Raw genomic sequence first — 72,089 nt, 5'->3', positions numbered from 1 at the left:
TACAAGTTTTCTGCTGTAATGTTTTGGGATCTCTTATATATAATATCATTTCATCTATATAATTCTTGATTGACCTCTTTCCCTAGTTGTACCCCATTAGTTTCCCTTTCCTGCCTGACTCCTCCAGCTGGTGCTTTGGGCACCATATTGAAAAGGAGTGGCAGCAGTAGGCAGCCCTGTCTCCTTCCTAATTTTAATGGAATTGCTTTAAGATGTCGACTGTGAGTTTGTCACAGATAGCTTTTATTATTTTGAGATTTGTTCCATCCAATCCTTCTCTCTTGGGCACCTATCAGGAAGACTTATTGGAGTTTGTCAAAGGCCTTGTTTTTACAAACCTATTGAAATGATAACTCAGCTTTTGTTTTGAAGCCTTTTTGTATGGTTTGTATGTTAGCCGTGCCTGCATCTCTGGGATAAACCAGCTTGACTCTGGTGGACAAGCAGACACTAAAATCACGGGGAAGATTTCACTGACCTGACTGTGCCAAAAATGCTGCTTGCTTGGAGGAGATATTCTGGAAGTCGAAGTTTGAATAAGGAAGAACACTCATTTGATTGGCCAAACGGAAGGTGAGGTTATCAGAGACACTGAAACAAGCTAGAAACAGGCAGTGGTGTCCCCTCTGCCCGTGATTTCCTAGTGTGCCGCAGGAGATGCTGGAGGCAAGGAAGAACTCTGGGAAACATGCACTATGGCTCAGGAAGTTCATTCCTCTGTGGAGTCCCTTCCCCAGCTGAGCAACCTTGGGCAGAGAGTAGAAGAATATGCTCTGGAGAGTGGGGAACCTCCTGCAGAGGGGAGACCTCCACCCCAGCAGGCTGAGCTATAGGGGCAAAGTGTGGCAAAGGAGAGGGAAAGAAATTGGAAATAGAGCTTTGTGACTATGTGGATCATTTTAATCCTCTTCTGTCAAGAAACCTAAGGATCTGTTTTTTCTCCTAGCAAAGAAAATGAAGTGGGGTGGGGGATGGATTATCCTGTTCCTCACTTTCTCTCCCCCACTATATATTATTATAGCTAGGTTTCAGAACAGGACCATAACTACTTCCTGGAGTGGTTCTGAAAACTCTCTGGGGTCTTCAGATGGTGGATACTGACAAGTCATCTCTCCAAGGGATACATTAGAATAGGGGAGTGGCTACCCTGGTGGGAGAGACCCTGGCGTGCTAGGGAAGCCCAGGCACACAGGTCATCTTCTGGCATTATCTGGGCTGAGTTCTGAGACTGAGCGAGACACAGCCAGATGGCACACAGAGGAAGTTGTAGAGAGAGGCAGTGGGTGTGCTTGCCGTGACCAGAGTGGGCAGGGGTGCACTCCAAGGTTGCCCCCCACCCCCACCCTCATCTCGTGGCCATCTGTCTACTCTGCAAAATATTTGGAGTTGGGTTCTTCTCATTTAGTACCTGATCATCAGCAAACTGGACCTTGAAGTGAGAATGGGTTTTAATATAGCTCAAGTGCTAATGCTGCTGAAGAAAGGGGAAGAGAGGGTCCATTGGCACTCACTGTAGGAGCTCGCCAGCTTGGAGCCTCAGAGTGTGTCTTACCCAGGCTCACCTTGTCCTTGGCTGCTGTTTTGAGCCTCTACCCCCAATACTCTCTTTGTCCCTGTCTCTGTCTCTGTCTCTGTCTCTGTCTCTGTCTCTGTTTCTGTCTGTCTGTCTGTCTGTCTGTCTCTCTCTCTCTCTCTATCTCTCTCTCTCTCTCGGTTTGGTAAAGAAAACCTTCTTTGCTGACTTTGAATCCTCCTTCCTTTACCCTGAATGTACTATCAGGAATGGGTGGTGACTTATGTAGACCTCTCTCTCTCTCTATGTCAGCCCCAGAACTCAGATTTTCTGAACTTCTGAGTGATCCACCAGTGATGCCTCCCGACACTACTCTCCAACTCACCACAGCACAGCATAGCACGCACAGCACAGCACACACAGCACAGCACAGCACAGCACACACAGCACACACAGTACAGCACAGCACAGCCCAGCACAGCACACACAGTACAGCACAGCATAGCACAGCACAGCACAGCATAGCACGCACAGCACAGCACACACAGCACATCACAGCACAGCACACACAGCACACACAGCACAGCACAACACACAGCACAGCACAGCACACACAGTACAGCACAGCACAGCACAGCACAGCACACACAGCACATCACAGCACAGCACACACAGCACAGTACAGCACAGCATAGCACGCACAGCACAGCACACACAGCACATCACAGCACAGCACACACAGCACAGCACAACACACAGCACAGCACAACACACAGCACAGCACAGCACACACAGTACAGCACAGCACAGCACAGCACAGCACAGCACCACACAGCTCAGCACACACAGCACAGCACACAGCACAGCACAGCACACAGCACAGCACAGCACACACAGCACAGCACAGCACAGCACACACAGCACAGCACCACACAGCTCAGCACGCACAGCACAGCACACAGCACAGCATAGCACACAGCACAGCACATACAGCACAGCACAGCACACACAGTACAGCACAGCACAGCACACACAGTACAGCACAGCACAGCACACACAGCACACACAGCACAGCACAGCACACACAGCACAGCATAGCACAGCACAGCACAGCACACAGCACAGCACAGCATGCACAGCACAGCACAGCACAGCACCCACAGCACACACAGCACAGCACACACAGCACAGCATAGCATAGTACAGCACAGTACAGCACAGCACACAGCACAGCATAGCATAGTACAGCACAGCACAGCACCCACAGCACACACAGCACAGCACACACAGCACAGCATAGCATAGTACAGCACAGTACAGCACAGCACACAGCACAGCATAGCATAGTACAGCACAGTACAGCACACACAGTACAGCACAGCACAGCACAGCACACACAGCACAGCACACAGCACAGCACACACAGCACACACAGCACAGCACAGCACACACAGCACAGCACAGCACACACAGTACAGCACAGCACAGCACACACAGCACACACAGCACAGCACAGCACACACAGCACAGCATAGCACAGCACAGCACAGCACACAGCACAGCACAGCACACATAGCACACACAGCACAGCACAGCACACACAGCACAGCATAGCATAGTACAGCACAGTACAGCACAGCACACAGCACAGCACACACAGCACAGCACACAGCACAGCACACACAGCACAGCACAGCACAGCACACAGCACAGCACAGCACACAGCACAGCACAGCACAGCACAGCACAGCACAGCACAGCACAGCACAGCACAGCACAGCACAGCACACCAAGCTGGTAGCACCTCTGGAATCCTATGAAAGGACACCAGGATTGCAAAGGAGTCCATTCTGTAGAGGCTGGAAGCACACTCCCTCTCAGAGAGGTCTTAAATCCGAAATAACTCCAGGAAGGCCCAGCCGCAGCTTCCAGAAATACTTTTGGAAGCAGACAGCACTTAGGACTTGCTGCCACCAGGGACCCAAACTCTAGAAGAAGGCGGGCCATGGTGCCATGGGAGCTAGGAGCAGGGCAGATGACTGCACGGCCTTGGGAGTCAGTTTTAGGTGGATAATTAATACAGCGGAAACAGTCCTGTGACAGAGAGCCTCCCACGGGAGAATGCTGTCAGTCTCCTTATTCATTTATTCCATTCTAACCAAATTGATGGGCCAGTCTGCCGCCTTCCTAGATCCACATGGGTGATGAAACTGCAAACAAGTTTCATTTAAATAATGGGCAAACCTTCCAATTAGTCAGAACCTAATCCTTCTGACTTAAAAATGACAAACTGCTCACACAACAGCCTGTTTGCTGAAAAAGAGGAAGAGAGAGAGAAAAAAAAAGGAAGGGGGATAAACCAATGAAAACATTGATTGAAAGAAATTTAAATGCAGATTCCACTGGATATTAATCCAGGGGGAACGTTACACAGTCAATAATTGTCATAAAGATTCATTGGTCAACATTTAAAGACTAATTAAAAATGTATACATATATTTTGATGGTTTCATTCCTGGGGCATATGCATTTTCTTTTATTTCATTTTAGTGCCTTGGCAATAAAGAGTTCCCAAGAAAGGTATGACTATTACTGATCCAGATAAACAAACACGTAAAAATAGGCACTTTAGAGCTGGTACAATGGCTCAGTCGGTAAAAATGCTTCTTGCACAAGTCTGTGATGTGAGTTTAATCCCAGGAGATCATGCATGCCGTGGCATACCTAGCCAAATCATGTGGGTACACAAGCAATTAAAGTTGATTAATTAATTATTAATAAACATAAAATTAATATAATTTTAAATTAAAGAAATATTTTACACAGTTTTATAAAATAAAAGTTAAGAAATTAAAATTAAATTAAATAATTAACAATTAATTAATTAAGGATAAAAATAAACCCCTTGTACTACCTGAGGACCCAACATATATATATGCTCCAACATATAACAAAGACTCATGCTCCACTATGTTCATAGCAGCCTTATTTATAATAGCCAGAAGCTGGAAAGAACCCAGATGCCCTTCAATAGAGGAATGGATACAGAAAATGTGGTACATCTACACAGTGGAATATTACTCAGCTGTCAAAAACAATGACTTCATGAAATTCATAGGCAAATGGATGGAAATAGAAAATATCATCCTGAGTGAGGTAACCCAATCACAAAAGAACACACATGGTATGCACTCAATGATAAATGGATATTAGCCTAAAAGCTCGAATTATCCAAGATACAATCCACAGACCACATGAAGCTCAAGAAGAAGGACAATCAAAGTGTTGATGCTTCAGTCCTTCTTAAAAGGGGGAACAAAAATACTCATAGGAGGGGATATGGAGACAAAGTTTGGAGTAGAGGCGGAAAGAATGGCCGTTCAGAGCCTGTCCCACCTGGGGATCCAGCCCATATACATACAGCCACCAAAACTAGACAATATTGCTGAAGCCAAGAAGTGCATGCTGACAGGAGCCTGATATAGTTGTCTCCTGAGAGGTTCAGCCAGAGTGTGACAAATATAGAGGTGAATGCTAGCAGCAAACCATTGAACTGAGAATGGGACCCCTGCTAGAGGAATTAGAGAAAGGATTGAAGGAGCTAAAGGGGTTTGTGACCCCATAAGAACAACAATACCAACCAACCAGAGCTCCCAGGGGCTAAACCACTACCCAAAGAGTACACATGGACAGACCCATGGCTCCAGGTGCATGTGTAGCAGAAGATGGCTATGTTGGGTACCAATGAGAGGAGAAGCCCTTGGTCCTGCCAAGGCTGGACCCTCCAGTACAGGGGAATGTTGGGGGAGGCAGGAAGGGGGTGGTTGAGGAGGGGGAACACCCTTATAGAAGAAGGGGAGGAAGATGGGATAAGGAGCTTATGGATGGGAAACTGGGAAAGGGAATAACATTTGAAATGTAAATAAAAAATATCCAATATAAAAAATAAGAGAGTAGAAAAAAGGGAAAAAATAAACCCCTTAAAATTAATTTATTTGTATGTTTGAATGTTTCTGCTATTGCTGAGTCTTTGTTCATAAGTTATTTGTAAATAATGTAAGGTGTCCTATTCCCATGTTCTCATCTATAATTCCTTCATCTATTGACCAATCAGCTGTTGCCCAGCTCTTATGCAGCAAGTGCTCTGGGAGGAACATGGCTAAAACAAGCCATGCCTGTCTTTAAGGGCACTGAGGAGCAAGCACACAATTGTCACACCTAAGTCACTCAGTGTCTGTATAGAACTTCTTCACCTGCAACATACCTAGAGGTTGCCTTAAAATCTCGTTGAAAAGCAGATTTGGAGCAGGTCTGGGGTAGGGCCCAACCTTTAACATTTCCTAACATGCTCTCAAGGACCTGCACTGGCACCAGGTCCCAAGGTGGAGAAGAAAAAAGGAGGGGACTTTCACACATGGGTAAGAGTTGGACTGGGTAAGAAGGCAATGGTGCCTGGAGACAGCACACAGTAGACTAAGAACTAATGGAGGAGAATCCTGTGTTTATGTTTGGAAGACTGCAGTTTCTGTAAAATGTCAGAAGTCCTCAGATTGTCAGTCACACACACCTATCAATTCATCCATCCCAGGTTCCCCTTGCTACATCTCAGCCCACACTTACCCTGTTAAGGTGGTTGGAACTGGTTTCTGGGATCCATGTTGATAGAAGCCCCAAACCACAAGGTTGGTGAGTGGGTAGGACCACGGCAACTGTTGTACCTTGATTTAAGATGATAGAGAATCTAGCAGAGTTTAAAGCATCCTGAGCACGCGCGCATGTGTGTGTGTGTGTGTGCATGTGTGTGTGCATGTGTTATGTATGAGTGTGTGTATGAGTGTGTGTATGTATGTGTGTGTTTGTGTGTGTATGAGTGTGTGTGTATGTGTGTGTATGAATGTGTGTGTATGAGTGTGTGTGTGCATGTGTGTGTATGTGTGTGTATGACTGTGTGTGTGCATGTGTGTGTATGAGTGTGTGTGTATGTGTGTGTATGAATGTGTGTGTATGAGTGTGTGTGTGCATGTGTGTGTATGTGTGTGTATGACTGTGTGTGTGCATGTGTGTGTATGAGTGTGTGTATGTGTGTGTATGAGTGTGTGCATGTGTGTGTATGAGTGTGTGTGTGTGTGTGTGCATGTGTGTACACTTAAAGCTTTATTCCTAAACGAAGAAACAATTTCATTTGTGCTTCCTGAATTGATCTGGCAGTAGTCGACCCATGCAAGAGGGCCGTGACTCACAGAAGTGACTATTTGAAGTGTGATCTCAGCCATAGCCAGACAATACCATCAGGACCACTTCATCTTTCTCTTAAAAAAAATCCTGTCTTTGTCCTTTTTGTCCTTCATGTACTGGCTTCTGAGAGGTATCTACATCCCAAACAGCCTTCACCGATCATTTTCCTGCTCCCTTCCCTATACTCCAGCCTAGCCCAGCGTTTTCACCCTGTGCCCAGCCCCATGTTCCTCCATCCCTGACTTTGAGGCTTGCATTTATTCCTGTCTCTCCACCTGTATGGTGATTTTGACTCTTTTCTTATGCACAGAAATCACTCAGAGTGATATGTGTCTAACACTTGTCAAATAAACAACGTATCTTTCCGGCTTGTTCTCAAGGTTGATACTTCCTCTCAGACACACAGTGGAAAAGGTTAGGGAGAGGGAGAAGCTTGCTGATACAAATTGGTGTAGTGAAGCCTGTACATTTCATGTATGTAAATGTTCACTGAGTGAGTTGGTTCTTCCAAGGGGCCTCGGAGGTCATTTAAACAGAGGCAACAGTTTGGGTATAAAGATATTTGTAGAATACTCAGTAGACATTGCTGGCCCTTTCCAGTGAGTTCAGATGGTCAGAGACAACGATGGGACAAACGTGCTGCCCCCTGAGATTGCATCAAGGTAGCAGCCTCAAACAAGGTTCACATGCATGGTGTTCCCCTCCACCAGCTACCATTGTAGAGATGGAAAGCCATACATGCCCACCGAAGCATGTTAAAATTAGGGATCTTGACCTTGAACATGTAGCTTTTAATATTATGGAAAACAACAGGGCCCATGGGATCAGCAGCTATCTTCAGGGAGCGTCGCTGAGGGAGTCCTGTGCCAGGCTCGAGTCTTCTCTCTTCAAACACTATTCTTTTTAACTTGAAAACATCTGAGAGACACTGGTTATTCAGACTTGGGTATTTGGCAGACATCCCTGTACTGAAAATGAAGGAAGAGCCTGTCAGTTCTGGAAACCAACTGACAGTATCATTGCCAATGGTAAAGTAGGGGCTTTCAAGCAAAACTTAGACTTCTGGGAAATGCCCATTTGCCACAGGGAGTGTGATGGCTTCTCAGTGCTTCGAGATTTGCTTGTGGAGTTGGTGGTCGTGTTAGCGCGCAAGTGACTTCTTGTCAGTGTGTAACGGATGCCAACCATAGGAAGATGAGCATCGACTAATGAACTAAAGTGTTTTCAGTCCTCAACGTATGAATAAAAGATCCAACAGAGTCAAGATCAGTCCAATGGATTTTCACCTAAGCAAGCAGGAGAAAGCTTCTCCGTATGTTTAGAGATCCCATTTGAAATCTCACCTTTCGTAAGCGACCCCTTGTAGAGGTCAGGCTGGGGACTCATAGATGATCACAGTTATCATCGGAGGCCATTGCGTGCTCTGCCTTTCCTAACTGAGCACCTGGGTCAGACTGAGCTCTCCTCACAGCTGTAAAGCCAGGCAAATACCTCTGCAGACTAAACACAGAGCGGAGAGAAGCCGTCAGTTCCATTCCATTAAACTAGACTGTAAAGAGATCCACAAAACTATAAATAATGACATTCTTCTCACTACCTTCCCTGGTAGAAAAGAGCTGTTTGCATAAGACCATATTATTTATGATAGTATGAAATGGGCTTATGGTTATGTTGAAACCGAAATCGAGAGAATTATCAGTTTAAACCCTCTCTATGTTGATATTCGGTCCTATAAGTCCCATAAATGAGGCTTTTTGGTTCTAAAGGTGTAAGGAGACTGGAAACCACACAATTCTGAGAACTCTCCCTGCACACAGAGGTGGACAGGCTTGCACAGGGTGGTATTTGAGCTGTCTTCTGATTGTAAGAGATTGTCATCATTCTCATGGAGTCACACAGGTCCGCAGTCTAGAAAACATTCACTGTTCCTCCCCTTCCCTCCCTCTCCATGCCTAGCTCTCTGGTAATGTTGACTTTCACGCCTCAGGATTGTAAAGACATCTCTTTCTCCTTCTCCCCATTCCCAACTCCAGATCCTACCCTGGTCACACAAGGAAGGCTTCAGGAACTTCTCTCCTGCCTAGTGGTATCCCTACCCTCGAGCTCCTCCCCCCTGAAAGATCTGAGGCCTTTGCCAGTGTGACAATAACATGAGTCCAGGTGATTTGCTGCACTCAGACTTGTTCTTTCTGACTACAACTATCACAGTATGAAGAGACCAGGCATGGGCAATTGTTTCCCTCGGTTACTATTAGCTGACCATGGATGGATATCTGACTGAGACAAACCACCGAATTAGTTGACTAAACTAGGCTAAAATTTCTGAGTTGGAGAACTAGATGCTAAAGAAAAATCTCTGCCTTAATCTCTATTTTTGGGAGCTTATGAAAATATGTTACACAGCACTAGCTAACTGATACACAGCACTGTCCTCCTTCATTCCAGAGTCGGATTGACCTTAGATTTGGCATCTGTATAATTAGATAATAATCTTGCAATTAGACAATGCCTCTTATGACACTCAAAGGAAGTTGCAAGGTTCAGAGCTTACTATGGGTAACAAAGTCCACTTGGCGTGGCACCTGGTGATCTTGGTTGAGTTTGTTTTACTCCATCCTTAGGGAAAACGTTTTGCTTGTTTAATACATTAATAAATAATCACTTGGAGGGATTTTCTTAAGTATAGAGTTCCAGAACCTCCCCCAAATATTTCAGATTAATACACTCCTAACTCAGTATTTTAGCAATATAAATGACTCTTGCATTCAGCAAGTTTAGAGAAAACTAATGGGAGGCGGGGGAGGTGTGTGTACACCATTGGAAACAGGAAGTTGACGTCTGGTGTCTTCCCCATCTGTTTTCCACTTTCCTATTTTGAGTCAGGGTCTCTCACTAAACCTGTAGCCTACTGATGAACTAGGCGGGCAAGCCAGCCTCAGAGACCCTCTAGCCTCTGCCTCCCCATCCCCAGATCTGGGTTTACAAGCACTTTCTGTTATGCTCAGCCTCCTACTGCTTGAGGGTTGACACAACTGTCCTCACCCTCACACAGCAAGCACTAGACACGCTAAACCACCTCCCCACCCCTCAGTGCTGCCATTTCCACTGTGTATTAGCTGCAGGCCACCTTCCCTGTCTTAGGCATAACTGCTTCTTTCTTCCTTGTGGCTATCCTATCAGCTCTTCTTTCTCTACACTGCATTCCCCTTGATGGCTCATGTTTCTCTTCTGTATCTTGGGTGACATCTTCCCCAGGGACTTGATCCTAAGCATGTTCCCTTCTCTTCTCCATCACAGATACCAGTTAAGTACCTCTAACACTTGTCTCTTACTTACTGACTGATCCCCTGTCTTCTCTGTGGGCTGGACGTGTTTGTAGCTCTCACAACAATGCCTGACTCATCAGAGGAGTTCAATAAGTGCAAAACAAATCACGTTGAGCAGAGAAAGAAGACTGAATTTCTCAAGGCCAGTTTTGTTCACAGGTGACTGGATGTACACTGGACATACTTTGAGCAAAGGCTGCCCACCCCAGCATGTCCTTGCTCCTATGATACAACAAAAAGCAGTATGATATAGTGTAATATTCTCTCAACCTGCATAAATGTAAGAAACCCTCATAGGGATAAAGCAGTGAGCTTGGATCTTATTGAATCAGAATCTTTGGGAGAGAGATTGCCTGGAAATCTATAGTTAAGTAAATTTTCCCAGTGAGTATTATGATTTACAGGCAGGAGAACCACTGCTCAGGTGAGAAGAACCAAAGGTTTGAAATAGATGGCTCTGATTTTCACTTTGGTCCTGGGTCTTGGCAGTTGAGTTGCTGTTTCTCTTCACTCATTCATTCAATCATTCATTTCTTTAGACACAGATCTTGATACTGGGGGTTCAGCAGTAGGCAAGAACCAGAGGAGGTGCCCACTGCATTGAGTTCCGCTTAAGGGAGACAAAACACATGGTCAAAGTAATTTCCAATAAGATAAATGCCATTTGTGAGGTAAGTATGAGAAAGAACCAGGGTGCTGTGAGAGGTACTTAGAGAGCTGCTTCTGGCGGGTAGCGATTTGATAAGGTAAACTAGTATGAGAGAAGTTTTGCCTAGAAAGGATGCATCACAAATGAGACCCAGAGGAGCCTGCTGGGTCTCAACAATGAGTTCTGATTTTTTTCATCTGTGTTATAAACAGTCCTCAGTCATGCGGCTCTCATGAGATGAAGGTGCGTGTACAGAGCCTGATACACAGAAAGCGTTCCAGAGTTATTACTTTCTTACCTGTCTGAAGGCAAGGGATGATGCAATCCACTCCTTCATATTTAGCACACATTGCAGATTGAGGCATGCAGAGTATACTTCTCCAATCAGGGGGAATAAGAGGGAGGAAAGGTCTGGAGAACCATCATGCCATACTCAAGGCTTCTGTGGAGGCTTTCTCTAGGGTTGAGGGAAGATGAGAAGGTGTCAGAAGGACTTTTCAGGTACTTAAAGAGGTAATTGGATTGGACTTGAAAATCACCTAGACTTATTAAGGGTAGAGTTTTAATTTTAGTTTTTGAATTACTTTTTGTTTCTTTTTGATACGGGTCTTGGTATGTAGCTCAGGCTAGCCTCTAGCTCGCAATTTTCCTGAGTGCTGGGACCATAAGTGTGCACCTCCTCACTTGACCCCTACAATACATTTTAGGCCCTAAGGTGTCTTTCATATGAAGTCACATGGAACTATGGATTTGATCAATTTGACTCAACATTGCTTCCTGGGGGGCATTGTTCATTTGGCGTTGTTGGAAAATTGTCTGCGAATGGGTATGTGTGTAAACACACTCTGAGTCTGAGACAGGTGTGTATGTATATACACATGTACATGTACCTCTGTGTTTTTATGTGTTCCAGTGGATGCATGTATACTGAGAGTGAGAGGGCAACCTCAGTATTACTCCTCAGGTGCTGACCACTGTGTTGTTTTGAAGCAGGGTCTCTCACTGGCTTGGAGTTTGTTGAGTAGGCTAGGCTGCAAAGACATTGAGCACTAGGGATCTACTTGGGATCTACTTGTCTCCTCTTCCACAGTCTGGGATTACAAGTGAACACTGTGCTTGGCTTTAAGAAAACAGAAACAAAAACACGAATTCTTCAGATTGAACACAGGTCCTCATGCTTTCAAATTGATCATTTTACCAGTTGGTCCATCTCCCCAGCCCCCATATGCCTTCTTGATTAAATACACATAGTTTTGCTGGATGATCTATCTATCTGATAAGCTCATGGGAAAAAGAATAGAAAGTGAACAAAATTGTTCAGTAGAAAAAGAAGTTTATTTTTATAAAGTATACTCAAATCAATTACTTGAAGCTGGCACTGGGGGCTGGGAAGCAATCTGCAATCACCAGGAATCCTAGGACTCTGGAACACAGAGTGATTGCCATTGCGATAGTGTGGTCCTGAAAAAAACAAAATAGAATGCAACTGTTGTACCAAGTCAAAAAGGCAGCTCTATGTGCATTAAGAATCAATCAGTAAATTATATGTTTAATTTTTGCTCAATATTGCTACTGCATTCTGTGCAGCACTCATCCTAGAAATAGATAATCATCTGACTTTGGTATTATGAAACATCTTATTATATTTGTTATCTCATATGATGTATTTCCAAGTTCCTTTAAAATCCCCTTCATTGCATTTATATTACTTTGTTTTCTATTTACAAAGGGTAGTATACATTTCTAGTGAGCTAAAGTCCATGCTGCTTTCTTATAACTTAACTTTCCAGGAAGTGTATCTTTGGTGTTGGGCTCCATGCTCACATAAATCCCATTCGTTTTTATGGGTAACAAAGGCTAGCCTCTTCTTTGGAAAGGGCTAAGCATTATCTAGCGTACAGAGATGAATCAACCTATAATCAATGGGGAACATCAAATAAACATTAACATTCATGTAAGGTAATGAGATTATCCTTGACTTCCTTCAAACATCATACACATGTACATATCACCTAGTCTGACTTGTTAGAGGAAGCATTTCATCCCTGAAGCCACATGTCCTGTGCACAGCCCTTTCCATGCCACTAGAATAAGCTCTGGAGAACCAGGACAACTTTGTGGAGTTCTAGGGCCCACTTTGCCTCTAGGAAATGTGTAGGATTTGAAACCATCAACTCCAATCTGGAAAAGTTCCCACTCTCTTACATAAAGGAACACAGTTTTGAAGATGCCTAGGGTGATCAGACTACTGAATCCTGGCACTGCACTGAGCGCTGGCAGATCCAGCACTGAGATGGGGGCTTTGGTAGGGGGTCAGGTGGGTGTGAATGGATTTATGGATAGCAGCAAGTATATTGGATGTTATGGAGGACTGACTCCAACCAGCCTGATTGGGGCTTTTCCTCCTTTCTCTGCCCTTTGAGATTCTCCATGTGGAGATTCAGACACAGGGAAGTTCCCAAGAAGAAAGTGGAGCCAAGAAGTTTATAACAAGAGGATCCAGACCCTCCAGGCACACCATAGGTCATCAGGCTTGAGGCTATGTGAGGTTTTATTTCCCTGGCCTTTGTCCTGCCTTTTCCTGCCTATTCCTAGGCCTACTCCTCACCATTGAGGCTTTGGGACCATATTTACCTGTTTGCCAACAGAGAGGATAAGATCCAAGGCTATCCCAGGGCCTCTTGTTCACTTAGGTACGTGGAGCTAGAGAGGGATGAGGATGGCCTGGTGAAATTACTGTAGGTGGGAGAAGATGTGAAAGAAGAAAGATGGCCTATGTTAAGCTTGTCCAATTTCCCATGGTTCCTGTAAGCCAAAGGCATCAGTGGTCCAGGCTTGGCTATGGCTAGTCATTATTACCAAGGATAACAGCTGCTACTGGAGACCTACCATAACTGATAATGTGACATGGCAAATTTTATGATGACCATAACCACTGTAAAATATTGCATATGGAAAAATGCTAGAAGGAAGTTTCTTAAAAATCACCACACTAGAGGTATAAATCAATGAGGTAGACATCAATGGGAGATTCCTGAACTTGTAATTTTCTGTAACATTTGCTTGTTGCTTAAGTATTTACATGAAACAGGGAAGTAATGGGTTTGTTTTCATGTTTTTCTATGCGTGTGGTTATATGTATATATGTAGATTTTCCTATCAGCGCATTTATGTGGAGGGCAGATGTCTTTCTTGGTTGTTTTTTCATTTTTTTGTTTTTGATTTTTGTTTTTGTTGAGGCAGGGTCACCTCAACAAGCTGCCAGCAAGCCCTAGGAGTCCTCTCTCCTCTGCATCATCTCTCTGTGCTGGGATTACAGGTATGTGTCTCTATGACTTTTTTTTAAATATGGGCTCAGGGGATCTAAACTCAGTTCCTGTTGTTTGCACAGAGCCCAAATGAAGCCACATCTCCAGCCAGAGTTACATAATTTTCTGAGTTAGTCAAGCTTTGGCCAATAGCATTAGTCAAAAATATAACTAGGAATCCAAATGTAAAACTCTCTGGTTCCAAGAAAATCAAAAATTTTAAGGAGAATAAGAAGGGTATTGCAGAGGGGTTGGAAAGAGGGCTCTGCAGTTAAATGCACTTGCTTTTCTCACAGAGGAATGAGGCTCAGTTCCAGCACCCACATCAGATGACTCCCAGTGCCCAGCACCCACCCCGGGTGACTCAGAGCTGCCGATGGCTCTCGGGGATCTGATGTCCTCTTCTGCATCTCCACAGACACCCATGTACTCCTGTCTCACGCAGCACAGACACGGCTGTACACACAGACACGGCTGTACACACAGACAGAAATAAAAATAAATTCTTAGGAAAAAAATTGTCAAGAACACATAAAAGGAGAGAAAGCTAAGGAGTTATCACAGCACCTTTGAACACTCTACAGTCTGGACGTGCATGCTGATGACAGTTAAGGAGGTAAGCTTTATGATTATAGACTCAAAAGCTTAGACAATAAAATATAATCACTTAGGAATGTTATCTATCAGAAAATGCCCTTCTTAAACCTATTAGAGATGAGCTCCTAAGGTTTTTCCTTTTATTTAAAAAATAAAGGGGGGGGGAGGAGAACACACTAAGCCAACGTAATGAATAAATAAATAAATAAATAAATAAATAAATAAATAACTAAAAGAGGGAGAAAGAAAAATGCAGCCTCAGATAGATGGCCCAGTGGAGAATTATTTATATAAAAAACCCTGCCTAAGCACAATTTTTTTGAGATGGCATGTGCTTTGAAAACACAATGTGATTTTATCTTGAATGTAAAAGCAACCGTATTTATTTATTTATTTATTTATTTATTTATTTATTTATTTATTTTGCTGACACCAAGAGACACAGAACCTGCTGACGTAATAGGGACGGGAGCTGCCCTATCAATCCTGAAGCCTATACATCTGTGTGATACACAGCAGGCGGCACAGTATCGAAGACAATATCATTGATTTATGTAATTGGAAATTTGAGCGATACAATTTTTCTTAATTGCATTTGTTTTTTCCCCTCCTCCCAAGCCCGTGTCTCCAGCGGCTCAGGGATGGGGTTGGGTGGGGTGGGAGTGAGGGAGTAGAGGATGTGGTTCTGAGTTACGTGGACTTGCAGTCTTCCGCCACCCCCTATCCCCCAAGCTGACCGGACATGGGACAGGGCAGTTTGTCAGAGACTGTGGTTAAATCATGTTTGAAGGGTTCCGCAAGGAAGATGTAGGAAGAATCTATGAAGGAAAACAGCATCAGAGGGTAGTTGCTGCCAGCCGCCTAGTTTCCTAGGTTCCTCGGGTCTGGGTCCCAGCTGTAGCTCTTTCTAGGAATGGGTACATCAGGCACAGTGGCAAAGAACTGGTCTATTTGTCAGAGTCTCTTGTGTACGGGCGGGGCTCAGTGCAGGCTTGCCCAATGATAGGATTTCCTCTCAGCGAGGCCACTCCACCACTGCTGGGATTCCCTCTCTCAAAGTTACCTTCTTACTTCTGTTGCGGAATGATTGATTCATTCCAAAACCTTCCGAAGCCCACATTCATTACATGGATTCAACGGGATATGTTTTCACTCTTGATATTTCCAGCCTATCTGCTGCTCTAATCCCTTACAGAGCCCTTCTTCATGGCTCTTGGGGATCTCAGAGACACTCAAAGGGAAGCGCCGGGCTTTCTGGGCAGGTGCTGGGTTCATTCTCTCTGATGGGTTCATTTCCTCCCAGCAGAATATCTCTGCAGAACCCTTACCATTCCAGGAGGCTTCCTCTGTGCAATGCTCCACTCTTGAGTGGATTATTTCAAACCAGCAGCAGTCTATCCCGACCCGGCATTCAGAGAGTACAGTCTCTCCAGCACCTCCAGCGTCTCCCCTGCATGCATTGTGCTGTTACTATGGCTAGGCGGCATCTTTGTGTGTTCTCAAAAGCTTGGACATATTCTGAGTTCCCAGCACACCATCCACAGCATCACAAGATTAGCGATGTGCTGTGATTTGTCCTTATTTGTCCTCATACCGGGTGCTGGAGAAGGTGTACCCGATATTTGGATGATGGGTTGTTTCAGATCTTTGGTTATATAATGTGTGCCCCCGATCCAGTGTGATGAGTGAGTGCTCCCATCCAAAGCAAAGCTTGGATGATGGGGGCGGGGGGGGGGGGCTCAGGGATGACATATACTCAGGGAGAATATCAAAGTGGCTAGTGGAAGGTCAAAGGTCACCATTGCATCACCAGAAGCTGGGGACAGACTGGGGGCACCATTTTCCTTGGAAACCTCAAAATAAGCCACCTTAAAGTACAGTTTAAATCTTGATGTTTCTGGCCTTCAGAATCAAGTTACCCAGTCTCTTCTAGAATTCACCCACCCGGTGGTACTCAGTTGAGGCAGCCCTAGGGAGAACACCGAGTGTTTTCCTGAAGAACCACGAAGGAGCAAAAGGAGCACACTGTTCGCCAGGAAGTATTTTTCTTTTCCGAAAAAGAGAAAAACATCTGTTATTAACACAAACATTTTAAATCTGATCAAAATTTCAGAACAGTTTTAAGTTCCTAGCAAAACCACCAAGAGGCAGGTTCAGAGGTATCTTTTCCTTCCCACAGACGGCCGGCGTCCCTCAGGCCAAACCCTCGTTTCTAGAGTCTGCTGCAGACCTCGGCTCTCAACTGCATCATTTATATCAGGCTGTATGTTGGTGTGCGTCCTGCAATTTTCAGCAAATGTGCAATGATATATCATCATAGTTCTAGTATTACAAAACGATCTTCATTGCTTTAAAGACCCTCTGGGCTCGCCTGACACTCTCTCTCACTCTCTCTCTCTCTCTCTCTCTCTCTCTCTCTCTCTCTTTCTAGAAGAAAGTCTTTTTTCACCTTTAATGGACTTTTTTAACTTACATTTTAAATGTTATCCCCTTTCCCGGTTTCCCTTCCAGGAAACTATCCCATCCCCCCTCCCTGCTTCTATGAGGGTGCTCCCTCCCTCACTCACCCATTCCCTTTCTGACATCCCCCTACATTGGGGAATCAAGCTGTGACAGGACCAAGGACCTCTCTTCCCACTGATGCCTGACAAGGCTATCCTCTGCTACATATGCCGCTAGAGCCATAGGTCCATCCTGTGTACCCTTGGAATGGTGGTTTAGTCCCCAGGAGCTCTGGTTAGTTGATATTGTTGTTCTTATGGGGTTGCAAATCCCTTCAGCTCCTTCAATTCTTTCTCTAACTGCCTCGTTGGGCACCCCATTCTCAGCTCAATGGTTGGCTGCAAGCATCCACCTCTGTATTTGTCAGCCTCTGGCAGAGCCTCTCAGGAGACAGTTATATCAGTCTCCTGTCAGCATGCACTTCTTGGCATCAGCAATATTGTCTGGGTTTGGTGGCTGTATGTATTTGGGCTGTATCTTCAGGTGGGGCAGTCTCTTTCCTTCAGTTTCTGCTCCACCCATTGTCCCTGTATTTTCTCCTGTGGGTATTTTGTTACCCCTTCTAAGAAGGACTGAAGCATCCACACTTTGGTTTTCCTTCTTCTTGAGTTTCATGTAGTCTGTGAATTGTACCTTGTCTATTCCGAGCTTTGGGGCTAACATCCACTTATCAGTAAGTGCATACCATGTATGTTCTTTTATGATTGGGTTACCTCACTCAGGATGATATTTTCTAGTTCCATTCATTTGCCTAAGAATTTCATGAAGCCATTGTTTTTAATAGCTGAGTAGTACTTCATTGTGTAGATGTACCACATTTTCTGTATCCATTCCTCTGTTGAAGAGCATCTGGGTTCTTTCCAGTTTCTGCTATTATAAATAAGGCTGCTATGAACATAGTGGAACCTGTGTCCTTGTTATACGTTAGAGCATCATTTGGGTATATGCCCAGGAGGGCATAACTGGGTCCTCAGGTAGTACTATGTCCAACTTTCTGAGAAACCTCCAGACTGATTTCCACAGTGGTTATACCAGTCTGCAATCCTACCAGCAATGGAGGAGTGTTCCTCTTTCTCCACATCCTCGCCAGCATCTGCTGTCACCTGAGTTTTTGATCTTAGCCATTCTGACTTATGTGAAGTAGAATCTCAGGGTTGTTTTGATTTGCATTTCCCTGATGACTAAGGATGTTGAACTGTTCTCTAGGTGCTTCTTAGCCATTCAATATTCTTCAGCTGAGACGTCTTTGTTTAGCTCTGTAGACCATTTTCTAATAGGGTTATTTGATTCTCTGGAGTCTAACTTCTTGAGTTCTTTGTATATATTGGATATTAGCCCTCTATCCCAGGAACCTAGTCCCTGCCTCCAAAGTTAACGCTTCTCTGTGGTGCTGTCCCCTTGGAACCACAAGGTATACAGATATTTCATGCCACATCTGTTCACTTAGTGTTTAGCACTCTGTATCTTAGCATAATATCCCATTGGCTGGACACTCCACAGACATACTTATTTCCTGCTCACAAAACCTTTCTTTGTTTCTTTCTGGAGGATTTTCCATTGCTTCCAGCTTTCAAAATGTTAAATCTTTGCACAGACTTTATTTCATGGAGACATGGATTTTCAACTAATTCGAGTAAATTGTAAGGATCATAATTCTTGGATCATTTGATAGGAGTATATTCAACTTCATAAGAGATTACCAGCACTCAGGAGGCCGAGGAAGGAGGATCTTGGTTTTGAGACCAGCCTGGGATACAATTGGAGGAGAGCTTGGGCCAGCCTTGGCTACAATAGGAAAAGAGGTTGGACTAGCCTGGGCTACAGGAATAAGGTTGAGGACATAGCTCATCAGGCAAATGCTTGCTGTGCATTTGTGTGCACTGATCCTTTTAGTGTTTATGAAATTGATAGCAGTGTTCCCTTACGTCCTCAATATTAATAATTTGTGTCTTTTCTCCTTTTATCATAGTCTGGCTAGAGGCATTTAAAACTTTATTAATCTCTACATACAACAAGTTCGTATCAATTAATTTGTTCTGTTGATTTCTATTTGTTTAATGGATCTCTGTTTTTAGGATATATTACTTATTTCTCTACTATAGATTTCATTTAGTTTTTGAAAGTTCTTACATTTTGCTGAACATGTGTCAGTTCTCCATATCAATGTGGATCACCACGGTTCTCCTATGTAATCATTCGAGTCCTGACCACATCTCGTCTCCTTTTCTCCACCCTACTCCATGGGCTCTATAAATCACTGTAGCACACACAGGTTAACTTGACTCAGAACAATGCAGGTTTCCTAGGAGTGTTTTCCAATTACGCACCCCACAGAGTGCAGATAGCACCCCCAAAGACTTCACAGCAAGGCCCTCATTGCTTGAGTCATTCTTTCCTAATGAATTTGCTAGGTCTCTGCCTCTCATTTTAAGCACTGCTTCAGCCTCATCTCATAAGTTTTGATCAAATGTGTTTGTGTTTAAAAATGCTTAAAACATTGTGAGACTCGAGGCCAGTGAGTTGATTCACCAGTAAGGGTGCTCGCTATCAAGCCTGACGACCTGAGATCAAGTCCCAGGTCCCACATGGAAGAAGAGAACTAATTCCCACAAGTTGTCCTCTGATCTCCTCACATACTGTGTGGCATGCACATGCCCCCATACAAAGTAAACAAATGTAATAATTTAAAAGTTTGAGACTTGCTACACACACACAGCTGTTGAGATAGAACTCTGTGTAGCCCTTCCTTTCCTACAACTCACTCTGTAAACTAGTTAGACCCCAAACTCAGAGATCCCTCTGCCTCTGCCTCTGCCTCTGCCTCTGCCTCTGCCTCTGCCTCTGCCTCTGCCTCTGCCTCTGCCTCTGCCTCTGCCTCTGCCTCTGCCTCTGCCTCTGCCTCTGCCTCTGCCTCTGCCTCTGCCTCTGCCTCTGCCTCTGCCTCTGCCTCTGCCTCTGCCTCCTGGGTGCTGGGATTAAAGGGATTAAAGGTGTGTGTAAATGCATATCATATATGTTTTTGGGAATTTCATACACTGTATGTTGATCACCCTCACCTCTACCTGGAAGTCCTCCCAAATCTGACCTGTTCTCCACTGACCCAACCTTACATCCTCATTAAAAAACAAAGCAAAACAAACTCACCCAGTTCAATTAGCATTCGCTGCATACTCCTTGGATCTCCTTCTGGCTTATCTTTTTATTCTTGGATAATTAATTTGCTCTCTAAGCACTTTGAAATCTCCAGTTCTCCCTCTGTCCTGATGCCTAGACTGGTTGTATGCTGTTTCACTCTGTTCGTGTGTGTTTCACGGCACAGGGTGTGGTCTGTGAACCCTCTTCGTAGACACAAGATCAGTGTTTACTCTGCTGTTACTGGCTAAACAGAAAGTGGTTGATCAATCAATGGTTTGTTGAACAATGGTGCTGCTGAGTTAAACTATGTCTTTGCTCATTTTCTGGACACCCCCTCCCCCCACTTGTAACCAAGGAGAATTGATGTCCCCATGTCAAAGGTAGATTCTTTCATTTGTCCTTACAGATAAAGCAGTTTTGGCCTTGCATGCTTTGGTGCACTCGATCCATGCCATGCACATTAAAAACGCTTATTTTTTTTCCCGGGTATTGACTCCTTCATTGAGTTTCTGCTTCCCCCATGGTCACTGCTCTGGACGTTGTTCTGTGTGAAATCAACAGCTTCACATTGCACTCCCGTTAGTCTGGGACATCTTCTCTCCATCCCTTTACCTCTAATCTGTGTGTAGCTTTATCCTCGATGTGTATTTCATGTGAATGACATGTGAGTTTTTTAAATGTCCTGACACTTTTTCTTTAAATTGCTGTATTTAGACTCCTGATCTTTGAAAGTTATTGTCGCTTTAGTCAGTGTGACATAGGTCACTTGTTGATTTTTGTTTGTCATTCTTAGCTTTGTTTTAAACTTTAATTATACACAAATGCACAGACATATACACATATACACATATGTATACACACATATATACATACATATATACATATGTATGCATGTGCAGGTGTGTATATGTGTATGTGCGCGCACGCGCGCGTGTATGCCTGCATGTGTGTAGGTGTGTATGTGTATATGTGTGAGAGCAGGTGCTTGCAGAGGTCAGAAGAGAACATGGGATTCCTGGGGTTTTTTGCAGCTCTACTTAGAGGAGGTTGTGAGCCACCCAACGTGGGGCCTGGGAACCAAACTTGAGTCCTTTGTAAGAGCAACATGCGCTCCTAACCACTGTTCTGACCTTTTCCTTCCAAATTTCTCTCTTGTGGTTTTGCTGAGTATTTTATTTCATTAGGTTCTTTTGCTTTATGCTGGATCAGTTGTATCTTAAACGGTTTTAGTGGTTGTCCCAGAATATACAATACATATTTATACCACACCTGAGTCCACTGTCTAGTTAGAGCCCATCAAACTACCCCAGATAGCTTGAGTCCCTCAAAATAACAAAGTAGCCACAGTTCCTCCCTCCCAGGCCATGGATCCTGTCTTATGGTATTTTTTTCTAGATACATGGAGTGCAATGTGATTTTATATGTACTCAAATATGTTATTATCTTTTTACCTAGCTTAGATAATTTTATATAGGAATAAAAAAAATCATATCATTTCTTGTCTGATGTTCTTTTCATATTGGAGTTTTATGTTCCATATTTTTTCTCCCCTCCCTTCTCTTTCTGAGTAGAATTCTCTGAGCATTATTCCTTGGAGACTCCTGTGTTGGCCATCAGCCTCTCAGTGTCTGCTGGCCTGGGAAGGTCTCATTTCCCCCTCACGTCTGCAGGGCAGTTTCTCAGGGCATGCCACTCTGGCCTGGCCTTCTCATCTCTCAACACTGTAGATACTTCATTCTCCTCTCTTCTCGCACAAATAAAATTGTGAAATCTATCCTTGCTTCTCAGCATATAAAGTTTCTTTTTTTTTTTTTTTTAAATCTGGCTTCTGTCTATATTTTTTTCTTTGCTTTATCTATAGTTTGAATATTATAAATGCATGTTGAGGAATTTTATAAAAAAGCCTCTTTTACCAGTCAGTTTAAAGTTACCTCAGGGCAACGTACAAGACGAGTGACTCACAGAAACAAAAGTACTTAACAATAGTTTGTGTTTAATAGCTCAGCGTTCTGAAGGTTCTCGGGCAAGGTCGACTTTGGGCCCTGAAGAAGGCAGTGGATAGTGTCATCGAGCCTGTCTCAGAGCGTCCTGAGCCAAAAAAAAACAAAGAGAAACAGGGACCAGGTCCCAACTGATTTGAGAGCACACTTTGAATGATCTAATAACCACCAACCTGACCCCACCTTCCAAAGATCCCACCAACTCGTAATGGCACCGGTGTGGAGACCAGGCCTCATTTGGGGACATTCAGCCAAACTGTAGCCACCCTTCTTGGTTTTCTTCAAGGTCCTCCATCGATCTGTGGTTTGGTATTGAGTGTTCATTTGGGAAGTGCACAGGCCACAGCTCTCACTAATTTTTGGCCCCGCCCCTTTCTCTTTATCCTCTGGCATCCCCATTGTATACAAAGCATTTGTCCTTGTTGTTGCTGCTGTCATTGTTGATGTTGTTGTTGTTGTTTTGGTATTTTATTCATAAACACATCATGCCACTGGGGTTTTTTTTTGTTTTTTGTTTTTTTTTTTTTTCCCTTTTTGACTTTCTGCTTTGGAAGCTCTGGTTAAAACCGTCTCTAGGTCAGAAATTCTGTGTCTAGTCGCCTAAGGAACCTGCCTCCCTCTTTCGTGGTGTTTCTGAGCTGCTGCCCCCACTCTGCTTACCCTGCCCACCTGTTCTTAAAAGCTGCCTACTTTTTACTCATTATGGCCCTTGACACGCAGGTGAGTCCTTTTTGCATGGCTATCACAGGATACCCGAGACTGAATAATTTATAAAGAATCGACATTGAATCTCTCACAGGCTTGAAAGCTGGCAAGTCTAAGGTTCAGGCACAAGGATCAGGTGAGGCCTGATGGCTGCTTCACATGGCAGAAGCTGCATGAAAGTGAACATTGTCTGCAGTCCCAGTCATTGCATTCATTCATTCAGGGGCACAGCGCGCCCCCACCCTGTGAACCCAGCACCTCCCATTAGGCTTCACATACCCATACTGTTGGACATGAATTTTGGGATGGATGTAGAAGTTAACCAATAGCGAAGAATTAGTCATGGTTGTTTTGAATTCCCTCACAATCCTGCATCAGTATCAGGCTCTGGTACTTCAAGTCTTCCAACTGGGTTCTCCTGTATGCCTTGTGGTTAGGTAAACAGGTCTTTAGCGAGGTAGGGTTGGGACATTGGAGAGGACAGGACTCCTACAGTTCTGTGAGCATATTTTCATTTTTTTCCTGAGCCTGTTAAGCTGGCCCCTGAAACTTCCAAGTGCTTCTAAGTCTGTCCCTCACCCCCAGTGGGGTAGGCTGGCCAGCATGGGATACTGGGTCATTTCTTTCTTTCTCGTGGGAGTGCAGAAACCCAAAGCTCTGGGATACTTTAAAAGGGCTCATTGCCCACTTCTCAAAGCATACGGAGTTTCCCCCTAATATTTACTGCGAGAATTTGAGGGAATAAACCCTTACAAGCCTGGAGTCCCCCGTAACTGACCTTCCCAGAACTTTTAAAAAATTATTTTTTTTATTTATTTTTACCCCTCCCCCCTCTCTCCTTCCATGCACACGTGTGTACTCACGTGCTATGGTATGTGTGTGTAGGCCAAAGAGCTGCTTCTCTTCTTTCCACGGTGTGGATCTTGGGCAGTGAACTCCAATATCTGCCTACCTCAACACAGGTCTCTGTCCAGTACACCGTGGTTCTCTGTGTCTGATCTTCCCTCTTGCTAAGTCTAGGGGGCAGAAATACATCCTGTGACTTCCCCTACCGGACAGATCTGAAAGGGGCTGTGTTTTTTCTCATTTCATTCAGCTTTTTGCGGGTTGTTGGCACGGCGACAGCTGCCAAGTGTCTCACAAACCAGAAATCCCAAGTCTCTCAGACCTTTTTATCTCCATATTTAAGATGAGAGCAGATGCACATTATCTGAAGCAAAATGCAATTAGTTTTTGTTTACAACCTACCTTGTGCGCCTGCGTGCACTTGTGGGTGCTCATGCACCCCAGCATGTATGTGGCAATCAGAAGGTGAGAGTGGACACTTTCCTGATCTTGTGGATTGAACTCGGGTCTTCACACTTGGCGGCAAGCTCCCTTCCCCACTGAGCCATCTCACCAGCCCGGCCCTAGAATGCAATTTAAAAATTATCATCTACTGCTGGGCCTTGACTAGGAGCTCATTAGGTATAATGCTAGCTTGGATTAAAACAGCAGAAAAAAAGGCATCTTGGATAAATTAATTGCTACAGGAAATAATCAAACTTAATTCATCAAAACAGAACAAAAATAAACTGGGTAAATTTAATCAAGTACATTTTACTGAGAGCCAAGAGTATTTAGACCTGGTAAAACATTTTTCATATTATTTTTTTTTGTGTGTATGTGTGCTCTAGTATGTGACTTCCAAAAATATCTCCATATATCCTTTTTATTTTTTTGGATTACAGTCATCTACTTATCAGCAGCCAGGTTGGACGGCTACAATAGCTGCAGACTCAGCATTTTGTCAGCCTCCCAAGCTCATTCTGTCTCTCTCTGTTTCTCTCTGCTCTGTCTCTGTCTCTCTCTGCTCTGTTCTCTGTCTCTCTCTGCTCTGTCTCTGTCTCTCTCTGCTCTGTTCTCTGTCTCTCTCTGCTCTGTCTCTGTCTCTCTCTGCACTCTGTCTCCCTTTGCTCTGTCTCTGTCTCTCTCTGCTCTCTGTCTCTCTGTGCTATGTCTGTGTGTGTGTGTGTGTGTGTGTGTGTGTGTGTGTGTGTGTGTGCGTCTTCCTCTCTTATTTTTAACTCAAAGGTCTCTCACTTCATAGAATCTTTGCTCCGTTGGACAGAAGTGCTGCCTCATGCTGCATTTACGGTAGTTGGGTTCTTCGCATGTACGCTGCTCCAAACATTATTACCCATTGTTTCACCCTGTGTCGCCCCTTTCCCGACTTCCTTTCCAGGGTGAAAAGTTGTAGTTTTTCTCCACTGGGAACTTCCAACACTGTGTTTGTTACATTCAGGTACTTTGAAAATAGGATATGACTTTATCATATAAAATGTTAACATGATGTAAGACATTTTTGCATGTTAGGAATATTTAATAAAAATGTCTGGTATGAAAGGAGACAGAAGCATCTCGGATCTTTACTGGAAGTCTAGGATGCTCAGCCAGCAGTAGGTATATGACGTTCGTATGCCAGGGCGTTTCCTGTGCTGTCTGTGGAGGTGGATTGCACTGTAAGCAGACATCCACACCTTCGGAGGCCAAAGAGAAGTGCATTTAGCATGATAGAAACATATGCATGTATATGAATATATACACATTATAAACACATAGGTATGTAACATGTGCATATAAATTATCATGTCTGGAATTTTTTAAACCTTTTATCTCCCTCCCTCTGCAAACAGTTTGGTTGATAAAGTCAATGCAGAGACTTATTACCAAGGACTGAAGATCCTCTTCAACAGGAAGACTTACGGGGGTTTCTTGTGGCGGCAATATTTCTACAAGCCCAGCAAGCTTATATTAAAATATTATATAACGCACATAACAGAAATGTTATATTTCCACTTCCAGAGAATCACAGCGACAGCCAGTAATTCGTACATGATTATGTTAAGCCCCATAATCCGTACTTCCTCTCTGGCGTCTCTGAGTTGTCTCTCGGTATTTTTACTTCCCCTGTTTAAAGTAACGCTGGCCACATGACTGCCCACGGCTCTGTTAGGTATCCATGTGAGGCTGCGTGGGATTGGGTACTGGCCAATTTCTCTTGATGGAGTGTCTAGAAAAGACTCCTGCTTTTCAAAATTGGGAACATCTCATCTTCAGTTCGTCTCATAGGTCAGAGTGGATAGTCGACTGTCTTCCCCAGAGGGCTCTTTGTAAAACCGACTTGCCTTTACCTTAGAGGCAGGAATCAAGACACTGCATTACTGAAGCTGGGGAGATGGTTCAGTCAGTAAAGTGCTTGCTTTGTGAGCAAGTCCGGGGACCTGAGTTCAGACTCCAGCACCCATAGAAAACACTGAACAGCCCAATGTGTACCTGTAATCCCAGCGTTCAGGGCATGAGACAGGTGGATTGCTCGAGCTTATTGGCTAGCAAGCCTACCTGAAGTCATGAGCTCCAGGTTTAGTGAAAGACCACCGGGTCTCAAAATAAATTAGATGGAGAGTCATCCAGGGATATACTCAATGTTGACACACAAACTTGCATATATACCACATATTAAAAACACACACACACACATGCACGTATACACATGTATACACACACGTATGAACACACATGTATATACACCAAATAATGCATATACGCATATACACACATGAACACCTACATATACCATATAACACACATACCATACAAACACATGCACATGAATATGTATGCATAATGCATCTCTCTCTCACACAGAGAGAGAGAGAGAGAGAGAGAGAGAGAGAGCACTAGCATCACCAGTTTCTATTTGGCTTGGCACCCAGAGTCGCCTCATTTGCTCATATTCCAGGACTCCTTGGTTCTGAGGAGGCCCATCTGAGAAGCCATAACTAAGTTTATGAAGGACTGAGGTGCTGGCCATCACTTTAAGCTTCTCCTTGCAGGCCTCTGCATAGAGCTAAGAGAAACTTGCCCAGGCTACACATATGGAAGAGAGGAAGGGAGGGTAGGGAGAGGACATGTGTAGGGAGAGGAATGGACCGCACCTCTCCCATGAATCTCCTCTTCTGCTTGACAAAGACAGGTGAGGACAGACATTCTAGGTAAACATACACTTTGCAAAGCCCAGTGACATAGTAGCGGATGGTTCGCTTTGTCCTATATGATAAGTGTGAGATCGTTGAAGGGTGTCTCTCTGGGTTTCTACCTCTGCCTCACCCCAATAGTGACTTTACCATTTACAAAGTGTACAGTTGCTGGCTGGCCCAGCTTCTGGACCTCGCCCTTCTGTCGGTTGTGAGGACTTGAGGAGTGATGGAGGGCTGCGATTTCCCACTTAGCTGTACAGCAGCTACCTGTGGCTGAATTAGGCAGACTTGCCAAACCACAGATTGTGTTTAGCAACAGCAGATAAATGGAATGCACAGGGTCAAAACAGTGCAGACCTACACATGCACAGCCCCTGTGCTGACTAAGGCACTTCCACGGCCAGACCCTCTCCCCCTCCCTGCTCCCTCATGCCCGGACCTAGGCACGCATGGCCCCTGTGATGACCTACACACCTACACACGCACGGCCCCTGCTTCAGATATTTATGGTCTGAAAAATATCAGAATGACATTGTTCTCCTCTCGCCTCAATCTTTTTTCTTTTCTCACATCAATATATTTTCTGTATAAAGATGCTGACATGGGAGAAATGTAGTTCTGATAGAATGTCCATATTCATTCAGTAGATGACTTTCACTCTCTATGATGTAAGCGATGGGGGGGGGGAGAAAGAAGAACTTGTCAGGGAAGACTCTCTCTCTCTCTCTCTCTCTGTGTGTGTGTGTGTGTGTGTGTGTGTGTGTGTGTGTGTGATATTAAGATAAGTCACTTTTTATGTTATCCTTCCCATTCTGTGATGTATCAGTCTGAAATCCTGGATGATGAAGATGAGGATGAGGATGATGAAGATGGTGATGGTGGCGGTGGTGGTGTTAACGATGATGATGATGATTTTCCCCATTTGTCTCAGAGCCCTCAACTAGTAAAGGGACTGGGATCCAACCTGGCCCTTGCTTCCTATCCTACTCTCCCACCATTCTCCTACTTATTTATCACCTTCTCTGGGCCTTGACCTGTTCTGTCATGGGCACAGAGTGGAGCACATGTCCCCTAGACATGCCAAGGTCCAGGCACATGTCTCACCCCAGCCCAAGGCTTGCCTCCCCTTCATTCTGAAGGATCCAGATGGGCATCAGCTTTTAATTTTTTTTTTTTTACAGAGAATGAAAGGTCCACCCTCAAAGAATACATTTCTTTCCATTTTGGGGGAGACACTGACATTCTTCTTTTTTTTATGGAATATTTATCTTACAGTCTGGTGCTGATTTCTCTAGTCAATGTTGCCTTCAAAGTTTTTCCCATGAGGCAGAGAAAATGAAAGAGATGGAGACAGGAGGAGAGGGAGAGGAAAAGAGGGGGAAGAGGGTAAAGGAAAGGGAGAGAAGGGGGAGAGGGGGAGGAAGAGGGAAAGGGAGAGAGAAAGGGAGGGGGGAAAGGAAGAGGGAGAGGGAAAGGGAGAGAGGGGGAAAGGGAGGAGGAAAGGGAGAGGGAAAGGGAGAGAGAAAGGGAGGGGGAAAGGAAGAGGGAGAGAGAAAGGGAGAGAGGGGGAAAGGGAGAGGGGGAGAAGAAAAGAGAGAGGGAGGGAGGAGGAAGGGTGGAGAAGAAAAGAGAGAGGGAGGGAGGAGGAAGGGTGGAGAAGAAAAGAGAGAGGGAGGGAGGAGGAAGGGTGGGGTGGGGAGGGGAGGAGGACGGGGAGAGGGAGACTGACTTTGCAGGATTGAGAAGATGAACACTACAAATAATTCTACAAATGTCCACCACCAACCATGCATTACCCTGGTGAGCACGCAAGCTGTTACATCTAGGACTGAGTTCTCAGGAGCATCTGGAAGAAAGACGAGTCTCATCTGTACTATGTGTGGTGATGTCAGTGCACACGTGTATCGAGCATGCCATTCCAGTCTCATTATCTGTTTCTCAATGCCAACCCTCAGCTCATGTATGCAACACGTGAGGAGGCTACACCTGCCATGTACTGGGCCTGCATTCTGTGCTGGGGACACAGAAAATCTGAACCTGACCTAAACAGCCTTGTGGCCTCCAGCCTTTAGATAGCATTAGAATTAATTTCTTCATACCTGCCCATCATTTCCATGTAGGAATATTGCTAAGACATGGTGCCTCTGGTTTTCACGCTAAAGAAGAGTACGATTCTGAAACACAGAGGAGAAGCCATTCAGAGGGGCACCGATGTGGTGTGTCTAACAAACATTCAAAGTTTCTGTATCTGGTAATTTGCAAATTACAAGTTACTCTGTAAGCTTATTAAAGTAGATGGTTAATTTTGATATCATATACCTGTTTTGTACACAAGTGCAGTGTCTACAAACACGTGGGTCATTTGCGGAAGTTCTTTTAGTAGGTAGCATGTTTGCGCTGTGGAGACCGGGGTAATATCTTTTCTGGTTCCTGTGTTTTACTGAGGGGAAATGAAGCAGGGTGAACAGGCTGGGTCACCCCTACCTCTGCTTCAGCCAGAGGGGTGTAATTGAGATCAGCTCAGGCCAAATGACCTCAGCACTGGCTTCAGCTATAAAGGGAAATTGCAGAGGAAAACTAGATCTTGGAAGAGGCTAGGCTGTCTCTGGAGAATTGGTGGAGCGCACAGCCTTGCTCTCTAGGAAGGCGTGCAGCAAGAAACCTGTTAGAGAGCCATTGCTTGAGAGATGGCATGCTGGCGACTTCCAGCAAGGCAAGACAGACAACTTTGACACCTTCAGAAACAAGCGACCCGTGGGCAGTGCTCGGACTCCACTGTAATGATCGCAAGCTATCGGGAGGGATTTTCACCACTGAAGAATTAGCTCTAAAAATATTTTAGAGAGAAAGACAGAATTAGTTACAATGCATTTATAAAAACCCAGGTACCCATTTCATCAATTCTAAGCCAAAATTGATTCTAAATGCCCTGCTACTTTCTATAGCACCAAGAAAGCAGTCATTGCTCATCGAACTATGATTTGATGCTGTCTCCTTCATCCAGAGTGTATTTTCTGCTTGTTTAAAGGACTCTGGGAACTTAGATACAGCTTTCTCTCTTTCGCTGTTCTTCTGCCTGCAAAGAATTTAAAGGAAACAAAAAGGCTGCAGTTGGTGAAAGCATCCTCCACTTCTCTGCACCTACAGCCAGTTCTCGTGTCTCCACTTTTATTCCTTGTCCACCGTGGCTATGATGTTGTATGTATTTGTGCTTTTAAAGACACCATGGAATCTATGGTTCCTCAGAATCTATGAGTAGCACAAAGCCTAGGGAACCCAGACCCTTCCCTGGCTGGAGCTGCGGAAGGAGGGAATGCACTGAACACCCTGTTGCTGCCTCCTGGCATCTGCTTCCCACAGCTGCGTGATTCTGAGTCTACAGCATCTCTATTTCTCCAGGAGTTTTCCTCTCTAGCTGCTGATACTGTTCATGCCTGGAAGAGACCCTACCCTGATCGACATGACTGACAGAGACAGTCAGAAGCCAGCAACTCTGACCCATCCTGATTTTGGATTTCAGATTTATAGAAAAAGAAAAAAAACCTGAAAGAAATGTGTGTCCTCTGGATGGACGGCAACATGTCCCAGGCCCTTTGGCTATTAGACTCGTTTAATTGCCAACAAACTAAGTCAGCCGCTTTGCTGTATTACCTTAAGTGTATTGGAGTTGGGTAGAGCACCTGCCTGCTGCCGTCTGGGGTCAGTGTCCTCTGTGCTGTGTTCTCAGGAGGCTGGCAATCTCTGAGATCTTAGTGGTGCTCCTTGCACAGGGAATTCTGTAGTGACAGAAGCCTGGCAGATGCTATGCAGTGCTTTCTGTCTTGGAGAACACAGTATCGGTGAACGTATTTAGTCCCCTGAAAAGTCCTACAGTGAAGAGTGAGCTTCAGATGTGTGCTTGCTGTTTCTTACCTCAGCTGCCAGTACTTACTTTTAACCCCTATTCTATGCTCATGCAACCATGGTATGTGTGTATATTGTACGTGTGTGTGTGTGTAGTCTGTGTGTGCTTGTATGTCTCTGTGTGTCTCTGTGAGTGTCTCTATGTGTGTCTCTGTATGTGTGTTGTCTATGTGTGTGTCTCTCTCTGTGTATTATCTGTGTGTTTCTGTTTGTCTATGTGTGTTGTCTGTGTGTTTCTGTCTCTGTGTGTATGTCTGTGTGAGCTTGTTGTATGCATGTGTCCTTGTGTATGTCTGTGTGTGTGTTATGTGTGTGCTGTATGTCTGTGTATGTCTGTGTATGTATCTGTATGTGTTGTCTCTCTGTGTGTCTGTGTTCATGTTTGTGTGTTTTTGTATGTGTGTATTTGTCTTTGTGTATGTCTGTGTATAAGTATCTCTGTGTGTTGTGGGTGTGTGTTGTATGTGTGTGTTGTCTGTGTATGTGTCTGTATGTGTGTTATAAGTGTGTGTGCTGTCTGTGTTTTTGTCTCTGTGTGTTGTCTCTGTTTCTGTGTGTGTCTCTGTGTAGTTCTTTGTGTTTGTTGTATGTGTGTGTCTTTGTATATGTCTGTATGTATGCATCTCTGTGAGTTGTAGGTGTGTGTTGTGTGTGTGTGTACCTGTGTGTATGTATCTGTATGTGTATGTGTCTGTGTCTCTGTGTATGTGTTTTCTAGCATGTTCTGGTGCTTGGTCCTAGAATCCCTGATGTTTGCCATCCAGCCAAGCTTCGTAGTTAAGCTCTGGGTCAATGAGAGCCTCCATCTCATAAAGCAAGGTAGATAGCATCTAAGAAACAATAATAGAGTCAGGGGCAGTTCTGGCTTAAATCTGAAATGTCCCTGTAGGCAGGCTCATACTTTGAATGCCTGCTGTTCCTTTGGTGGTTTTATTTTGGGAAGGTCTGAGAACACTGGGAGGCAGGGCTTACCTAGGTTGGCTCTTGAAGAAATAGCACCCAGACTTCTTCCCATGGCTGTTTCATGGTCTTTAGTGATGTGGATAACTCCAGTCTAGACTGCACTCCTACCTCCAGGATGATTTCAAATGCATGGAACCAAGCAGCTGTGGGCTGCATCTCCAAACCGTAAGGCAGACTCTTCCGATCTTTAGGTTTCTTCCATCACAAATTTTGGTCACAATAGTGAGAAAGAAGACCCTACCTTCTCCTTTATTTTTAAATTATCAGTGGTGGTCCTCAGGGAAGGGGTGTGTCCACAGAAAAGCTGACAAGCCCTGTGAGGTTTCCCCAGTTCTCAGGCAGCATTTATTAAACACCGTCCAAGCCTCTTTTCCCGGGCCAGTTTCTTCTGATGTTCCTGTCAGAGATGTTCCTGGGTCCATCTCAGCCTTATCAGGCTGGTTCCTCTGCTCGACAATGGAGGCTTCCGTTTGCATCAGTCCTCAGTGATAAGCTGCATGTTATCTGGAGCTAGGACTCATTGGGGACAGTTGTGTCAAATGAGTGACGAATTGCCACACACCCATGTGACACGTGTATTACTATCTTGAGGTGTTCAGAAATGGACTCAAATTGCTATATCTCCTTAGCTCACTGCTTCTAAGTTCACACTGTCTTAATGAATGAGCATCAAGTAGTTGTGGGTCCCACCAGGCATGAACCGTCCCTGCCCTGCTTGCCCACTGGCAGCCATCTCTAACATAAACTCATGAATCCCCAGGCTGGTCCCTCCCTTATTTGCCCTGTTCCACCTTAATTTGGATCGTCCAGCTTTCCGGCAGGAATACTGGCGTCCTTGAATGCTCCTCAGTGGTCCTCATCTCACACCCAGCCTTCATGCTTCTTCATCATCAAGCCAAGACATCCCACCTCTTAAACAAATCTCCCACTGAAGAAATAGGTTCAGCATAACCCTGCGGGAAACCTTTAAAGAAACAGGTTAGAAAAAATGTGTATATGTTTGATAGAATACTGTGCAACCTCTTAACAATTTGCCTTTAGTGTGTTATCTCATTACACTTCTATTGTATTACATATTAATTTATTTTGTGGGGGCACATATCTAGGTACATATATGGGTACAGGTATGTGTATGTGTGTGCATAGGTATTTGAAGATTGCTTGTGTTTCTCAGGAAGCTACCTGTCTTGTTTTGTTGAGACAGGGTCTCTCATTGGGCCCAAAGCTTTCTAAGAAGGCTGGGTTGACTGGGCATTGAACTCTATTGACTTCAGAAGAGTTGGGATTACAAGCTTGTGTCACTATACCTGGCTTTTTAAAGGTGGTTTCAGAGAATCAAACTTGGGTCTTCATGTTTATACGTATTTTCCTGACCCAGTTATTCTTGTACTTAATTAAAAAAATAATGGTTTATGGCATCTTTTAAATTAAAGAAATTGGATTACAAAGTTGTCTGCATTACGTAAAGTTCTTTAGGGAATACATATATATTTCATGTGTGTATTTATCCAAACAGTTCTGGGAAGGTCCAAAGTACCAAAGTTACTTATCTCTTTACACTGGGGGTTGAGGGATTTGTATTTCTTTCTTCTAATGAGCACAAATATATACTTTTCCAACTGAAAAAATAAGAATTATAACTGAAAAGCTTGAGTCCCAAGGTCATCTGTCCTGTGTGTTAGAATTCCAATATCGGATCCCAGGGAACTCACAGCCTGTTCATCTTATTCACACTCAGGAAGCCAACTGAGCTGTCCTGAAGTGATCTGCTTACCCCATGTCTGCTCCCTGTGGTGTCAACTCTTTGGACCAAAGACCACCCCTTATTCTTCTAACCATGTTTCCTCTGGTCTGGGCCCCAGTGAGTGCTCAGTAGTCTGTAATGATGACCAAAGCTGGGTTTTGTGTGTAGAAGATGGTTATTAAGGCCACCTCTTTGATGGTGTCTCTGCTGACACACATGTTTTGTATACTTGCAAACCTCCCGACATGGCCTGTTATAGGCATGGTGCCTACATGATCCCAGAGGTAGGTGTGCACGTTCCTGCCATCAGGGGGTGGAGGAAGACTTGAAGTTCAGTAAGTGGACTGAACAATGAGCATCTCACTAAGAACCCCAAACAGGTGACTCACTAAAGGGCCCCGGGATATTCGTCAACTGTCTGTTGAAGGGAAGACTGGGGATAGTGGAAGGTAGTCCCATATCCCAGCTGCAAAACTTTGGTCAGGGTTGGTTTAATAACAGAGTGTAACCAAAGGTTCTAGAGTTAGCCAGAAGTCATGCTTGCATGATCTCTCTCTCTCTCTCTCTCTCTCTCTCTCTCTCTCTCTCTCTATCTCTCTATCTCTCTATCTCTCTATCTCTATCTCTATCTCACACACACAAATATATATACAAATACACACACATAGATAACCATAGACAGAGATATACACACAGATACATACATGCAAATGGACATACAGACACACATAGAGACACAGATACCAGACATACAGACACCTACACACACACACACACACATACACACACACACACATCTGGACACACACACAGGCACACATACACACCACACAGACACACACACATACAGACACACACACACATAGATTTGTTAGAGTAGTTATTATATCTGGGTTTATTAGAGTTGTTTACAGGATATGATCCATATAGTCCAACAGTGGCTGCCTCTCATTGGAAAGGCCAAAGATTTGATACTTTCTTCGTCCATGAGACCTCCTGTCTCAGCAATCCCAATCTGGTGATAGAGTCCTGGGTAAGTTCTCAGATAGGCATACACACTCAGACACACACACACACACACACACACACACACACACACACACACACTCAGATATATACATATTCAGACATACACAGATACACACACTCAGAAATACACACTCTCATACACATGCACAAACATATACACACTCAGACACACACATACTCAGACACACTCAGACACACACATATTCAGACATACTCAGCTACACACATACAGACATACACACACTCTCAGACACATGCACACCCACACATATTTAGACATACTCAGATACACATACACTCAGACGTACACACATACATACACACTCACACATACACATTCAGACACACACATACTCAGACACACTCAGTGGTGTCAAGTTCAGGTTTCCAGCAGTGATGAGAAGGCAGCGTGCTGCTCTGAGGTTGGGCGCTAGCCTCAGTAGGCGGCACTGACCTGTCGCCAAGTTACCTTCCACTGTTTTTTCCAAATTACATTCTTGTTGCTCTTGCCTGAGAGTGAAAAGACAGATTCGTGGAATGTAGAGGGTATTTTAACTGGGGTTTTAAATCTTGCTTGTTTTACAGGGGACTGTGTCGAATCTGCACAGCCTGCCATATCACTGCACTCTCTTGCCCTTGGCTGATTTGTTCATGGTTTTAATTGTTAAAAAATATTTAGCTCAAAACTCCTGGTTCTTCCTACTCTTATGCACACCCACGTGAGGAGCTCCGTCAACGTGAATTATTGTATCCAGCAAGACTGGCCCTTGCTATAGAAGTTGGCAGTTTAGGGAGTAAGTTGGGTGCTAACAATGTCATTGAAAGTCACACAAATCAATTGGGCAAAATTATTTTCTGTGATTATCTTGTTTTTGCAGTTGTGTTTTTAATTTTGACAGTTTAAGTGTACGCAGGGTTCATGGCAGTTAAAGGCCAAGTGGAATGTGAGTCAGGTCACCGTTGAGATTTCCCACTGCTGGGCTAATGAGGCTCGCTTTAGATGCTTGGTGTCATTTCCTATCATTAACATTGAAGAGCAATACTTTAGGACAAAACAAATGAACAAAATATATGTTGGGCGCCTATGATATGCAGGGCCTGGATTGTGGAGCCCTTTCTTTCCTGAGTCCCTCTAATCAAGAACAAATGAGTAGTAATCAAAGAAGGATTTAGACCTTGTAGGAAAAGGGTCCACAAAGTGGCAGAAGATTAATTGTTAATAAATTATGCACGTGAAAAGTACTTGATTTTGGAGACAAAATTACAGGCTGTGGAAGGCCCTTTTATTCTATGGGGTATTAGTTGTTTTTTGTTTTTTGTGGGTTTTTTTTTTGTTGCTGTTGTTGTTTTAAAAAAAATTTGGAGGAATAGAAAAAGAAAATTCTAGAAGATTTGAGGAGTTGGCCGGAGAAAACAAAAGATACACTTAGCAATCAATGAGCATAGTTTTTTGGAAATCTATGAGTATAATTTGGTTTTGAAAGCTTGCTGGCTTTGTTTGTTTGTTTGTTTATATTGTGAGACAGGTTCTTAGGTAGTTCCCTCTGTAGCACTCTTCCTACCTCCGTGTCCATGGTGCCGGTATTGCAAGTGTACACCACCACATTCAGTTTATGTTGTCATTGGGGACAAAATCCAGGGATGCACGCATGTCAGGCAAGCAGGATGTCAACCAAGCTGTAGCCTCACCTCTGGAAAAGCATTTCTGGCAGAACCGTAGGAAACTTCTGGAGAGTTCCATTCCACTTAATAAGCATTCACTTTCACTGTTGTGTATCCTGTCGGTGCAAATATGAAAAGAGCAAGCCCCCTTCCTTCATCGTTATCTTCTGCGGCTCAGACATGCACATGTCTAATATCTAATACAACTGAGCTCTCTGCTTACACCACTGAAGTAAATCAGTCAGCTAGCTATACCTGAAGGTTCTAGAAAGACTCCATTTCCATTTCATTCCGCTTAGGGACAGAACTCAGGTCCTTGCAGTTGTAAGTAAGCTCTTGGTTTTGATCCCAATTGGCCAGGGAGCCCTCTTCCTCCCAGTAGACCCAATCTGGCTCTGGACACACAGTGCCCTCCATATCAGCCACAGAGAACCTTCGTCAGCTTGTACATCTCTTACCTTGTCTCCTGGCAACAGCTGTGAAAGCTTCCCTGATTTTAAAGGTGGTATGTGATTAACTGGGACCTCTCACATAGGCTTTCTTTTGATTAATTTAGGGTCAACTGATTAGCGACCTTAATTACGTCTGGGAGACCTTTTCTGCCTTGCAGTAAATAGCAAGTATCCTGGATGTGACCGGGGAGGCTGTAATAATGGCAATCAGTCAGCGCTGTTCCTGCTATGTCAAACCTACAGAATAGTGCTACAATGTCCCCTCCTGTCACCTCAGACCTCACACCTTGGGAAACATGTGGTGGAATTTAGCACTTTTGACAACTCGCCTTTATTTTCAATCAAATGTTCCTTTTTATTTCTTTTTGGAAGAAAAAATGAACCTTTAAAGAAAGGGCTTGGATGGTCTTCCATTCATCTTTCAAGGTTATCAGCATGTAAAAGTCTCCTTATGCCCCCGACATCTCTTGACCTAGATGGGATAAGGGAACAAACTTGAAAGGGAGAGCAAAATTCCACCAAGGGTGTGAATGCTAGTCAGAAAACCTTCTCTTCTTTGTGCTAGCCCTGGTCTCTCCATGCTTACCAGGCTTTACCAAGAGTCGTGGTATTCCACAGAAAGGGCCAGACCCCATTTCAAGGCCGGCTCAGTAGAGCCGGTGTCAGAATTTAAGGAAGAATGTTAAAGAAGAAAAACATTAACTCTGCTTATAACTAAAATTGACCACACTAGTGGTATTCTCTGGTTCAACACGGGCACAACATGTTGAATCATTCAGGGAGAGAAATAGCTTTTTATTTATGACTCTCTCAGTGAGACATTCCATTCACGCTGAAACTTGACAGCCATCTGAGTGGGCAGCAGCAAGGGGGGAGGCTGAGTGTATAGCACAGCATAATAAGAAAATCTCCTTTTCTTTCTTGGACAGTGTTATTGGACTCATTTGTCCAGGCAGGGAAGCCGGTTCCTTGCCAGCAGAAAAAGCACCGCCAGTCAACACATTCCCAGCACCCTTACCGGCATCCACAGAGCACTGAGTGAAGAGTTTCTGGTTTCAAAATGGTCCAGTTCTCGTTAGACCATGAAAGCCAGCCCTTGTCTTTTCTGAGGATTCTTCACTTTATTTCAATAGAACGTTAAGACTTTACTCATAATCTGTGAATCCTGTGCTCGTGGATAAATGCAAATATTGCCATCACCTTCTACTGACAGAAGACTCCGGTGTTACCATGGAGAACAGTGTTAATCCTTTTGTAATTAGAGCTTTATTTCAGTCTTCGTCGGGCAAGGATGGAGTCGGATTTTGGTAAATTAACTTTGAAATCCTTTCCTTAACCCTCACTTTTCTTTTACCTTAAAAAGTAACCACTGCATAGATAACCGTGTCCTTTTTCTTTTTACCAGTAATAGAAGACCCGGTTTATGTGCTGAGATGGATCCAAGCCAGACAGAGAGTGATCGTGAGGACCGAAAAGTGACTTTGAGGACCAGGTAGGTGGTCCTGACTATGCCAGTGAAGGAGACAGAAAGTCTTCAGCAGAGGATGCGCCATGATCATACCGTAAAGAGTAACTATTGCTTTTATAATGTACACAGATTATATTGATATCCCCAGCAATAACGGGGAAGAATATTTCTTCTGTATCCCATGACATCTTTCACACAAATGGAAAGTCAATGTAATAAGTTCTAACAAGAAGTGAGTGTGCCAGTGAGTGTGTGTGTCAGTGAGTGTGAACTCGTGAACATCTACCCTGTCAAGGATGGTGTCACAGAAGAAAGAAATCAACAACAAAAGAAATTTTCTCTCTTGGGTGCAGCGTGCAGTTGGAATGCTTTGTTCCATGTGTGTTACGTCAGTTCAGAGGTAAGAGGCAGGTACAGGGTGCAGAGGGAACCTGGGTCAAATTCACTGACGGCAGACCTCAGCACACACAGTCTAGGGAAGTGGGGGCCTGAGGAAGGCAGAGGACTGTCAAGAGCAAAACAAAGTAACAACATTGTTACAGTTGACAGCCTAATACAGGCACAAAGACAAAGCAGTGAGAGGTGGGGGTCTGGGGTAGTGTTTACACTGAGGAACCATTGAACCGCTTTGCCTTTCAGTTCCTGATACATGAAAACCAGTAGTTAAGAGTTGTAAGAACGGATTGAAGGACTGGGAAGATATAGACTGTTTTACGATGTAAAAATAGCTATCAAGGGTAGGGATGTCACTCAGTTTGCAAGGTGCTTGCCTAGCACGCACGAAGTCTTGGGTTCAAGTACTACATAAAGCAGAGTGTGGTGGTTTCTGGGGGTATTCTCAGCGTCTGAGGGCGGAGCAGAAGGATAAGAAGTTCAGGGTTGTGGTGGTTTGGGTGAGAAATGTCTTCCATTTGCTCGGGCATGTAGACACTTAGTCCTTGGTTGGTTGAGCTATTTGGGGAGTCTTTAGAAGGCTTGGCTTTCTGCCAAGAGGCGTGGCCTTGAGGCGTGGCCTTGCTGCGGGGGGTGTGGTCTTGCTGCAGGGAGGCTTGGTCTTGCTGCAGGGAGGCTTGGTGCTGGAGCAACTTTTGAGAGCCTCGCCCTGCCTTACTTCCAGTTTGCTGTCTCTGCTTCAAGCTCACAGTTGAGATACCAGCTCTTTGCTTCCTGCCCTGCTGTCCATACCTGATGATTTCTGCCATGCTAGACTATTTCTGTAACCACAAGCCCAAACAAACTCTCCCTTCTATAAGTTGTTTTGGTCACAGAGCTTTATCACTGCAACAGACACTTAACCAATAGAGAAGCATCAGGAACAGGAGGGGAGGCTGCTCTCCATGAGGCCCTGTGTCAATACAGAAGAAAACAAGAACAAACCCTCATTGAAGTGATCAGCCCAAAGGTTAATTTAAAAGGCAATAAAAGTCATGGACCTGGAGAGATGGCTCAGAGGTTAAGAGCACTGGCTACTCTTCCAGAGGTCCTCAATTCAATTCCCAGCAACCACATTAGTGGCTTGTAGCCATCTGTAATGGGATCTGATGCCCTCTTCTGGTGTGCAGTTCTTGCTTTTACGAGGCCTGGTGCTACTCCACATACCATACAATTATTGAAAACAATCGGCATGTCTTATCTCATACGTGGGAACATTCAACATTATTTTCACTAAAGATGCCTCCCCTTTATTAATTATGCTAATACATGATAACGGGTACCAACATGTTTGAGTAAATAATCAGCAGCTTTTCTGGAATAAGAAGGTGTAAAGTTTTCTATAACAAAACGTGAAGAGAGGCGAGAGTAATATTACACACTAATGTTTATAAGGCTCGTGTGAATCTGTATTAGGTCTGTTTGTTGATGGTTTTAGAGTAGTCTCAGCAGACAATCAACAAATCCATGCAGAGCCCAGTCATAGGCTGGAGTCTCTGAATCTCAGGAGTGGCTGATCTTATACAATGTAAAGCATCATAGAAGATTCTATACAGACTCAGAACAGAACCACAGCTCTTTGATGTAACAGATGGATTACTTAGACCCTGCTGTTTCCTGGTTTGCACTCTCTTTGGTAAAATGGGCACGGCATCACCTGTTACCTAGAGGCTGCTGCTCAGTCTGCAAAACACCCAGTACAACCCCTAGAAGTGGAACAACATGGATTATAATAACTGTGACTATTATTTTGAGATATATGTGCAAGAAGATACCAGCCATGAGGAATACAAAGCAGGGGTACAAACAATAATTGCACATCTGATTCAGAGTGGGGAGGGCTACGAGTGGTGTGCTCAAACGTGTCTTTCTGAATCCAACAAGGTTTCAATTAGTGATTTTTCTCTGAGCGGTCTCCAGCAAAGTTTAGATATCTGCCAGGAGCAAGCCTGACAGGGTTCCAGAGTCAAATCACTGTAGGCGCCACTGGCTAGAAGATTCAACAGATTCTCTCACTCTGAGAAGTCTCGAGACCTTTTGGTGACACCTCCTAACTGTCCCCAAGGATGGCTCAGCATGCACCGTGTGCTAAGCATACTTGCTCTCCAGCTGTGGGAATGGCCCTCCTCTAGCTGAGGCTAGGGCTCACTCAAGCTGAGGGAGTCAGGTCTTTGCTTTGCAGGGTGAGCAGCTCGGCTTAAGTGAACTCTGATAGGTAAAAGCTGGTGACTGTGAGAAGCTTGGGAGGAGCAGTGTGCCATCAGGGGTCAGATGAAGAGGTAGACCGAGGACCACTGGGAAGACAGGGCTGGTCTATGTAAATAGTGAAACGAGTGACGATATTGTTCTGAAATGGAAGCTTCTAATTTCTTTGGAAAGTTAGTTATGTCCAATGATAGTTTATTGGGGCACACAGGCGAGAGGATCTCTTGCTAAAGCAGACATGTGAAAAGATAAACACCAGTGGGGCTGGAGAGATGGCTCAGAGGTGAAGAGCACTGTCTGCTCCTCCTGAGGTCCTGAGTTCAAGTCCCAGCGACCACATGGTGACTCACAACCATCTGTAATCAGATCTGGTGCCCTCTTCTGGCCTGGAGGCACACATGCAGGCAGAAAGCTGTACGATGTATACATAATAAATAAATATTAAAAAAGAAGACACCGGTGAAAGGATGTTTTCCTATAACAAACATGTGAAAGGACCTGTGACGAAGGAGTTTAACCCCACAGACAGTGGGAGGCAAGCATTGAACATTGGTTTGGTTTGCTCCGCATAGATATTCTTCACTAAGGACATGTATGAAATGGTTTGCCTGACATAGGATTGTTGATCTCCACTAGTGGTGACACCAGAGAGAAACTGGACAAAGAACTTCCCGTGAGGTTCCTGTGGCAGCTTACTGCTTCCTTGGTCTTGCCTCAAGCCAGTTAGCGAGCCTATTGGTTTCTTCAGGATTGAGCTGCATTGCTGGTTCCTACCGGCTGTCTGCCTGCAGAAAGGACAGGATTGTAGCTCCTGTTCTGGGTGTGGTATCTTCCTGCTTAGAGGACTGGTCTGCAGCTGCTGAATTGTATTTGGTGTTTGCTATGGGACTGAACTGCTGAGAAAGAAGATGGAGCTCGCCCCTGAAGAGCTATTGCTGAGCTTGTCCACTTCCCCCATATCCTGCTAACCTTGTTCTTCTACTACCTCTGCTGGGTGGTGGGCTAGAGAGGTGAACTCTTATTTAAAGTAAGTTGCAAAAAATGTTCTGCCTACAGTGTTTCATTGTGGCTCTGTATTTAAATAGCATGAAAACAGAACTACCTGTGCTAAAACTGAGGATAGGAAAACTTCCTGTCGGTCTAAACACTGGATGAGCAGGCACCTTCTCAACACCTTTTCCAGCGAAGCCATTCCCAGATCTACACGAGCTTCCCCCTGATGACAGTGTTCTGTACTGTACCCTGGGTTCCTCACCGCCACGTGTTTCAGGAACCCAGCATCTGTTCCAGGTCTCCAAGGCAACACCTTCATTAACTGACAGATAACTCCTTCTAACATTTCCTTTGTTACATCTGCCTTTTGCTTCAAAACCATTCCTTACAGGACAGGCTAGTAGGCTAGGCATGAGGCTCAGGGCCAGAGCTTGCCTAGTACAAGCTTGGTCCTAGGTGTCTTCCCCAGAACTGAAGCCAAAAATCTGGAAAGTGCGGGGGCACATGCTGATGCTTGCCTCTTGGTGCAGCTTTTCTCATGAAGCACTGGCAGGAAACCACAGCCTGTCACAGTGCGTGTCTGCGTGTCTGCCAACTAAGACGCTTCTCTAGAGAGACTGAGAGCTGACCGAGCTGGTACACAGCCCTCTACCTTTCAGGATCCTTCCCGTTTGAGTTATCAAAGAAGCAGAATGTTGTGGCATACATGACAGTTAAAAAGAATGTGTGTGTGTGTGTGTGTGTGTGTGTGTGTGTGTGTGTGTGTGTGGTGTATGTGTGTGTGTAAGTATGTGGTGTATGTAGGGTGTATATGTGTGTGTGTAAGTATGTAGTGTGTGTGTGTAAGTATGTGGTGTGTGTAAGTATGTGGTATGTGTGTGTGGTGTGTATGTGTGTGTAAGTATGTGGTGTGTGTATGGTGTATATGTATGTGTGTAAGTATGTAGTGTGTGTGTGTGTGTGTATGTGTGTGTGTTTACATGAATCTGAGTATTTGCCTGCACATGGTTACACATGCATGAAGAGGTGAGCTTAATGTCAGGTGATTCGATTACTCTCCCTGGTCTACCACCTTTATTTACTTTTATGAAATAGAGTCTCTTTGACTGAAGATCACAGATAGGCTACTGTGACCGACCAGATAGTACCAGTGATTCTCCTATATCAAACCCTGCAGGACTGGGATTATAGGCGTGGGGATAAAGTATGATGTGGGGGGGGGGGAGAGAGAGAGAGAGAGAGAGAGAGAGAGAGAGAGAGAACAAACAAGACAGAATGAGAGAGAAGACAAAAGAAACAAGTACACACACACACACACACACACACACACACACACACGAGCACGCACACACAGAGATGGATGGGGCCTTTTAGAAGCAGCACTTGATGTCCTTAGTGGGTGCTGATGTAAACAGCTGCCACTAGGTTCCTGAGGGCAGGCTAGTGAAAATGCCAGATTGCTAACAATGGCTGTGAGCCCAGCTATTTTAAGTGGGTGTTGGAAATCTGAATTCAGATCCTCAAGGTTGTGTGGCAAACTCTTTATGGACTGAACCATCTCCCAAACCCTGCTTTCGTCCTCCCTCCTCCCTTCCCTTTCTCTTTTCCCTGGCTTTCTCCCCTCCCCAGGTTCATAGACCTCTGTGTTGAGCAATGGTTGGCCACACATGTTCCTTCTCTTTCCATCATGGCCTTGACCTGGACTCAGATAGTCCTCCTCCAGCAGAGGATTGCCTGTCGGGTTTGCTGTTTGATCACAGGCTGCTGTTTGGTAATTGCATGTATGAGTTGCTGTTCTAAACGGTATGCAGAGAACACTTTGTATCTCCCCGTTTAACAAATGAGGGTGAAATAAAGGAGCCGCGATGAGCAGAGACGTTAAACGGAAGAAAACCAAAAACCCGATCCCAACCAACCACAAAGTCCATCCGCCTCACAGCCAACAGCTGCCCCATAAATGTCACGTGCACTTAAAGCAGCCGTGGTCAGTGACAACAGGGTGGGAGGCAGCTCAGGTCACAAATCCAGAGCAGGAAATGTATTTTCATCTCGTTATTTATGACCGAGCCTTAAAGGAAAACAGATGGCGCTGTTCTTAGAGCTGTTTTGCTCTTGTTTCAAATGGCTAATTCAAATCAAACACGGCATTCTATTCTTAGTCAAGGCAGCTGCTGCATTGTCTGAGCTGGGCTGTTTTTACCAACACAGCTCCCCCCAACCCCCCTCCCCGTTCCCCCGGCCCCCAACAGAATGGCCAGAGAAGACCAAGGCAACTTAGTTCAGGCTGTCACCATTGCTCAGGCTCAACAGCCCTGAGGGAACCGCCCCTGTCTGCAGCAGCCAGGCCGTGTCACCTGGTTCAGCCTGCGGCTGCAATGTGGGGTCCCCTGACTCCCACTACTTTACCTCTTGCATTTGATCTTGTCAATGGGCTAAGTTTCCCTTTGAAAGCTAGGATCTATTCCAACTTTAGAGTGACCTCTCAGGGACTCTTTGGGGGGCAGGGAAGATCCTGCAGCTGGGAAAGGAAGTCAAAGCCTTCAGACCGGGCGGAATGTGGATGCTCCTCCCACCCAAAGCAGATAGCCTAGCGGTTTAAGAGCTCTCTGTCTCTAGCTGGGTGGCCATGTCTTCCTGCAGATTTGCTTTAGTCTCAGGGTCTAGCTCCTGACAGCTTCACTGACAAGAAAGACTTAACCCTTTAGATAATATCAAAATTCATTCATAATAAAATACATAGACTCAATTAAAAATATTTCCTTTTTTTTTTTTTTTACGTCTTCATTCTGTCAGGAATCCTTGTGTTTGTTCCACCCCCGGCTCCCCTCTGACCTACCAGAAGACACGAGTTCATCAATCTTATTGTTAAGAATGACAGGTGTGTGCCTTTTCCTTTCTTGTTGCTTGGTACTGGGGATCAAATCCAGGGCCTTGCCAGTGGTTGGCCAGTACTGTACCAGTGAGCCTATATTTCTAAGAATGATGCCTGCGTTTCTGTTTGAATTTAACTGTACTCTTCTCCAATGATAGTTGAGGAATTAGCCTGTCTACAATTCCCTCTTGGGAACCCACTCTCTGCACTGAATTGTAGCATGTTCTTGGTGAATTATCTGACAACTTTTACATTATTATGAATAGGTAAGTGCTTTATATTTGTAAACTATGTGGCACATTGTTATTAGATTTTCTCTCTCAAAATTTTTCCTGGAATTAGTAATTATATTATTTTTCATTTGCTTATTTTTATGTATTTCTTTAAATGTGTCTGTTACAGAATTAAAAGTTTCTAACTGCTCCTCTATAAACCTTTAAAACCCCCACAGGGATCTTGAATTTTCTTTTTTTTTTTCACTTCTCTTCCTAAATTCATCTTTCTCCCCTATCTCTTTCTACTCTGATCTGTGAGATACTTCTTTTGATCAAGGCTTAATCTAGAATTTTTCTATTACTTCTCCCTTATATCAGTTCACTCAACAAGGCTCCACATCTTCTGATAGTATCTTCAACACAAATGTATTAGAAACAACATTTTTTTTATTCCTTCTGCACTGGTGACTGTTTTTATGATACTCTAATGAAATATATGAGGCTGGGTATTGCATAGAGAAAAGAGATTTATTCACTTCATAGTCTTAGAGGCTACAAGTACAAACAGCAGCACACTGCCTTTATCCTTCATCACAATGGCAGACACGTGTGTGAGAGAGGGATCATGTGACACAAGAGGAAGACAGGAGTGAGTCAGTGATGACCTTCCATTGGCCTCTACCTGGTACAGGTCTCTAAATCTCTTGCCAAGCTTGGGAGACCAAACTGCCAACCATGAGCCTATAGGTGCACACTCAAGCCACAGCACCTGGCCTTCTTCAGTGATTCGAATTCTACTTTCCTTACACCATCACCGTTGTTATTGCAGCGGCAAGAAACCAAGACTGGGAAACTTGAAGACATGCCGGGGGAGACTCTTCCACAGGAAATGCAGCCCTACATGTAAAGCGAAGCTACAAAACTCCCGGGAACAAATCAAAAGAGGAAGAAATCGCTGTGATCTTGGGTTGGTCCAAGATTTCTTAGATCTTTCACCAGAGGCAGGCTTCATTGCCCAACAGACTCCTAAGCGAAATTGACCAGTTTGGGTTTTCATTACCAGCATGAAATGAAACCATACAGCTTAGAAGGAAATGTTTACAAAATACTCATGTGATAAAGAGCCCAAACAAGCTGCACAAAGAACCCTCAGAAACACACCACTGAGAAAACAATCCAATTAAAAAAAATGGGGTCGTAGATATCGTTACCAAGGAGAGAAACCATCCAGCTTTCTTTGTTCTTCATTGACTTAAAGACCCCAACTCTGGAGGTCATACACCTGGATAATGCATTATTAGTGTTCTCGGACATTGCTGAAGATAACTCCTTTGATGCGTGGATTATGATGCCAACAGTTGCCTAGGTTACTTTTCAGAGAGAGAAAGAGAGAACTGTGCTTACAAATTACTCTTCTTGGGCTACCGGAAAAAGCCCTCCCTCCCCACAGTACTTTTCTCATAGATGTTGATCTTTGTGAAGGACGTGCTTCCTGACCTGGGTTGGATAGCCATATGAATAAGTAATTTACTAAAGAAGACACGTAAATGGCGAATAAAGACGGGAAGTAAACGCTCATTGTTGTAGTCACCAACAAGATGCAAGAAAAGCTGCAGGGGGAGGATGCTTCCTGTCAGTTAATGAAAAATAGATTGACCATATCAACTAAAACTAGAGGAATGGCGGTCTCTGTTCGCTGCTGTTGGCAAAGTAAGATGTTACAACTTCAGAAAGCTTTCTTGCTGTTTGCTACAAGGTTAAACCCACTGAGATTGCGCAGTGGCTGGTACTTACTGCTCAAGCATGAAGACCTACATTCAGACCCCAGGACCCAATTAAAAGTCAGTTGTGGCAACAGATGCCTGTAACCTGGGTGCTAGTAGAGGAGGGAAGAGACAGGGAGATCCCTTCTGATGGCTCGCTGGTAAGCCAGCCTAGCTGCAAGGGAAACGGGGAGTTCCTGACAAGATCCAAAAGCAATCAAGAGGGAGATTCCAATGTCAGGCCTTGGTCTACAAATGTACCCAACATGCACGCATACATGCTTACGTCATCACACCCAGATAAAAGCTCAACACTCAACCATCCAGCTGACAAGAAGAAATACATCCGTGCAAAGGTCGGAACTAGAGGGTTCTGAGCACCCATTTTGTCCTGATCAAATCCTCAGAACAACTCTAATGTCTCTGGGGGTACCAATAAGCAGAATACTCTTATGAACAAAAAAGAAAGAAAGAAATTTGCAAATCAGCATGCTGAGTGAAAGAAACCATACTACATAAGCCCATTTGTAGATAATTCTAGAGAGGGAGAACCAAATTCATTTTGGCTGAAAGCCTGTAGCCATGGCAACAATTAATCCAAGGGGGTGGGGATTATGAAGAAATATCTCTGTGAGGTAGTGACAATCTATAGATGTAGATATTTGATTTCATATTTATATTTATCATATTTTATTCTTAATGTACAGTTTTGATGTCAATGCTATCTCAACAACCTTTTTTTTTAAGAAGGCCAAACAGCATGCTGTATCCTAGTGAGCAAAACTAGCGTTCTTAACGTCACTAATAGAGAATTGAAGACAGAGAATAATGATAATGATATAAGCCTCCACTGAACCCATCCTGGGTGCTCAGCCCTTTAAAGTCAACCTTATCCTCGTACTTTGTCACAGAAGAATGGACTTCACATTCCTTAGTAAGCTCTGATACCTAACTCTGGCAGGTTGCCATGGAGCACATGTCCAACCACAGTCTGAGATGTGAGGCACCAACACATTTCTCAGTTGGCCTACTGTGGAACCAGGACAGCTGTGGGCTGGGAGGAACGTAGGAGGGGCTGTGGTCTGTGAAGTCTTGCTGGGACTGGGATTGGGGGAATGTGGCCGAGCCTGCTGAAGAGCAGGAAGGTAGGAGCCTTTGAACCACATCATCTTACTTAGTCATTGCATTTCTTTCTCTGCCCTTATTTTCATTTTCTGCATCCTTTTCTGATAGGGTCGAGATGGAAAACTGGTATGTCTACTGTGTTTGATGGCCACAGAATACAGCTGAGCCCTGGGCCTGGGAACAAATCTACCTTTCCTGGTGGCATTCACTTGTGCAAGTGAAGCCTCACCGATTCTTAAGATAGAGGGAGTCCAGCGGCTGCTCAGCACCAGCCCCAATCTACATTTTTTTACAGGAAAAAACCCACAAGTGATTATGATTTGGTGATCTGTCATTCACGATGCCAGTCTGATTTTGTGCTAGTTCGCATCAAGCAGGGCGATTAGACCCATAATCTAATCACAACTGTAAAGAGGGACTGTCTCCTCCCCAGTTCCCAAGTCTCTACCCTAAACACACTGTAGAATGACAATCTAAACTAATTGCCAATTAGAGATGGTCATAAGGAGTGTGGGGTGTTGTTGTAAAGCCGGTGTAAACCTCTGATATTATGATAATTGTTTTCAAGGAAAAACGGGATTAGAGGCGAGCCATGAAAACATGAAGGGCATTCAGTGTTTGGCGGCTCAGGGGCCTCGCTAATCTTTAAGTCTCTGAAAGGAATATTGTTAATACTACATGACAGATAAATTATATCTTGAACCTCTAGAAATGCCTGGAGGGAAATAAAAAAAATGCTGTTAGCAGACAGACTTCTTAGGATATTCCCAGGATGCTTCTGGGTTTCCAGAAACCCAGCTATGGGCCTCAGTGAATCACATGCGTCACATTACCAAAACAGTCACATGAGGCGGCCAGCAGTTAGAGGTAGCAAAGTAACAGATGTGTCCGTCTCCTGGTCACCCCACCTGGGAAGTACTACCATCATTTCCTCCTTTTATTTTATTTTATTATTTTTTAAGATTCTTTGTTATTTTGCCAGGGCACCGGAAGACATATGTCACTTTTCCACCTTAACGGGGCATTTTCTGGTTTGTTTGGATTTATGTCGCAAGCTTAATGAGATTTAAATGGAATTTTTGTATGTGAATAATACAGAGGCTTAATGCAAAACTCTCCTCTGCTGTAAGGCTGGTGTGCATTTGCATAAAGGTATTTAAATATGAAAGAAAGATCTTGGAGATTCTATAAATCACCAGGCCTTAGCTACGCTGGAGCAACACAGGGACCAGTCAGCCTAGCCACAAATAAAGTACTTTCTGGACAAGGGCCATGTCTTTACTTTTCTGCCATAGAAAAACAGCCAAGGTGGGCTGGCCCTGAGAGGAGATGGGGAACTAGTTGGCCTCAGCAGCTCCTATGGAATATCTGGGCCCCTGTTGTCACCAAATAAATAGTTACCTCTGAGTTCCAGTTAGAGGCCATGATGAGTTGACAGATTGGCAGGTGGAGAGTACACGGAAGAAAGAGTGAATTATGAACCAGATGTGGCAGGGTCGTCGCTGTCATTATCTTTTTAAATAACAAGTGGTGTCTACTCCTGAGACCCATCTGTATGGACAGGTGAATGGAGGTCACCCCTCTGTTTCTCTTTCTGAGCCTGCCTCTTTCTGCCACCATCATGGGGTTTGGGGGGATTTTCTGAGGTGGCTCTGAGTCAATGTACAGCTCCCCCTAGCCTGATTCTGAGGACTCTGGGATTTCCTGGCATGGCTCTGGCTTTGCAGTCACTGGGGGATGGCTTTTCTTACATTGGGTCACCACACGGTTGTCATCTCCCTTATATTTGACCTCGGAAATGAAAGGCAAACTGTGACCTAGAAGCACTAAGTCAGATGGCTCAGTGGGTAAAGGTGCTTGCTCTTAAGCCTTAGGATCAGAGTGTGATTACTGGGGCCTCTAAATGGGAAACCCAACCCCCAAAAGTTGTTCTGTGACCTCCGAATGCACACCATAGCAATCTCAGGGTGGTACTCACAACCGTACACATACACACTGTAATGAAAGCCTTTTTTTTAAAAAGCCCATTGTAAACCTTTCTTTTATCCTTAAGTGAAGCCTGCTACCCTGTATTGAGTTTGGAGTGACTGAGCTGACCAGATGGGTAAGGGCAAACCTCAGCTAATCTCGGAAAATGTCAGTCTGTTGTACAGCTGACTCTATTTAGGGGACAGGGTGACACCAGGACAGCTTGGTAGAATCTGTGCCCTCTCCTGGTTCTCTGGATAAGGGAGAGGCCTTGATTTTGGTTTTTGTCTTTATGGAGTTCAGTATGGCCCTCAGGGAGCAGTATGATACAGGTCTCCCTGGGAATATGATTTGGAAAGTTAAAAGGAAGGGGCCTATTAGCCACTCTTATAGCTCAACAAATAATCACAATGGGCTGTGGTGCTGGGCTCCAGCTAAGCCTGTGGGATTCTGGAAGAAATGGAGGGATTGTCATATTACAGGCTGCTAGATATCCCACTATACAGGGCCATGGCAAAGTAGAGGGAAAGGGGTCTGAGTATGCGCAAGGCATAGAGTTGGGTCAAGAGCAAAGGGAAAGAAAGCAGCCACCCCGAGATGGTCTCCATGAAAGAGCTCTGTTTGCTCTCTCATCTATACATTTGTACTAGTTTTATTTTTTACTCCTTATCACCTGTGTGCCTTTTGAACCTGAAATGAGGTCCTTACGTGGCCCTCCATCTCTTGCATCTCAGAACTTCAGGCACAGACTACAACGAGAACTCTAGGTGGTGGGTGATCAGTGCGGGTGTAACCTGGTTTGTTTTCACCCTGCCTTCTCTTTGTTTCATCACACCGTATTTCCACTGGCAAGGGTCTCTCCCACCCCCTTTTCTGTTTTTGATGAAAGAAGCCATTTCCAAGAGTCTAGAGAAAGTTTCCTAGCAAGTTGAGGGCCTATAGCAATGGGTAAGGAGGAAGTAGGGAGAGCTGAGAACTTGAAGCGCTGGGTGGGGTTAGGGAAGAGGAGAGCCTGTTACAGAGTGGTCCCTTCAGAGCTGACTTTTTCTGTTGCTACAGGTTATCTCTTCTGTTCAGAGTCAGGTCAAGCAGGGTCTTTAAATGGCTGCTTCTTCAGATTTATAACTGTTTTAATTTAACTCCGAGAGCTCAGAGGGACACTTTGATTTGACTTCAATAGAGTACGGCTTTATTAAAGTCAAGGAAGAAATGGGGTGGGGGGCGAACCTGGTGAAAATATGCCAATGGAAATTCTTATTTGAGAAATGACCAGATATTACATGCCTTTCATTTTAATTTATTTCCTAAGCATTGAATGAAATTTTAGGCCCACCCAAGGAGCAAAATAAGATTAGCCTGCTGAACAATAGGCGACCAGGTTATTTTATTTTTTTAAAAGACAGCAAAATTTGCAGAGATAAAAGTTTAATTATGTCCTAGTTGCTAGCTGAGATCTGGAAATCAATGTGGTTATTTCAATGTAATTCATGGTGGGCTATCAAATGACACAGGGGATCTTTGTACCCCTTCTGTTAAAATATAGCCACCATAAAATAATTAACAATAATGGAGTTGACATTAGATTAATGTCGCTAACCTCAGGTTGGTGGTGGAATTGCTTTTTGAATGAAACAGAAAAAAAAAATTAAGAGCCGACCTCTATGACGAGGAAATAGAAGGAACGTGCCCAGAACACTGAAGACCTCAGATTCTTTGTCCCTGCGTAGAATGAAATGCCCTAGAACCTGCTTAATACAGTCTTTTAGAAGGAGTTTAAATAAAAAAAAACCCTAAGAGATTGATCACTTAAGAAGTTTATGTATATTTTACATACTTTAGACTAGACCCAGAGATTTATCAAACCCTATTGCAGAAGCTGATAGATATCTTTCTCTATTTTAAGGGAATATTGAGAAGGTGGGAGGGAGTAAGAGTTGGATAGGAATGTGGATTCACTTAGTAGCTACCCAGCTGAGCCTAAGTATACTCAAGGATACAGTTGGAGGATTTGCAACAGTCAGTGTATCAGTTACTCTTCTCATGGCTGTCATACAGTAACCTGAGCAAAACATAGAAATGGAAGGATTTTTTCTCTCTCTCACAGGTTCAAAGGGTGTCAGGGTCGTAGGAATGGCTGGGCAGTTGAAATAGCTTATCTGATGCTAGCAAGAACTTTCCTGAGGCTCATTCCCATCTTGGTGAGTCCAGAGGCAAAGCCTGCATTGTAACTCTCAAGGCTTTCTCCCAGTGGCCTTCATCTATCAACTAAGTCTTAGAGGGTCCACAATACCCTACGCCCTGCCACCAACAGTGACAACAGCTGAGGACCAAGTGTTCAAAGACACAAACCTGGGGGAGGCATTTACATCCTTATATTCATTTCGTGACACCAATTTAGTTAGCTGTTGTAAATGACTTGGGTAATTCAAACTTTCTGGTAGCCATCGTGAGTGAGATTCATGAGTCTGAGGAAGAGTGTGCTATCACAAAGGGCAGAGAAGCTTTGTTGGGACCTCCCTGTCTCTGGAGCTTGGGGTGGTACTCAGTGGGTCAGCTGGTCTCCATTTTGAATTTTTAAAGTTCCTTTTTTTCCCTCCCAGTCTTCCTCCTAACTCCTTATCAAACCTTCCTGATGTTTCTACATATTTCCAATTTCAGGTCTGCTTTTTTATTTTTAAATATTTTTTCTTTCATTTCTTTTGGTTTAACATTTTTAAATTACAATATAATTATATTACTTTAATTTTCCTCCCTTTAGCCCCTCCTAAGTACCATCACCTCTCTCCAAATCCATGTCCCACTCAACTCTACTCTGATTATTACACACACACACACAGACACACACACACACACACACACATGCACACATGCACACACACACTCGAGTGCGTGCGTGTGTGTATGTATATATACATGCAGATGTGTATATACAGCCAGCTGAGTCTACTTTTTGTTTTTTTGCGTGTAGATGGTTTCAGGGCTGACAGGAATATTGGTTATTTTCTGCAAACCTCCGATCTGGCTTATGATTCTACATTTTATACTCTGAAATTTATGAAATTGGATTCTTCCATGGTTGTTCTGGAAGTAACTGCTTTAGCTTCAACGCCTAACTGAGAAAATCCCTAGGGTCCCAGATAACATAGTGGATCTTGGTAGAAATTCCTTACTCTGGTTTCTTGGTTTGGATTCCTTCAGGCATTTTTGGTTTTGATAAATGTTTGGATCTGCTTTTTTTTTTTAAAAAATGTGGCATTTATACCCTCGTTAGATGTCATTTGATCAATAAGAGGGGACTGTCATGACACATAAAATCCAAAACAGTAAAACCAAGGCTAGGAGATACCCCAACAGCTGCACCAGGAGTCTGAGAATTGTTGGTCCTTAAATGACTCATATTTTACAAGTAGTTATTGAGAATCATCTCTAATACCAATCACTTTGCGAGGGGATGGGATGTATTTTTTGGAAAAATGTTTAAAATTATAATCTCTTTATTAAAATGTATTCTGATGTGTCCCTCGTTTCATTTATTTATTCTTCCTCCCTCCCTTCTTTCTTGCTTCTTCTATTTATTTAGAAATGTGTAGGTGTGTATGTGTGTGTATGTGAGTGTGTATATGTGTGTATGTATGTGTGAGTGTGTGTGTGTATATGTGTATGACTGTATGTATGTGTGTGTATGTGTATGAGTGTGTATATGCTGTCTGTGTTTGTGCGTGTGTGTAGATATGTGTATATGTGTGTGAGTATGTTTGTGTGAGTGTGTGTGTGTATGTGTATGACTGTATGTATGTGTGTATGTGTATGAGTGTGTATATGCTGTGTGTGTTTGTGCGTGTGTGTATATATGTGTATATGTGTGTGAGTATGTTTGTGTGAGTGTGTGTGTATGTGTATGACTGTATGTATGTGTGTGTATGTGTATGAGTGTGTATATGCTGTGTGTGTTTGTGCGTGTGTGTATATATGTGTATATGTGTGTGAGTATGTTTTTGTGTGTGTGTGTGTGTGTGTGTGTGTGTGTGTGTGTGTGTGAAGGTCAGTCTCCCATTTGATAAAGAACTCCATGATTGACAGGTGAACAGAGGTCTGCTTGACCTTAGAACTTCTTAGGACCCTTCTTCCAGTCTTCTGGGACTTATATTTCCATGCTTGGAGCAGAAGCGCAGAAGGGTAGGGTCCGTGATATTTAGGAAACACGTCTGTAAGGTGCAGTAGGAAGAAGAGTCTCACCAGGGATTTCTTTGGACAAGTTTAGGGGAGCCGAGCTTACTATGTGTTTACTTTCTATCCTCCTCAAATCAGTTTACTTAGGGATTTCTGCAAGCTTGCAAGAAGTAAGGCAGACATATATGAGGCTCTGCAAATTTCATTAAAAGACAGCAATGTCCTTACCCTCCTGTATTCACAGCTGGATGGCGGGTTCTCTTTGGACTGGCACTGCACACTCAGTTTGTCATTTTCCTTCACATGCTTTTCCCAAAAGTGCTTCTGAAGGTGCAGTTGGGACGACCACACGTCATTACAGTGGGCACCGTGGAAACTCCCATCCAGTGGACTTTCTTGCACTGTTTGCATCTGCAGGTTTCTGTCTACGGAAATCTGAGATTTCGCTCCAAGCTACTGGAGCTTCGGTGTGATCTAAGAGGTGTGGGACATTTCATCCTTTCCCTTTGAAAACAGGGGTTGGAAAGTTCAAGTGACACTGAATCCAGAGGCCCTGAGCACCGGCTGTCCTAGGGACTGGAGGGATTGTCTGCATGAGAACTTGAGGGTGGCAGAGTAGAGAGTCCACTATAAATGTCATCTCTATAGCCCTGCTGAATGGTGGTAGAATTTAACCTCTCACTTGTAGTTCTAGAATGCAGAGGGAGCAAAAAGTCTCTCTAGCAGCAACTTTAGAAGTTCACCTCTTGGACCGCCCAGCAGGTCTTCTTTGATAAAAATCAGAAGGACGTCTCCAATGGGGAAATATAAAGAAAAGTGGGTGATGTTCTCATGCCTAGCATAAACACCCCTCAAGCCCAGATTTATCTCTTGGAAACAGAATGGTATTCCTATATGAACCTTTGATTGCCTCCCTGTTTTCCTTATACACATATGTGTAGTTACTTATTTACTGTAAGAAAAGAGACATCTTAATTTTGAAAAAAAAATCACCACTTCTACTAAGGCTTGATCTCTCTGCCTTCTTATGTAAACTTTAAAAAAGAATTCTTTGGTGCATGATGTTTCTCCCACTTGATTTCTCACAAGCTGTCTAAGCTCATTGTAAAACCCTTCATGCCAAGGCTGCAGTCATTCTAAACCAGAGGTGAGACCAAGGGAGTAATCTGAGTTTTATTTAATATTCCTAGTGTCTGTCTCTTAAGCATCCTAGCAGTCTTTGAGATACTCTTCTTTGATTCAAAGGAGCATACTTTAAATAAAATAATAACAAACACCCTCACACATATAGATAGATGTATATTCATGTACACATATAGACACACACATATAGATTGATATACACATATAGATACATACATGAATAGATACACACAGAGACACACATATAGATAGATGCATATGCACATACTCCTATAGGTAGATAGATACACACACATATATACACATGTGTATACATAGAGATAGGTACACATATATAAACATATAGATACACATATATAGGCACTTACATATGCACGTATAGACAGATACACAGAAACACACACACACACACACACACACACACACACACACGCATGTATCAAGCCCATTGCTCGTTTTGAAAATGTCCTAAAGCAATACATCATTGGAGCAACTTATTAAGTGTAAGTATCGGTTCCATTTTGGGCATTCTATTCCATGTATGAGATTCCAGTTTGAGATGTCATTCTTATAGCTGATTTTATTTAATTTTTACATGTGTAGGGCATGCATGCATGTGACTCTATGTATTCACATGTTTATGGACTCACATATGTCAGTATATGAATGTATACATACAAATATGTGTAGAGGCTGGAGGTCAATCTTGGGACCCTTCCTCCACTGGCCTCTACCTTCTATATGGAGGCAGGGCCTCTCAGCTAAACTAGAAACTGGAGTTTTGGCCAACCAGCTTGCTCCATCGATCCCTTGTTCCTGCCCCCGTGCACTACCAGTGGGCATGCCTACCTTGGTTCTTCATGGTTGCTAAGGGTCTAGGCTACAGCGATCACACTAAGTGGGACAATCACCTTAGAGGATGAGCCATCTCCAGTCCCCTGAAATGGCATTCTTCATTTGCAAGTTCTCTTAGTGACAGAGTGTTCCCCTCTCTGTCTCTGGCTCCCCTATTACAAGACAAAGCTATAAATCTCCATATTTGCTTAATAACTTAAAGATATGAGACCATTAAACCCTGCATTGAGTCTTCATATGGCTCTGCCCCTTACTACTTTTTGCTCCATAAGGAACATAAAGACTCTGTCGTTACCTTTTTTATTTGAGAGATCTGTCACAGGGCTGTCATATTCCAGCCTTGCATTTTGCCAAACTTCCTTTAAAAATATTTTAACCAGATGAATATTTAATGTGTGTGTGTGTGTGTGTGTGTGTGTGTGTGTGTGTGTATGAGGGGGAGGGGAAGGAGAGAGAGGGAGAGAGAGAGAGAAAGAGAGAGAGAGAGAGAGAGAGAGAGAGAGAGAGAGAGGGAGGGAGAGATTCTAAGCCAATGGTTCTCAACCTCCTTAATCCTGCAACCCTTTTACACAGATCCTCATGCTGTGGTGACCCCCCCACCCCAACCATAAAATTACTCTTGCTACTACTTTGTAACTGTAATTTTGCTACGACTGTGAATCATAATGCAAATATCTGATATGTAGGATGTCTGATATGTGACTCCATGAAAGGGTCAAACAACCCCCAAAGGGGTCTCAACCTACAGGTTGAGAACCATTAGATCTAAGCCATCCTTCAATGTGAAATTTTGTTCCCATGATTCTGATGCTGCGGCTATCCATTTTATACAATGACTGAATAGCTCTAAGAAGCTAAGGTAGTCATCCTTTCCTTTCTATGTGTTCCCAGGCTTTGCTCTTGGGAGGCACCTGAAAACCACAGATGACACAAGCGAAGGTGTCACTTACAATAACACTCACTGTCTACGTCCTTGCTCTTGTTACCTGAGAGAGTTGATTGTTTCCAGGTGAATCTTGACCACTAGTTATAACTTCCCCACGTGAGCTGTAATTGAGTACCTGGAACCACCTCTGCCACCGCTGGGTCCTGCGAGCGAGCGATCAGAGCTCCCAGGCTTTTGCCGGCCCACCCATGCTACGCTTCGGTGAGACTTTCAAAGGGAGGACGTTCTGAAATGATTTTCTAAGATAGCGCCTCATTGGTCAGTGTTTGGTTTTGTACCCCAGGACAAGGAGAAGACCCAGGAGCGGATTTACTAGAGGGAGGTAACAGGTTGGTCTTGGACCCTGGAAAATGTGACTTAGGTGCATATTTTACATACCAAAGCAGAGCTGGCCTCCAGCTTCTCCCAGCATCCTTCAGTGGCATACTTCCCTATACAATCCAGACAATATAGTCTCCCTCTCCCTCTCCCCCTCCCTCTACCTCCTTCCCCATGGCAACTTCCCTAGCTTGGGGCCAATGAACTCACCCACCTGAGAGCAGCTGCCAATAAGCCTGCTTTCAGTATAATCTAACCTGGATTAAATTGGCTCTCATTCAGGTAGAACAGGGTGACACGAATAAACTTATTGAAGTGTTCCAAACGGGTGTGGGGTGGGGAGGGGAGGGGATCGAGTCCTCGGGTGAGTTAGAATCTCAGTCTCGGCTCACTTGTTGCTAAATTTAAACTCTTGAGTAAAACTCAGATTTAGAATATTTATTGGCATCGAGCAGAGGAACCCTATATGACTGTGACTCATGAACGTTTCTCTTTTGCTGGGATTGGAGGAAAAGGACTTAGTCAACCATCAAACTCACTGGCTTCACAATAGGCCTTCTCTCTTACTCCCCTCACCCTCGGGTGCAGGTCAGATGGTTTTCCTAGAAGTTATTCTCAAGAGTTTGCTCAGAAATCCAGGTTCCCTTTAACATCTCTTGCTGCCAATCTAAGCACCAGGCCCTTGGGAATGCTGAAGGACCGAGCTGGTGTGGGAAGCCTGTGGCTGTTTTCTGGCTCGGTCTAGAAAAATAATTGTGTTGGTGGAGGCTCAGCCTATGTTCAAGAGAGACTGGGAGCTATGGTCTTCCTGTGCGCTCCTCCAGAACTGCTAATGGTGAGAGCTCGCATCATCTCTGAGGGGAGTCAGGCAACGTTTTCAGAATAAAGACGTTATGAGCCTGTTTCCATTTTAAACAGGAAACAAGGAAATTTAGCTCGAAGTGAGGAAGTTTGGGGTTTGCTTGGGAAAGAAAGTCTTTGGGAGTTGGCGCCTCTGAGTTCTGACTCTTGTCTTTGTGTTTCCACCCATGTAATTTTAGGTAAGTTTATAAAATGGGAGGGGAGGGGGGAACCCATCAATATTCAGTTAACAGAATCAGCAAGAGAATTAAATGAGTAAATGTTTGGACATGGTTTATTTGCTCTCAGTGTACCTTAATAATCATTGCATTATTATTATTAAAGATCACTCCCTAACTCGGTGATTCTGCAGAGATTCATAAAGCAATATATTCCAGCCTGATTATTTAGCAAGGTCATTGGAGGTAATCACGGGGTAGAGTAACACCCACAGTGTGCTGAGTCCATGCTCTCTGCATCTGTACACCTAGAAAGCCATGCATGCTGAGCTGCTACAAACCTAGGCTCAGGGGGAAGAAGGGGAGGGGGAGGGGGAGGGGAGGGGAGGGGGAGGAGGAGGAGAGAGAGAGATACCACTTCCATGGAGTGGCCTTGGAGAGCACAAAGACTTGACTAACTGGAGTTTCTGAGGAAGAACTCCCAAAAGTAAGTTTCTTCTCTCCCTCTAGGCTCTCTTCTGATAGAAGGCCCCAAGAACATGTCAACAGAGACATTCAAAGAAGTTGAAGGTCAGCAGGGCCGAGGTTATGCCATTTTCACGGCTGAGGTACTGGCATTTTGGTGTACCACACTCACATCAACAACATGTTTGCTCAGTAGATGATCCACAATCTCTGGTCAACGGAGGAACTCAAAACAGTTGTGTATTGGGATGGTTTAGGCTGTGCGTGATAACAAACAGCTCCTGTTCTCAATGGCTTACATGGGATGGAGTTGTTTCTTGTCCTTGCCGCATGGCCTGCAAGGTAGTCTGGGGTCTCTCTCGGCTTGCCTTTCCCCCACAGGACCCAGGCTGGAAGGCGGAAATGGAAAGAAATGCAGACAATGAAAGGGTCCGGCATGAAGAGGATTGCTTCAAGAACACATTGGCCTGAGCTGGTCATTTTCCTGCTGCCTCAGATTCCCAAGCAAGCAAGCCAGGAAGTAAGATAGTTCAGTGTTTAGAAGGTGCAGAGAGCTGAGAAGGGGAAGGGGGAGGGGAAGAAGGGGTGGAGCTGCCACAGAGAAACTTGTCTCCACACAGCTCAGTGAGGATGGAGTCCTGGCTGCCACAAGTTGGCCTGTCAGCAGATTTGTCTCTTCATTGTCTCAATGAGCATCTTTCAAACATCAGCCTCTAAATAGAAATTTCTGAAGTTCATGAAATGGGGTAAACAGACTGATTATTGATGATGACTTGTCCCTTTGGCTACTAGCCAAATTCTTCTAAAAATCATGTTTCTATTTTGTCTGATTATTTTTCTCTAGAGTTTCCCCAGAAGTATTAACAGATTTGGGCAGATATCTGAGTAGATTTTTTTCTTTTGATTTTGAAAGCAAATGAGTAGACATTTTGCTGTAGGACATGGTTGTTTTCTGATCGGGTGGAGGCTAGTCTGAATTTTTATTTGTGTCTTTGATGCCTGTCTGTCTGACTGACTGTACCTTGCTTGGAATGATCTCTTCATGTTGGTTATTGTAAGCATGGAGAGATGAATGAATAAAAACAATCAAGTCAACACTGGCTTTATAATGCCTGCTTCAGTTTATCTCCCAAGTGTTTTTGAGGAATATACAAATTCAATTTGACACTATTTTGATTTAAGAAACAAAGTAAGACTATAGCATTTTGATATCAAATAGTAAGACCATAATTATCATGTATTTGTTTGGATGAGCATAATATCCAGAGAATTAGGTAAAGATTGGGCTACATCTTTACCTGGAGTGTTATCATCTAACGTCTGTATATGCCTGTAGGCACATGTCAATGTTAGGTCCTAATTGTGTTCTATTTATCACATAAGTTTCTTACTTAGAAACGCTCTTGAGAGTATCTGTCGATGGGATTCAATTTTACTAATTATTTGAAGTGTTCTTTCTGAAAGGAGTACATTTCTGAAAGAGGGAGAGGAAGTTGTCATAGGAGCTTAGTTCTGAGAATTATGTCTCAAAATCAGGATCCTTATATGTGGATTAGTGGGGAATTCATTTAGTATTCAGGTTGTGAGGCAGGTTTAATACTTGAAGAGTACTCCACTCAGCCCTTGTCTTTGTTTCAATTGTAGTTCAGTTTCTCACTAATTTTTAGAAGTTGGTTCTTCTTCTTCCTCCTCTTCCTCTCCCTCCTTCTCCTCCTCTTCTTCTTTTTCTTCTTTCCTCTCCTCCTCCCTCTCCTTCTCTCCATCTCCCTTCTCTCTTCTTCTACTCTTTCCTCTTCCTTCTTCCTTGTCTTCTTTCTCATCCCTTCCTTCTCTCCTCCTCTCTCTTCCCTCTACTCCTTTGTCTTCCTCCCCTTCCTCCTTCCCTTTCTTCTCTTTTCCTCCTTCTCAATATTATTATGTGCCTTGAACATTTCATAAGCTTCCTTCTTTACTTCATGTGAAAGGTTCCTTCAAAATGTAATCATGCAGGGGCTGAGGATTTAGCTCAGTGGTAGAGCGCTTACCTAGGAAGTGCAAGGCCCTGGGTTCGGTCCCCAGCTCTGAAAAAAGGAACCAAAAAAAAAAATGTAATCATGCAGCCCTACATAGGATACCTATATCAATCTCACTCCCATAAAGCTTCCAAAAAGAGACCATTGGGGCAGGAAGAAGGGACGGAACAAATGTTAGAGCCAGAGGATGTAGAGGAATGCCATGGACAGCCATCTTCTAGGCACGGCACATCCACTGCACTCATGAGCTCACAGCTGTTATGGTGATCTACACAGGATCTACCAAGAAGATCACTCAACAATGCAGTGGGCAGAACTGCTCAGACTCAATGGGTTATTAGCAAAACCAGGAGGTGACAGGAAGGGGGGAGAGGAGCATGTTTGGGATGCCTGGGGGAAGTTTTAGGGGACAACTGAGAGTGCGTATGATGACGATATATCATTACATATGTAAAGCGGCCCAAGGATAAATAAAAGTTATTGTATTAAAAATTTTAGTCATGGTTCTGCAACACCCACCCAGGCGAGTGGCTCCTTCCTTCCAGTACTAGGCTTATTATAACCATTGTCTCATTATTGGGGACAGTGTCTCTGAGCCCATATCACACAGTCTGGCCTGAATAGGAGCCCTCTGAGTCCCTGCATGTGCTGACACACAGGGACAATAATCAACACCAGAGCCAGGACTTTCTCATTTTGTTCCCTGACTCCCGGCTTTCATACGGTTAGAAACACATTGCTACTTAAAGAAGGGGATGCCTACATCGGCCAAATAAAGATATGTAACCAACTGTATTTTCAACTACTGTAAGCTTGAAAAATTAAAAATAAACTCAGTGAAATTAGTTAAGAATGCTTATTTCTTATTTCACAACACACCATGCACCACCATGGGTGAGATTTAACATTTTCAGGTCCCTCTTTAATTACCAGCTGCTAGAAGCCAGTGGAAAACACAGGCTTTGATGTATAAAATAACCGAGAAATGGGGTGTGGAACCTTTTAGAGCACAGAGTTTAATCCTGACCAGCCAGGAGCAAGCCTGGAGATCCTCTTACAGAGGCGAGTGAGCACAGGCATGTTTGCCTTTTGAGGCACAAAATAAAAGAAACCTATAAAATTTGTGTGGCATAGTGTCCCAGAAATCAATTATGTAATTTTGTACAATCATATCAGGTAGAGTATCAGCCCATTAGTGAAACCCGGAGCTTTCAAACCTAATGGAGACTATTTGACACTCCTAGGCGAGCTGCCAAAGGCCCCTTTCCAATTGCCGACATGACAATTATTGACACGGACACGTGCAGGCAGAGAAGGGTTTTCAAGAAAATAATGTCAATAATTTTCTACTGTGTTTTAAGCTAAAAATCAGTGGAGGGTGAGTGGCTAGAATCCTTATGGAATCCACATCTATGAACCCCTTGAGACTTGGAAAAGAAATCTATACCGTGAGGAGCAGCGAGGAGCAGAGTGTGGGAACAGGACTCCACGTGAAATCCAATTAGCTTGGAAACGGGGAGCTGGGCTGTGTGTTAGAAGTAGCTGGAATTACTCTAACCTACAGATTAAGCCCTCAAGGGTCCTCACTCCATCCACCCTGCATCTCACCACAAGGCTGATCTTTGCAACTTAAATTTCATCTCCTCCCTCAGCCCTGTAACCTACAGTAGCTGCTTTCAATTAGCACCTGAGCCGCCATCTTGGGATTTGGGCCTATTGTCTCCTTATCTCGGCTTCCTTTCCACCTATCCCTCAGAATGCTCATGCAGGCCATGTTTCTATCTGGATTCTTACACTCTCACTTCACCCTGAAATAGCTTCTTCATTTGCTAACTCCATTCTGCCTGCTCTCTGAAGACAGACCTGAATCCAACTGTCTGTATAATTCATAGGAGTACTGGACTTACTCCTCCAGAAGGCCAATGACTATAAGAAGAGCAATCTATACATTACATGCTTGTACTCAAGGCTTCTATATTTATCTGATAGGTCCATATGTAAAAATCTACGTATGCCATGAACAAGAAGTTGTTTTCTGCCCACAGATGAAAACTATGCTTTGGATTGTAAAATTTAACGACTTTTCATTGAAAAGGTAAAATTATATGTATTTATTTTTGTATATGTGCACACTGTAGTGTGCCCACGGAGGTCAGGAAAACAACTTGAAAAGTCAGTTGTTGCCTTCTACTGTGCGTGTCCCAGGAAATGAACTCAGATCCTCAGGGTTGGCTACCCCTCAATCAACTTACTACTTCTTAAAGATTTTTATTTAGAAAAAAACAGAATAAATCTACATGGACAGTATTAATACTGTATGTTACAGGCAATGAACCTGATGTCTACAGGAAAGGAGACTCTGTTGTAAATTCACTTAGATTATCCAATAGAGGTGTGGATTATGGGTCTCTCTGATTCAAGGAAAAACAACATTTTCTCTATTTCTAGCATCTTGTGCTTCTCTTTCTGTGAAGTCTCCTGATACCTAAGTCATAAGAATGATAGTAACAAAACAATCCAGGGAAAACTGGGTTAGAGCTGCCCACATGCCTGACTTCTGTTACCTTCTTCATACCCAAGTCTCAACCAGCTCCCCCAAGCAAAGAAAGATGTATTAAATTCCAGTTGAAGATACCGAAGTGCAAAGATATAGCAAATTTGTCCAAAGCTATTCAGCTGGTAAATAAGACCTAGAACATAGCTCTTTCTGGTGCCATCTCTCTCTCCCTCAGATCTTGTATTTTTTAGCTTCATGCTGTGTGTGTGTGTGTGTGTGTGTGTGTGTGTGTGTGTGTGTGTGTAATCTCAGCTGCTGTTTCTCAAGTGCCATCTCCCCCCTTGCTATTGAGACAGTGTCTCTCACTGGTCAGAGACTTGACAATTAGGAGGTGGGTGGGGCAACCAGTGCTGAGAGCAGCAGGCTCTGAGCGGGTCTCTGAGCAATGCTATTTTTATCTAATGCTTTCCTTAAGAAAAAAGTAAGATCTTTTAGGTTCCTGTTCATGATGTAAAACTTTGCCAGGTTGGATAGTGGTGGGCATTGCCCAGACACAGCCCCAGCCAGCCTCATTCTTTTAATGCTGTTCACTAGAGAATTAGGCAATCAATCCTTTTCCTCACATGATGATAAACTGTAGAGTCTTAGATGAGACACGGTGGTACTTTATTAGACGGATAAAAGTGTAGAGTTATGTAACTCCCCTGCTTTTCCTCTTACTTTGGGTTCTTGGAAATCCAGAGATCAATTTTATACTTGACAGTATTTCAAAAATCACGCTTAAACTTGGTTTTAGGTACATTTACCTCCCTTACTGAGATCCATGAATAAATTGATATAGTCAGTAAGTAGTGTTATTTTCTCACCACGGTAGGTTGCTCATTGTTCAAATTAAAGGACCTTTTCTCCCTTAAAGAAAACCAGTTTTGAGTTATGTTTGCAGTGTGACGTATGTACCTCTTTTACCAAGAGCCTTTGAGGAGGGAGAGTATGCCAAGAACACAGCGGGCAGCACCATTCATTCCCTAGGCAAGGGGTTCGCGCTGTATGAGTGGAGACATCGAGCTAAACACAAGCAAGCAGGCGTGAACTCAGCTCTTCATGCTCTCGACCCTGAATGTGACTTGATGAGCTCTCTCAAGCTCTTGCTGCCTCGATTTCCCTGCTGTGACTGACACTTGGGATTGTAAGAGGAAACAAACCCTCTCTCTTTGAAGTTGCCTTTTGTCAGGGTATTTTACCATGTCAATGGACGTCAAAGCAGGGAACAGGGGACTTAATATGATTTGTGTTTTTGTTATTAGTATTACACAGGGCTATATAATGCTTTTGACATGCACGGATGTAATCAACTTTGAACATATTTCCCTTCATACCTCCCTTTCTCTCCCTCCCTCCTCCTTCCCAGGAGTCCCTTTTTGTGCCCATTTTCACTTTTACTTTCAAGTCATCTGTGCGGTTTTATATATCATGTGAATATACGATTTATATCTGTAAAGCCCAGGACTTAAAAATGAGAGACAATGTGTGTACTATTTGTCTTTTTGGGATGACTTAATTTGCCTAATTTGATTATCTTTTGCTGCATCCATTTTTCCTCGAAAAGGACAGAACTCCAGTCTTCTTCACGTTGAGAAAAACTGCATTCTGTGAAATGTCCTGAGGATAGCCTCTACGATGCATGTTAATGCAAATGGTGCCGGTACCTAATGGATAAGTGGTGCCGGAAGATGAAGGGCAGCCATGCTTGATCACAGAGCCTAGCATAGCAGCCAGACACCTTCAAGACCGAGGACCCCGAATCAGACATCACAATCACAGTCTGAAGTGCAAGCCAAAATGAAGAGGCCAGGTTTTCCCCAGCAGCAGTACTATAGAGACTATCTTAGTCAAGGCCCTGCCTTGTGACTTCCAGGGCCCTGTACATAAACAAGGTGTGAGACACACAAGGCGAAGATTCCCAGAGGGCAGGAAGTTCTGCATTAGGTGGGTGTAGATGCCTGTGTTATATGCCTGATTGCTTATTTGCTTTATCTGATTCCATTCATAATGCGATCTTCCTCACAGCCGTGAGATGTAAGCATCACCAGGAGGACAACCATAGTCATGGAAACTCATCATTTCCCCCCTTTTGTTTTATAAGTGTCCTCTTGAGCTTATATAGCTTGTCCAATGTGGCTACAATGAAGCCCTGGGCCAGTTCTTGCTCTTTGAGGTGTATGAATATTTCTGTCCCTTCCACCCTATGATTCCATTGTTCCACTAATGCCAGAAATAGACAAAGACGGAGCTAAGGGAAGGTATCAGTCAGCATGGACGACTGTAACAGGATACAATAGCTTGGTGGCTTCAACAGGAAACCCTCATTCCTCACTCTGTGTACTGGAAACCGATGGCAAGGAGTTAATAGATCTGGCACGTGCTGATGTCCCACTTCCTAGTTTGTAGACATCTTCATGTAAACCCATGAAGCCTTGAGAAAGACCCAGCTCTCTGACACTGATTTCCACTGATGGCCTCCCAGGTCTCCCTGCAAATGCCACCATATGGGGAGTTTGGGTTTTGCATGTGGATCCTACCCATGAAAGGGAATAAGAAAAGCAAAGCAGAAGTGAGATCGATGTGAAGGGGCAGGGAATAGATCGTTTGCACCTTTTGACCTTGGACGTGATGCGCAGCCAACCACCTTACACACGATTTTCCTGACTTAGAGCCTGAACGTGAATCCTCATTTCCAATGGGGTGAGTGGGGTGGACGTGTGTGTTTGTGTGTGAGCATGCATGCTTGCCTCCCTGCATCAAGTCCGTAGTGAGTGGCGTGGTTTTGACTGGAGACCCAACACTAGCCCACTAAGTTTTAAGCCCTCTGGTGGTGGCTAGAAAACCACCGGGAAAGGGTAGACCCGATTTTGCTGAGATCTTTTACTGCCATTTTCCTTTGCCATTTAATACTGGCACTACAGAATAGTTCAGGAGCACTGCTTCTTGTGCCTAGTAGGTGCTGGCAGCTTCTGTACACAGGAAACAGGAGAAGGAGCTAGCAATTTAATTCTCTCACCTCAAAGAGAGTCAGGAAACCTTACCAGAACCAAAGGATATGAGACCTTAATTCTCCGAGTGCTGAGTTATCTGACTCATGCTGTTTCAAAGATTCAGGCTCAGGGCCTAACTTGATAACAAATTCTTTCCATTAAGAAATTGCTGTCTCCAGTGAGCCTGCCTTTTGAAGCAGTTCAGAGTGCAGACTCCGGCAGAATGATAGGCGTACCCAGGAAATGGTTGCAGCCAGATCAGACCACCCAAACAAAAGCCCAGTGCTGCGCCATGCCAGGAACAGAACGTAGGGGAGACCCATCATTGCCCTCTTTGGAGCCAAGGAAGATGATAGGGTGTATGCCTCAGCCTCTCCACTGAAGCACTCAGGAACCCGATTTTCTGGGTGATCTTCCATTCGTGAATCTTCACCTAGAGAACCCTAACAGAAACACGAGTGAATGGTCACTGACAAACTCACAGTCAACATGGACCAACACAGCTGTCAACCCAACAGTCATAGAAATACCCTGACCTCATGAACACGTAAAAGTAAGCTGGGTTTTTCTGTGTGTATTTGGAGAAATGTTCCAATTCAGCTTTGTCTGGATAGCAGAGTTGGTACAGTTGGGGAAAGCAATGATAGGGACAAGGGAGGAAGAACTCGACAGCTGTGCCCTCTCAGAATCCTTCAGGGTGGTGTTCTTCCAGATTTTTGCCTATAGTACATTTGCAAGCTTCTGTCAAGGGTTTTCTTTCTCTTTTTGGTAGTAGCAAGGCCTGCAGTTTACCTACCAAGCCACTGTTACTTGATTACACACTTTTCTTTCCTTGTCCAGTAGCAGGATGCCGGGTCGGTTGTGCAGCCTAGGCTTTGCTGGGGACCTTTGGGATTCAGTAAATTTCCACCCTCTGAAAAGCACAGATACCCTCGAATTATGAGCACCATGAGTTGTGGTTGTTTTTATTTTTTATTTTTGAGCTCACCGGGGGAAAGGGGACCTTCAAGGTTAGAGCCACGGCAAAGGATCGTCACTCCGGACTTTTATCCACTTCTGAAGCACTGCATCGCTTTTAGCCGCCATCAAAGGCACAACCCTTCATTCAGAATCTTTCATCATTTTAAATAGTCCTCCTGCCTTTGTTGACATCTTCTGCCTTTAGAGAGATGAGGTCAAACCCGTTCTGACAGTGGAAATAAAATGGGGAAGAGAAGCAGCTACCTGCACCCTTCATGCTCAGAAGCCCAGGCATGGAGAACATCTTCCTTTATTTTAGAGAGAAAGCTACTGTTTGGCTACCCCGATCTCTTAAGGCACATCTAAAAAAAATACGTTTTTATAAAAAAAAATAGAAAATGTTAAGAAAAAGGTCTGTGCTAATATATATATTTCAACAAGTTTTTAGAGAGAAAAATGATCTTTAAATTGTCAGAGAGAGCCGGCCTGGTTCTATTATTCCTGTGTAACAGCAGGGTACAACAGAGCTTAAGATTTAAGGCAATTTTGACACCTGAAAGCGGAACTGCACAGCTTTTAAACCCAGAGAGGATTCGGCCCGCTCACTTATTACTTCCCTCATCTTCAAAAGGACAATGTCTGGTTTTTAATCTTTGGCTTCGCAGGAAATCCATGGGAAGTTATTGACTTTATGAGGACTTCAAGTATACAATCAGGCAGCAAAGGGATGTGGCTGCACTAGGGGGCTGTGAGTTCAAATTCTCATCTCTTTGTCGCATTCTCCTTTCTGTTCAGATAGGCTAGAAAAGGGCAGAGCAAACAGGGACAGCCTGCCTTGCTTTAGATGGGGGTCTTTGCCTTGCATTCCAGGCTCCTGAAACTGTTTGGTGGGGGAAGAACCCTCCTTTCCTGGCCTGTTATTATTTTGGAATCTGACAGCTCCCTGGGTTCTGCTGGATGCTATGTTCTGCCTTCCTGTAGCCCCTGCGAGCTAAAATAATGAACAAGCAATTAAATCTCATGCTTGAGGGCCTGTGCTGATTGCTTGCGGGAGAGGCAGGCCTGCCTTGTTCACTCCCCACCCTGGCTCTGTCTCCCTGAGAGGAAAAACATCACTGTTGGCCTGGGGTGGGAGCTTGGTTGTTAGAAGACAGGGACCCAGTAGTTAGAAGTGTTCTTCAAATGGGTGGGAAAGAGTGTTCTCCCTCTCCTTCTCCCGCTCCCTCTCCCTCTCCCTCTCTCTCCTTCCCTCCCTTATCTCTTTCCCCTCTCTTTTTCTCTCCCCAGTATGCTGCTCCTCTCTCTCTCTCTCTCTCTCTCTCTCTCTCTCTCTCTCTCTCTCTCTCTCTCTCTCTCTGTGTGTGTGCATCTACATGAGCACATGAATGTATGCATGTGAAGTCAACTTCATGAGTCCATCCTCAGCTGTCTACCTTGTGTTTTGAGAGAGGAACCTCTCCCTGGGATGCAGAATTCCCCAACACCTCAGTGCTGGAGTTCCCAGCATGCATCATCAGAAGAGTTCTGGAGATGGAGTTAAAGTCCTCCTGTTTACAGGGCAAACGTTTTCCTGACAGCTATCTCTCCACTCCCCTCCTGAGATTGAAAACACAGTAGGTGTTATCATTCTTCCTTTTGAATAATGTCCTCTAACAAATCCGTGTTTGCTATGACCATGGTGAAAACTGGTGTCTTGGTTTGGGTTGAGGACTGGTTTTATCTAGTAGAGGTGAGGCTGTTGTCTTTCTGAATTTCTTATGCTGCTCAGCTTTGGTGAGAGGCTGTTTGGGGACAGTGCTAAAAGCCCCAAGGTCACAGAACTAGTAGTAAATGGTAGAACCAGAAATGGATCTGAGTAGCTTATGGGAGAACCAGGCCTCTTAAACTTTACTATTAGCCCATCTCCATCTTAATTTAAACAGGAACTAATAGTTTAATAAATAACTCCCTACAGGTTGAGTAGAAGGTATTGTTATTCTTCTGGGATCCTCCCTTAGAATTGGAGATTGCAAATTATACTTTGGTATTGTTTCCTGCCTTCTGGATCTTTCAGGCTCTTGTGGAAGTTACCAAATGAACTATACTGTCATACAAGAGCACACATGATAAGAACCAGCAAAGAAAATCCTCCAAGTGATGTCAAGATGTCTAAACAAAGAGTCAAAGGTAGCTTGACGGTATCCTGGAGAGTACTGTTCTGGGGGAAGTAAACTCAAACCAAAGTCCATGGGACAGAGGAAGGAAAGGGGATGATGCATGGAGGGTAAGGCTGGTGGTGGGTAGACAGGGCCAGGCTGCTCAGGGTTGCCTAGGAGCCCTATAGAGTCAGTGACTGGGGATAAACAGAGAGGAGTGGCATGGTACCTGCATATGGGGAGGAAGTGAGCAGACTGGATGGGTTAGAAAACATAACTCAATGGAGCAGAGTATTGAATGGACAGGTAGCAATAAGGCATATAAGGTGTTTACTGGGGGGACAGTCTGGGGGTGTGATGACTAGAGCTGGGGCAGATATGAGCAATGCCAAAGGTGATCTTTTGATTTCTGACTTGCACAGCTGGGTGGATGGGGAAAGGGTAACAGTGCTGAGATGAGCTGGTCGTGGTGGTGCACACCTTTAAGCCCAGCACTCAGAGGCAGGAGGATCTCTGTGAGTTTGTTTGATGCCATCCTGGTCTATAAATTGATTTCCAGGTCAGCCACGGTTACACAGAGAAACTCTGCCTCAAAAAAACAACCAACCTACTAGCCAATCAACCAACCGACCAACCAACCAACCAACCAACCAACCAACCAACCAACCAACAAACCAACAAGCACTCCTGAGATGGTGCTCTGGGAATGTCTTTTAGATCCACAGAGGGCAAGGGACCCAATATGGGGGGTATAATAAAGGTAAAGACCATTATGCATGTAAGGGTTCAAAGTTCAGCTGGAGGACTCTGGAAAGAAAAGCTGCTAGTGTGGGTCAGATGTCCAGTAGAAAAGCTATGACTTAGAAATGGGAGATTGTAGGACCATAACACCATAGTGCCATCTTGCCTGGAGTAGCACATTAGGAGCGGCTAGGCTTGGGCAGCAGATAGTCTTGGGGGTATGGGGCAGCGAGGTGGGAGAGGTGATGTTGGTAAGAAGGGCCAACTGAGGGGATGCTATGGAGGTCACCCAGATTAGACCTTCAGTCACCCTTTCCATGTGAACCACACAGTAAGGAAAGGCAAAGCAGGATATGAATCAAGTTCTCCATGTCTACAGCTTTCCCTTCCCTAGATCCTCTGTATCCTTATGCCTTTCAATTTAATTCATTTTCTAGAAAAGGGATGGGATAATGGATGGCATTTTGGTTTGTTAAAGAACCACGATGAGAAAGAGAATAACACAGGGCATTGAGTGGAGCCTTATAAAATGATTAAAGGTTTTGAATATATGATAAACAGGCTTTTAAGACCCATGGATCTGACCCCTTATTAGACTGTTTATTTCATGACTGACAGATCAGCTAAAACAATTGCCGAGGGACCGCATGCATCTTCTGCTTCAATTACTTTCAGGGCCAATTTGCTAAAGATGATTTTTCTGAAGTTAGCCAATGTAATTTGAAACCAGAATAGGTAAAATACAGGCCAGTCATTGAGGATGCATGCAGAATATCACAGCGGGGGCTAAGAGAATTAAACTGAATAGGGGAGTTTTATTTCTCCCATCTTTATAAAGACCGGAAATTGAGGCAAATGGGTCAAGTGAATGCTGGCTGACTGTAAAGGCAATCTTAAGAAAATGACATAGAAACTCACTTTCCCCAGATCACATAGGCAGCAAGAAAATGGAAACCCAGACAGATGTGGGTTGGACTTGAGGGTCTGCGATGTTCTGGTGTTCCTGGTACTGGGCATGTACCATCCAGTGTGTCTTACTTGGTGGCCTGGAAATGACAGAGTGACCCAGGATGGCACTGACAAGGTCTTCTGACAAGGGGGATATTTAAATAGCTCAGTGAAACAAAGGCTTGAAAACACTTTCAGCTGCATGGGATGGTTGTGTTTTGAGGGTCTTGTATGTCCTGTGCTAACTAGCTTTGATTTTCTACCATACTCTCTCATACTCCAGTGAGCAGGTGCCTCCTAAAAGCAAGCATGGAGATATCTCTCTCTCTCTCTCTCTCTCTCTCTCTCTCTCTCTCTCTCTGTCTCTCTGTCTCTGTCTCTCTCTCTCTCTCTCTCTCTCTCTCTCATATTACAGACTGAGTCTTTACATCCTTATATCCTGTCTGGCACTCAGTTACCTGGCCCATAGTAGATGTTAGGTAAACACATTAGAAGACTGAAGAAGTAAATGATCATCAGAGAACTCAAGAGTTAAGAAGGCGAGGAAGAAAGAGAGAGAGAGAGAGAGAGAGAGAGAGAGAGAGAGAGAGAGAACTCAGTGGAGTTTTACTGGTGATTTGGCTTGAGTGTGACCCTCAGAGCTGAAATGACTCTCTCATAAAGGAATTGTAGCCTTCAAGATTAAAGTATGGTGATGCGTACTTTAAGAGGGACTCCAGTGGTAAGAGAAACTCTACCATGTACCCAATATAGCATGCCTCAGGGCCAAGAGCTTAGCTGAGCACCATCATGGTAGAACAAGCCAACAAGAGGCAACACCCATTCAAAATCCAGTTTTTAACAGGCTAGGTTACCTCAGCGCTGGGAGGTGCTGCCTCTCCATGAAACTTAGTCTGGAGGTTTCTACCTGGTGAGTTGCTTGAAGGAGGCTGAGTGCACGGTAGTTAAATCCAGGCACTGAGCAGGAGATGCCCAGCAAATGAAGGGGAAGACTGTTCTCAGGGGAGGAGGTCCTTGCAGCTTGGCTTCTTCTCATCATCATTCCATTGCTGTGGGTCCTGGGAA

The 72,089-nt window shown here is 44.1% G+C and overlaps 1 long non-coding RNA gene across 3 annotated transcripts; it reads left to right on the top strand.

Moving 5' to 3' along the window:
- Positions 1-14,327: 14,327 nt before the first annotated feature.
- Positions 14,328-59,798, top strand: LOC102548198 (uncharacterized). Of its 3 annotated transcripts, none has more exons than XR_015645309.1 (5): positions 14,328-14,647; positions 37,672-38,049; positions 38,148-38,234; positions 58,745-58,842; positions 59,081-59,798. It is a non-coding gene; the product is annotated as an uncharacterized LOC102548198 (long non-coding RNA). The 3 variants fall into 3 exon arrangements; XR_015645320.1 differs by lacking the exons at positions 58,745-58,842; positions 59,081-59,798 and adding exons at positions 44,634-44,718; positions 47,924-48,558 and having other exon boundaries at positions 14,450-14,647; XR_015645300.1 differs by lacking the exons at positions 58,745-58,842; positions 59,081-59,798 and adding exons at positions 44,634-44,718; positions 45,757-47,145 and having other exon boundaries at positions 14,477-14,647.
- The last annotated feature ends 12,291 nt before the right edge of the window (positions 59,799-72,089 follow it).

Source organism: Rattus norvegicus, chromosome 1 (genome assembly GCF_021556685.1).
Source record: "Rattus norvegicus strain SHRSP/BbbUtx chromosome 1, alternate assembly SHRSP_T2T, whole genome shotgun sequence".
Lineage (NCBI taxonomy): Eukaryota > Metazoa > Chordata > Mammalia > Rodentia > Muridae > Rattus > Rattus norvegicus.
Note: the sequence above shows the minus strand (reverse complement) of the source record. Positions and strands in the feature narration are given on the sequence as shown.